At 32.4% G+C, this 63044-nt stretch overlaps 8 protein-coding genes and 1 pseudogene across 13 annotated transcripts in view; 6 read left to right on the forward strand and 3 right to left on the reverse strand.

Annotated features, from left to right (window-relative positions):
- The first annotated feature begins 5482 nt into the window (after positions 1-5482).
- Positions 5483-8096, forward strand: LOC114420922 (probable NAD(P)H dehydrogenase (quinone) FQR1-like 2). The gene is made up of 2 exons (XM_028386634.1): positions 5483-6305; positions 7479-8096. The coding sequence occupies exons 1-2, from the start codon at positions 5731-5733 to the stop codon at positions 7705-7707; spliced, it is 804 nt and encodes a 267-aa protein (XP_028242435.1). The 5' UTR covers positions 5483-5730; the 3' UTR covers positions 7708-8096.
- Positions 8097-11787: 3691 nt separating this feature from the next.
- Positions 11788-18994, forward strand: LOC114420929 (aminopeptidase P1-like). Its single transcript, XM_028386645.1, has 16 exons — positions 11788-11946; positions 12070-12133; positions 12462-12601; positions 12951-13235; positions 13393-13515; positions 13873-14184; positions 14290-14376; positions 14559-14626; positions 14982-15048; positions 15897-16031; positions 16140-16220; positions 17192-17246; positions 17361-17465; positions 17589-17660; positions 17850-17974; positions 18535-18994. The coding sequence occupies exons 1-16, from the start codon at positions 11854-11856 to the stop codon at positions 18694-18696; spliced, it is 1974 nt and encodes a 657-aa protein (XP_028242446.1). The 5' UTR covers positions 11788-11853; the 3' UTR covers positions 18697-18994.
- A 6465-nt stretch (positions 18995-25459) lies between these two features.
- LOC114420936 (UDP-glycosyltransferase 72E1-like) lies at positions 25460-27447 on the reverse strand. Its single transcript, XM_028386658.1, has one exon. The coding sequence runs from the start codon at positions 27340-27342 to the stop codon at positions 25864-25866; it is 1479 nt and encodes a 492-aa protein (XP_028242459.1). The 5' UTR covers positions 27343-27447; the 3' UTR covers positions 25460-25863.
- A 5136-nt stretch (positions 27448-32583) lies between these two features.
- On the reverse strand, positions 32584-34051 carry LOC114420946 (BES1/BZR1 homolog protein 2-like). Its single transcript, XM_028386668.1, has 2 exons — positions 33650-34051; positions 32584-33567 (listed from the first exon to the last, which is right to left on the reverse strand). The coding sequence occupies exons 1-2, from the start codon at positions 33872-33874 to the stop codon at positions 32866-32868; spliced, it is 927 nt and encodes a 308-aa protein (XP_028242469.1). The 5' UTR covers positions 33875-34051; the 3' UTR covers positions 32584-32865.
- Positions 34052-42020: 7969 nt separating this feature from the next.
- LOC114420954 (probable L-galactonate transporter) lies at positions 42021-46516 on the forward strand. 4 transcript variants are annotated; one of them, XM_028386695.1, is made up of 5 exons: positions 42021-42099; positions 42300-42470; positions 44256-44879; positions 45075-45250; positions 45462-46516. In XM_028386695.1, the coding sequence occupies exons 2-5, from the start codon at positions 42379-42381 to the stop codon at positions 46058-46060; spliced, it is 1491 nt and encodes a 496-aa protein (XP_028242496.1). In that variant the 5' UTR covers positions 42021-42099; positions 42300-42378; the 3' UTR covers positions 46061-46516. The 4 variants fall into 4 exon arrangements, with proteins under 4 accessions (XP_028242496.1, XP_028242481.1, XP_028242488.1 ...); XM_028386680.1 differs by having other exon boundaries at positions 42027-42185; XM_028386687.1 differs by having other exon boundaries at positions 42027-42174.
- A 353-nt stretch (positions 46517-46869) lies between these two features.
- LOC114420979 (NEDD8-conjugating enzyme Ubc12) lies at positions 46870-49930 on the reverse strand. Its single transcript, XM_028386714.1, has 6 exons — positions 49778-49930; positions 48771-48883; positions 47933-48041; positions 47602-47680; positions 47363-47479; positions 46870-47279 (listed from the first exon to the last, which is right to left on the reverse strand). The coding sequence occupies exons 2-6, from the start codon at positions 48877-48879 to the stop codon at positions 47142-47144; spliced, it is 552 nt and encodes a 183-aa protein (XP_028242515.1). The 5' UTR covers positions 48880-48883; positions 49778-49930; the 3' UTR covers positions 46870-47141.
- A 3581-nt stretch (positions 49931-53511) lies between these two features.
- Positions 53512-54797, forward strand: LOC114420987 (annotated as a pseudogene).
- A 3327-nt stretch (positions 54798-58124) lies between these two features.
- On the forward strand, positions 58125-60340 carry LOC114420995 (UPF0496 protein At2g18630-like). Of its 3 annotated transcripts, XM_028386738.1 has the most exons (3): positions 58125-58548; positions 58653-60014; positions 60248-60340. In XM_028386738.1, exon 2 carries the CDS (start codon positions 58856-58858, stop codon positions 60002-60004), a length of 1149 nt encoding a protein of 382 aa, XP_028242539.1. In that variant the 5' UTR covers positions 58125-58548; positions 58653-58855; the 3' UTR covers positions 60005-60014; positions 60248-60340. The 3 variants fall into 3 exon arrangements, with proteins under 3 accessions (XP_028242539.1, XP_028242546.1, XP_028242553.1); XM_028386745.1 differs by lacking the exon at positions 60248-60340 and having other exon boundaries at positions 58658-60194; XM_028386752.1 differs by lacking the exon at positions 60248-60340 and having other exon boundaries at positions 58842-60194.
- A 2287-nt stretch (positions 60341-62627) lies between these two features.
- Positions 62628-63044, forward strand: part of LOC114421014 (calcium uniporter protein 2, mitochondrial-like) — a 2539-nt gene continuing 2122 nt past the window's right edge. The window contains exon 1 of the mRNA XM_028386763.1: positions 62628-63044. This exon is cut by the window's right edge and continues 333 nt beyond it. Within this exon, the coding sequence (XP_028242564.1) occupies positions 62880-63044 (165 nt within the window). The 5' untranslated portion in view covers positions 62628-62879.

Genomic DNA, 63044 nt, shown 5'->3' on the forward strand with positions numbered 1-63044 from the left:
ATCTGTGGCTTAATGGTACGTACTACGTAGCAGTGGTTTTCTTAGTCTCTATATATAAACAGAATGCTGTGTGGTAGGAAGCTTTGGCACACGAAATGCACAACGCATTCAGCCCTTAAAAATAAAATAGAAAAAAATTTGACAAAAAATAAATGGATGCGGTGTATTCGAATTATCATCATGTTGGTTAAGTGAAATAATGTGTTTGAGGAATTAGACCGTACTAAAAGTGATTAAAATATGTTATTTAATAAAAATTAATCATTAATAAAATTAATAAATATTTTATATCAATGTTATATATATATTATTTTTGTGCGGAATAAATCTTCACATATTTTTTCCTCCCAAAACATATGATATATTTTAAAATTAGCTTCACATGTAAGATTTATAACCTGCCAAGTTTGCGGATTATGTGAGTTGAATTATACGAGATGAAAAGTTGAATCATATAATTTAACCCAGTTTATTTTAATAAGTTACATGGATGAACCCGAAAATTTTAACTCATTTTATCATCCCTTGCCGATCCTTAAGAAAACATATAGTTTAATTTTCTTTATCCACAAAGTAGATAAATTACTTTATGAAAATTATTCACAAGAAAATGAATACAGTTTTCTGTAGCCAGAACTGATTATTATATTTAAGTGCTACTTGGGGGTATAAATATATGCCAACATTTATTTTCGTCTGAGATTTTTTATACTGAATGACTACATTAGCTATGTTGTTATTTCTTATTTGGGCCTTGAGAAATCTAAAATGGGTACCAGGCCCTGTCAGAAAAAATAAGTTTTGTAGGCTGACCTTCCCGCAAAAACCCATTATGGGCCTCAGTTCGATTCTTACAATTATGAAGGCAACTTGGGAACAAATATTCTCACTCTCACAATTATTATTTAAACTACTCAAGTGGATAGTTTATTTTTTATTTTAAAATTGTCCTTTTCACAAAACATACTCCATTGAGTATTATATGCATACATAATCATGATTCTATTCTATTTTTTCAATAACAAAATCATAATTTTATTATGTATTTTTTTTCATCTTTTTAATTAATTTGAATTGTAAGTTATATTTTTTTAAGTAATAAAAGTAATTATGATATAATTTATTATTTTAATATTAATTGATATATTTTTTAATTAAAATTGAAATAATTGAATAGAAATGATCATTTATAAACATGACCAGATTTATTATTGTATAAATTACCTTTTATTAACCATAATCAAATCAATATACTTGGTGTATTTGCTTTAAGTCATACATGATACAAGACAGATTTAGTTTTTGTTCAAATACACCAAGTGTGGCTTAAAGCAAATAATTAATAATGATGAATATCTTATTCATAAATGAAAAGTAAGCGATGTCACAAATACCTTATTCTTTAATGAAAAGTAAATAAATCTTAATAAATAATATATGTTTAAGAGTACGATTTTGAAGAGGAAGGGGGGACGAGATTTTTATTTTAAAATTAATAGGGTGATTTAAAGTTTGAGTGTTGCTAAGGAATTTTTTTTATTGAAATTATATAAGAGCACATTAAAAAATTATAGGATAATATATTTTTATGCATGCCAATAAAATAAAATAAAAATTCTTTACTTTCTTAATCATTGTCTTAAGTGCTCTGATTAACATTTGTCATAAAATATATAGATATTAATTAAATATTTTTTGTGTGTGTGTGAAAGAGGGACTAAAGCCGCAAACCAAATATATTAAAATTCTCTAGGGAAACCTGTATCATTATTTTGTGTAAAACTAATACGGTGGAAAAGCAAAAATTCTACCATTGCCATTTATGGACAAACCAAACTCGGGCTGCAAATTCGCTATTTGGTTTGCCTCTCTAAAAACGTGATGGCAATAAAAAGTACTCCTTTGAGAAATAAAAGGACTTAATCCTACAAATAATGGGGTAACAAACATGATTGGGGGAGTAACCATTCTTCAACGTTTGAATAGACAGAATTGAGGCACGTGAGTTTGGTTGCAACAATTTTGAAGAGAAATAACATACAATTGCTCTGGGATCCAGAAAGTAAATTTCTCTCTCCACAAAAATCATCTTGAATGGTAGAAATTGATTGTTTGTACTTAAAACCAATTTTTTGACCAAAATAATCGATTTATGTTTGGTTTATAATCGATTTTTTTTATTAGAAGTACTCACATAAGAACATAATGTTATTCTTGTGTCTCAATTTAATTCCCTCCTCTCTATTTTAGTTATACCAAACAATTTTATAATATCATTTCTATTTTATTTTTAACCTATTTTACTTAAAGCAAACAACATATTATATCATTTTATTTGTACTCTTTCTCTTTTTTTAAATTATTTATTTTCTATTTTTATCTACTCTATTTCTTTTCTCTAAACCAAACACAAACTAAAAAACTTAAAAGTTAAAACCTCTTGCCCAAATAGATTGTATGTTGAGGAAAATGACCCATAATTCGAACAACAACCAAGATTTAGGCCATAAGTCATGATCATATGGCCAATATGGTCTGTAAGGACACCAAATTAAAAGATTAGTTAAATATTATAATATTAAATTTATACTGTATTTATTTTAAAAAAATTATTAAATTAGAGTATATTTATTGCAAATAAAAAATTCTCTTCTTTTCCTTTATTTTTAAAACTCTTCCAAACAACACCTTTATAAAATATCAAACATTCATCTCAAGGTAGTTGAAATTGGATTCAGATTCTTAAAGCACCATCTCATATTCAAATTTCATTGATAAAAAAATATTTAGTTGGAAGATCACACCCCGTTAAAGGGGCAAACCAAATTTTTTGTTAGAAACTAAACTTGCCATGAACAAAACCAATAAATGCTTTAAAAATATAACATGATAAAAAATGCATCTCAATAATTACATAGTCAACCAAATAAAAAAAAGTACTTAAACTTATAAGACTTATACAATCAATCAATAACAAATAACTTAATGTCTAATATTATCACTTTGACATTTGACTTACTACAAAACTAAAACTATTATAAATAAAGTTTGCTAAGAGGTGACAAAGTTGCTTTTTTGAACAGGGTTCCCTCTACCCTTTATGTTCAAATGAGTCTGAGTCAAATGCTCATTTATTCTTTTCTTGCAAGAAATCTTTCCAAGTTTGAGCTCACATTCGTGATTTGGCTCCTTTGCACAGGCGTTTCACTTCTTTACAGCGCATTACTGACTCTTTAATTAGGGGCAGATCCACATCAGGTGTTCAAGAAAAATTACGTTGTCTGGCTATAACAATTACAGTCTACTGCATTTGACTGTCTAGGAACAAATTGATTTTTGAAGATTATCAATTTTCTGTAATAGAGGTTATTAGCAAGATTAAGTTTTTTATGTTTAGACAAGCGCACCTGTTGTATTTGTTTTAGCATCTTTATATAGGTCTTCTTATATTAGAGAGACTTTTGATTTTCTTTAACGGCGAGGTATGTCCCATTTATTATTGGATCATTTTGGGTTTAATATAATTTACATTTTTTTTCCCAAAAAAAAAGGGAAGACAACCATTTACTCCGATAATAAGTTTAAAGAGTTACTCCTAATTTAAGTCGTTAGATTAAATTAAAATAAAGAGTTTAAATTGAAAATAACATTTTAAACTTATTCTTGTAGGAAGTGAATCTCCTCTTATAAATAAAATGTTGAACAATTTATTAACCCAAAACACAAAAGAATGGGATTGAGGGATGGTTTGATTGGGATCAAATTAATGAGAAGAGGAAGGAAAGGCATAAAAGGGCAGAGAAATGTGCAAGCAGTGGTGATTTGATTGTGAAGAGATGTGCATAAGTTTTATAAAAAAAAAATTATGGGTCTCACTTAAAAAAATTTCGCATAAAATTGAGGAGAAGTAGGCGGAAATGCTTCTATCTCCGTTTAGAGGTTACTATGCTCCTGTAGTGCATCCTCTTTCCAAATAATGTCACATCTACAAAAATAATAATTTTTTTATTTATTTTACTTAACTAAATAATTTAATTCAATTATTTATTATTTATTTATTTTCATTTTATTTCATACCCATTTTCTTCTCTTCCCTCCTTATAATCAAACGATGGCTAAGTCTTCAACTTTAAAAAAAAATGGTCGATGAAATAATAGCACAAAGCCAACAAGAAAAACAATTACATCCCTCGAATGAAAATATATAATGGCAAAATCAACCTAATAAAGAAAAGGCTTATGAAATCGGACGCAAAATTAAAAATCGTATCACTTTTGTCTAAAGTCAATATAAGTGTTTTCAAGTGCATCACTGCATTAATTTGTCTCCTTCCAAATGTGATGTTTAGAAACTTGCTGACATGATGTAGCCAACAGTCCAATTTGATCCACCAAGTGAAAAGTGGGTGCCTAAACAAGCAAATAGAAAAGATGAGTTGAATAACCGCTTAAAAATTTGCTTTGAGTTGAATTAGTGTGAAGTCAAGAGAATGTACTAGAAGTATACCTTGAAGAACATTCCATAATTCAGCTATTGTGATTTAGAAGGAACTTAATCTATTTAAATAAAAAATAAATAAAGTTTTTTCATACTATTGATATCCTTTAACACAGTCTTCCTTTTCAACTCTTATGGAAACACACTCCTTCAAATGGTAAGAACTTATTTAATTTTCATCACTCGATATATTTTTAAATTTTCTATTTTAATACATTCATTAAAAAGAAATTGGCAACCGTTTTTAAAATAGGTATTCCAACTTCGAGAATGACTGGTTTTTTACTATATGGAAAAGATAAAGAAACTAAGGAATTACAATCTGGATTAAACACTACCTAACTCGACTACTACAAGGGAGAGAGACAGATTTTATATAACTAGGTTGATTAGATTAAACGCTAATAATAAAAAAGATTACAAGTGTATTATACTACTCCCTCGGTTTCAGAATAGTATACTATTGTGCAAACAGCACATCATTGAAAAAGTTGGTGCATAGAAAATGAAGCATACGTATAAGCACAAAAATCTCAACATATCTAACGCAAATTTCTCAAAAATCAAAACTGTCTTCAGTGGAGGATTTGTAGGCATTCAAATTCGTCAATTGCTTCTAGAAGTTGCAATTGCCATTCCCCTGTCGTCCATAATGACTAATTATTAATTAAAACAACTCAACGCATCGCCCCACGCAAGAGAACTCGTTTATCATCCTTTTCTCTTTAACCAACCAAACCCAACCCAACCCACCCTTTCAAAATCAAGCCTACATCTTTATTTGAAAATATTTTGATTTTTAAAAATGTAAGACAATGATGAATTCATTTTTGAAAATTAAATTAAATTTTTAAATATTAATTTGTCACCTTTTCATATTTTGAGAGTTTAGAATGAGCATTTATTTATTTATAAATAAAAAAGGAAAGAATTAAAGTGAGGCGATTTGTGGTATGAGAGTGGGATGCAAGAAACGAAGGCAGCGGGTGGAGCGACGTCGTCGTTTCGATTAGGTTGGGGGGAGTGGGGACGTGTCCATCCTTTTTATATTTGAACGGAGAGAGTAGAGAGGGTGACATCAGCAATCATTCGAAGATACTCAAAACAAAGTCTGAACTCTTTCTCTCTCTCAGTCTCAACTCTGAAATTCTGAACTTGGATTTGGATGCTTCCATTCCCTCTCTCTCTTTCTGTTCCCAAAATTCTCATTCCACATTCCAAATTCGCCCTTCATGGGGAAAGGAGCCGGCTGCTTTCATAGCAAGAAGAAGCCCCCGCCGGTCGCCGACGATGCTCCCGCTCCCACCGTTGCCGCCGCAGCCCCCACCCCGCCGCCGATCTCGCCTCCAGACAACGCCCGCGCGCGCGAACCCGACGCGCCAGCGCGTGAGGCAGCGTCGTCGTCGTCGTCTCTCCCGGGCGGCGCGAAATTGAAGGTCTTCATCGTGTTCTATTCGATGTACGGACACGTGGAGGGGCTGGCGAAGAGGTTGAAGAAAGGCGTGGACGGAGTGGAGGGTGTGGAAGGGGTTCTGTATAGGGTTCCGGAGACATTGCCGATTGAGGTGCTGAATCAGATGAGGGCGCCGCCAAAGGACGACGCCATACCAGAGATTACGGCGGCGGAGTTGACGGCCGCCGATGGGGTACTGTTTGGGTTTCCGACGAGGTACGGGTCGATGGCGGCGCAAATGAAGGCTTTCTTTGACTCCACGGGGCACTTGTGGAAGGAGCAGAAGCTTGCAGGGAAACCCGCTGGGTTCTTTGTTAGCACCGGAACTCAAGGAGGAGGCCAAGAAACTACTGCGTAAGATTTTCTTTTTTTCTTGTTAGTGTTCTTGATTTGTGAATCTCAGTTAAATTTTGACCTTAATAGGTGGCATGCATTGTTTGATTTGACAGATTGTGTTCGTAGAATCTCTTTCTCTGCATTGTTGTAATTGATGTCCCAGACATCGATTTGATTGTCAATAACTACTGCGTCTTTGTTTTTATTTTCTAAAGAGGGAGAGAGAGTGTTAATGTATTTTAATTTCAAGATGAATGAAGCATCTTTGCAAAGGCCATAGCAAATTACTTACTAGGCCATGATACAACTAGCTATGAAAGTTTTATGCATTTGATTATTTTTGGTCTTAGTTTATGGGGAGCTTTCTTCGGGTGTTTCAGACTGCTATCTCTGGCTTTCACCTGCTTTAATTGATGAATAATGTGACTTGAGTTCATGTTATTTATGAATATATTGCATCTAGCCTACCAAAAAAAAAAACCATATTGCATCTAGATTATCAACCTTGTGAATTTTAAGTTATAATGTCTCGATTAAATAGAGATGGTTATATAAAATTCAGGGTATAACATGCTGAGCTTGTTAAGGGATAACCACATTTTTTTGTACTCTTTCCACATATTAAGAGGACAGTGTCTTCACACCTTTAGAGGGATGTTCTTTTATGTTGATATAGTCCCTATTTTTTATATTTTAATTCTTTTTTAGTTTTATAGTTCTATAAAAATATTAACAAGTAATTCGTAATTAATTTATCACAAGATAATTTATAATAAAAAATAATTGATCATTTATAACTAATTTGTAACTAATTATTTTTATATATTTTTTTGTAATAAAAAAATAAAAGACAATTAAAATATAAATGATAAGGACTAAAAAGATCATTTTCAAACTATAGGAACTAGGGACTAAAAAAAAATTAAAATATAAACTATAAAGACTAAAAAGATCACTTCTAAACTTTTAAATTATAGAAACTAAAAGAGAATTAAAATGTAAACTATAAAAACTAAAAATATCATTTTCAAATTATAGGAGTAAAAAAGTATAAATGGTAAAATTATAAGAGTCAATACTGCTTTAACCTTTTAGTTTATTACACTTGATGATGGAAAATGGAACGGTCTCTTAGACAATAATGCTTGAGAAGCAATAGAAACTTACTTAGTTTTGTGGTTTTTATTGCAGTTGGACGGCAATCACTCAGTTGGCACATCATGGAATGCTTTTTGTTCCTATTGGATATACATTTGGACCCGGAATGTTCAAGATGGAGGACATAAGAGGTGGTACTCCATATGGTGCAGGAGTGTTTGCCGGTGATGGCACAAGAGAGCCAAGTGAAACAGAGATGGCTCTTGCAGAGCATCAGGGCAAGTATATGGCTGTTGTAGTCAAGAAACTCGCCCAGTCATGAATGGTGTTTTCTTCATTTCATTCTATTCTTGTTTGATTATCTCTGTATTTTTTGACCGTTCTTTTTGTCAAATTGGTTCTAGCATTTTACCATTGCATTGTGATGACTGGTGAGGAACGGCAGTTCTGTTACACTATCGATTCTGTTGGGTTGGGGATTCCCATGTTGGGTTCTGCTTTGTTTCTGGAAGGTGTAGATGTTGGTAAATTTTCGTCATATAATAATTGTGAATTTGTGTATCTTCGTGTGATCGTTTCTTCTATGTTTGCCTTTACACATGATTATCAATGTGTAATATGACTTGGATAATACAATTGTTTAAACTCGTGATTGTGACATCAATTGTTGGTTAGATCGGAAAATAATGAATTTCTCAGCTTTGAATTTTATTAGGTTTTAATATGTTTTTATACTTAGTTTTTTTTTATTTTGGCCCTTATAATTTTTTTTCACGTTTAGTTTTTAGAAGTTTATGTTTTTTTTTTTAATTTTGGTTTCTATAAGTTTTTTTATTTTTAGTTCTTGAAAATTTATATTTTATTAATTTTAATCGCTTTAAGATTATATTTATTATTATATTTTAGTACTTATAAGTTCATACTCAGAAAGAAAAAAGAAAGGTGCATTAACACTTTTCAATAATCTTTTATTGGTATGATTTATGGGAAGGAAAAGTTAATCTAGGCCACATAATTGTTTTGGGGATTTGTTATTTCAACACACATTCTATTCTTCTCACCTCATCACTTGTTTTCTTTTTATGATTTTTAAACATATATTTCACAAAATCATGAAATACAAAATAAAATTATATTTTCATTAAGTAGAAGGGGTGCAATTTAAGATATATAATAAAAATACAATTTCATTGTATATTATATTAAATTCTAAAATTATATTCACGTGGGAGACCGAAAAAATAATTTTCACTTGAGAGAGACTATCATGTGATGTGAAAAAAAAAATTCAGTAAAAAGTATGAAGTGTGAGTTAAGTCTCACATCAAATAAAAATAAAAAAAATTGATTAACATATAAGAAAAAAAAATCTCATAAATTTAGGCTGTAAGATTTTGAGAGTTAAAATATAATGTGAAGTTCAGTTGGTGTTAACTCACAAATGTTTGACTAATGTCGATCAGGTTATCAAATATCGTTTGAAATATATTGTATAAAGGATGAATAGTGCTCAATGTAACAATATTGAAATAGAAATTGACAAAATAACTCAACAGATGCATCTTGGCCTATACCAATACGGATTAGTGGCATATGAGAAGATACAAATCAAGAGTAAGTGTAGTAGGTACACTACGCAGTCACGTACATCCTAAACAAATGCTCGGATTCACTTGCCTTTGAAATCTTTATTGAGTGACTTAAGCCATGTCCACATTGTAACATACATTTCAATAATTCTCCTCCATGTTCATTTCATTAAATAGTTTAAGTTTATCTGACTGTTCAAGTTCTTTGACGAGAATTGGTGAAAGAAAAGCAAACAAGAAAAAATAACAAATCGTTGAATCATGCGATATGTATTGTTGATTTGTTTGTATGATCAGTGCTGATTCATCATTGGAATATTGGATCTGCAGTTCATCACGTGATGTGAATTGTTGGCTTATCGAACTGTAACAACTATGTTTCAGATTTAATTTGCAAATCTGTGAACGGTGGACTAATTGTAGAAGTGAATTATATCAAGTTACTTAATGTGTATATGGTACCAGAAAAATGATAACAAATACAATTCTTTGCCCTTGTTTATTTATATAATCTAGTCAAGAATGACAGGATTTTAGAAGGCTCAACACTACTCTTTTTAACCAATCAAAACACTTATTTCATGGTCAAGTTAAATCAAATTTAATTTACATTGGAAGATTAAGAAAGATATTTTCAGAGAGAATTACTTTGGCTCATGATTTATTTATCCTGATATTGTGAGGGGAAATTTTGGGGATATAAAACTCATTGAAAATTGTGTTTAATGCCAGGTACAAGCTTATTTACTGGAGAATGGAATTGAAATTGGAGAGTATACAGATGTAAGCTCTGGCGTGACATTGCTTGCAACTGATGAGCTTGATACCGTATCTACTGCCAAGGTTGCTTTAGCTGAAACAGAGGCCAGAAAAATTCCCAGTGAAACTGATAACAGTGTAAATGGTGAACATAAAGCAGAAGAAAATGGTAATGACCTCAAATGGGCTGATCCAGGTTCATGCTGTTTTAGAAATCAGTTATGTATTAGAAATTGCAGAGTGTGGTAGTTATGTGTAGAAAATAACCGCTGGTACGAGTATATATATATATATATATATGATAGTACGTTGTGTAATTAGAATAAGAATGATGTTAGAAAATTTTATTTGAGAGAGGATTTGACGTAAGTAAATAAACCAAATACGTTAACCAAATTCTATCAAACCCAATCATAGCCTAACAACCCTTCATTACTCGAGATCCTTGTTAACAGCTATTGGCACTAAAATAAATTACTATAAAAATGATACATTAATAATGTCAGTTCTTTTAGCGCCAATAGCTGTTAGCAAGGATCTCGAGTAATGAAGGGTGTTAGGCTATGATTGGGTTTGATAGAATTTGGTCAACGTATTTGGTTTATTTACTTACGTGAAATCCTCTCTCAAATGTTAATAATATTTTTATATTAAAGAACTGACATTAATAAAACTGAAAAAATAATTTTTGCTTAAAAAAAACAGAAAAAGGCACTATCATAGGAATGTGTTGTGGGCCTGGATAGGAGGTGTATACGGCATAATCGTTCTATAATATATAAGGCGGATAAGCGTTACTTGCGGAGTTGTGCTGACTCAAAAATGTAAGTTGCTGACAAAACACAACAAAACAAAATCAAGAAAAAGAAAATGGAAGACACGCTTTCTACATTGAGGTCTTTCATTTTTTCATCTATGATACGAAACCTTTATATTTTTTCCAACAAAATTGTTGCTATGCAGCCAGATTTCTTTTTTATAAGTTTATCGGCTGTGGATTGATAACAAAATAAATTTTATTACTATTAACTAATTACAAATCATTATTAGTATAAATAATTATTATAAAAATTAATAAACATATTATTCATAGTGACATGTGATTGAATGATACATAACATCTTTTTTTTTATATTATTACTAGTTAATTCATAAAAAAATTAGAATAAAGGCTAAATTTAGTTTTCAAAAGTGATCATTTCCGTTGATTTGTTCCTTGAAAGTATTCTTTGCATTATATGAGATAAATATTTTTATATAATTAAAACTTATAATAAATACATATTTTTAATAAGTAAATTATATCGTAATTAAAATATCATCTTCTATTAAATAATTTTCTATACACACAAATTTAAATTTAAAAGATATTCTATTATGTAACTATCTTCCGTAATTGTCTCAAAAGTTTTAACTGAAATCTCTGCATATATACTCAATAAACACTAGTATAAACCTTTTATAAACTTTCATCCAATTGTTCGTATTTTGAATTTTATTTAAACCTGCTCTTCAATTTATTATATTATTTACAAGAATTTTATTATTTTACTGTTATTATTAAAACCAGAAACTTAGACGGTTTTGCAATTTAAACATATACTTAAAGTAACGTGTATTTAATTTAAACTATGCAAACAAGTGATGTTAAAGAAAAGACTACCAATACAAATAAGTCTCATGATCAATAAAACAAGAATATAATTAAGTTTTAAATGAATATAATGGAAAAAGTTTTACATTTTAAATCAATAAAGTTAAAAAGATTAAAAATTAAACTAACCCAAATTATATATATATATATATATATATATATATATATATATTTATTTATTTAAGAGCAGAGTGATTTTTCAACAATAAAAATAAAAAGACAAAATGAATCTTAAGATAAAATATAAAAAATATAATTTACTCTGGAGTATATTGAACAAACTTATATTAATAAACTTAAGAAAAAAACTTATATTAATAAAACTGAAAAAATAAAATTAGAAAAGAAAATGGGCATTAATACATGGTAGGAATCTGTTGTGTATGCGGCATAATCGTTCTGTATATAAGGCGATCGTTGTGACTCAAAACTGAGTGAGGAGACTGAGAAAACAGAACAAAACAAAATGGAAGACACACTTTCTGCGTTGAGGTCTTTGATGGTTTCTCACTCTCCGCCGCTGGATGCCTTAGTGGTGCCCTCTGAAGATTATCACCTGGTAATATTATTATTAGATCCAACTTCTTCACTTTTTTTTCCAGTTCTTTTCTCTAATCCTGTCGATCTTTCTTTTCTAAATTGATATCTCTTCTGCGATGCTTTTTATATTTGCTCTTTGCAGAGCGAATATGTGTCTGCACGAGACAAGCGCCGCGAATTCGTTTCCGGCTTCACTGGAAGTGCCGGTTTGCTACTATCTTTAAATTTTTCATTGATGCATTTCCGTTTTTGTTTGTTTCTTTATTATTGTAGCATTCATCAGTTTAGGGTTTAAGTTGCCTCCTGTTTCGGCGTTTTCCTGCAATTGTTTCAACATTTCGCGTGTTAAGTATTAGCTGATTGGTTCCCGCGGAAGTAAGAATTGTTTCTATAATTTTGAAAAAGAATTGCGGTTTCTTGTTGTTTGCTATACATCCATGCCGTGTGTGTGGTCTTTGTGTTTTTCAAACCCGATGAAATCAGCCAGGTGTCTTTTTGTGATGGTATTTTCATTTTTTTAACAACGCAATTCAGGCTTGGCACTTATAACAAAGAAAGAAGCACTGCTGTGGACGGATGGACGGTATTTTTTGCAGGCTGAGAAAGAACTTAGTGCTGGGTGGAAGCTAATGCGAATTGGTGAAGATCCTGCTGTAGATATCTGGATGGCCGATGTGAGTAACCTGCTTGTGAATAGCATTTTTGATATTATCATTGATGAATATTAAAACAACTGCCAAAATTTTAGAAAGCGTAATATTTCACAGGAAGAAGGACGAAGTGGACCCTCTAGAAGATAGAAAAATAAAACATAAGAATTATATTATTAGAAGTTTTTGATATCATGTTTATAAAGCCAAAACCTAAACTTACTCTTATGGATGAGGTTAATATAGTAGATTCATCTTACTACATCCATGAATTGCTTCTGATTGATTCATTTTCTATTCATATCTCATAAAAGACTATATCTGTGATTTTACTGCAGTATATCTGTACTTATGAGTCATTTCCTTTCACCAGAATTTGCCAAAAGAAGCATCCGTTGGGGTTGATCCCTGGTGCATTTCAATTGATACTGCTCAAAGATGGGAGCGTGCTTTTGCCGAAAAACAGCAGAAGCTGGTTCCAACCTCAAAAAATTTGGTGGATGAAGTTTGGATAAATCGCCCACCGGCAGAGATAAATGCTGTTATTGTACATCCTGTGAAATTTGCAGGTCGCTCTGTTGCAGATAAATTGAAAGATTTGAGAAAAAAGCTTGTACATGAGCAATCCCGTGGGATAATTTTCACAGCACTTGATGAAGTAAGTGCATCCTCTAGATAACTCTTCCTTTTAACTTCTTTTCCCTTGACACAAATTTTCTGAGTTTGAGGATATTTTCTGCTGCACTTGTTCATCCTTTTTAAGATAATTTTCTTTATTTTTTCCACTTTTTTTCAATAATGTGGCTACAATACAGGTTGCATGGTTGTATAATATTCGTGGAAGTGATGTGGCCTACTGTCCTGTTGTTCATGCATTTGCTATTGTGACATCCAATTCTGCTTTCATTTATGTGGACAAACAAAAGGTTTCTGTTGAGGTCAGTTTGAGTAATGCCTGTCTCATCAACTATGAATGAATTCCAGACCAGGTTGTCAAAAGACAATTTAAATTGTGTATATGGTGCCAAAAACTTGATAACAATTCTTTTGCCCTTGTTTATTTATATAATCTAGTAAAGAATGATGGGATTTCAGAAGGCTCAATACTACTCATCTTAACCAACCAAAACACTTATTTCATGGTCAAGTTAAATCAAAATTTTATTTATGTTGGAAGATTAAAAAAGCTCTTTTTGGAGAGTATTACTTTGGCTCATGATCTATTTATTTATCCTGATATTGGGAGGGGATAATTTGGAGCTATAAAAGTCATTGAAAATTGTGTTTTGTTCCAGGTACAAACTCATTTAGTGGAGAATGGAATTGAAATTCGAGAGTATACAGCCGTAAGCTCTGATGCGACATTGCTTGCAACTGATGAGCTAGATGCTGTATCTACTGCCAAGGCTGCTTTAGCCGAAACAGAGGCCACAAAAATTCCCAGTGAAATTGATAAGAGTGTAAATGGTGAACATCAAGCAGAAGAAAATAGTAATGACCTCATATGGGCTGATCCAGTTTCATGCTGTTATGCACTGTATGCAAAGTTGAACCCCGATACAGTTCTCTTGCAGCAATCACCTTTAGCCCTTGCAAAAGCTTTAAAGGTTGTATGCAGTTAATTTAATAAAAAATTATATATATCTTTGGATTTTTCCCCATTTTCATCACATGAAACTTAGCTTATTTTTTTATAACTCCAATAATTTTAGAACTCGGTGGAGTTGGATGGGTTAAAAAAGGCACATATTCGGGATGGTGCAGCAGTTGTGCAATATCTTGTCTGGCTGGATAAGAAGGTTTGCATTTGGATTTTATGTCTAAAGAATGTTAGTTTTTTTTGGATGAGGACAGCCATATTTTCATTCTGTTCTCTCTAAATTTTTATCTTTTTATTTTTCATTTTAATCTACATAAAATGCAACATGTTCCGATTTCTGAGGTATAAGATAATGATACAAAAGCTTGGTTCAATGTGCAGATGCAGGATATTTATGGAGCTTCTGGTTACTTTTTGGAGAAGGATTCTGTGAAAAAGGAGAAACATTTGTAAGTTTCTTCTCAATTTTGAGCTGTCCTCATCTTTTGACATGGTTATTAAATATACCTCTGGGAAAGTTGGGACAAGGTTGGCAAGTTGGTTTTAATTGTTAACAGGGGGAAATCATGACAGTGAGATGAAAATTCCCTCTATAAAGCTTTTGTAAATTTTAACATATCCTTTATCAGAATGTTGTCAAGGTGGAGTTATTTTGACCATTGTTAAGTAATGTGACATGATGCTTTTAAAGATTACTGAAAATTTTGAGTCTGGGCATATCTTTCACAGAAATTAGCTCCTTATCTATCAGTAAAAAGCTTAATCATATAGTGTACTTATAATTTTTTTTTCAAACATTGGCAGGCAATCTTTGAAATTGACTGAGGTGACTGTAAGTGACCAGCTTGAAGGTTTTCGAGCATCAAAAGAGGTAGAGCTAACTGAACAATTAAGTATATATTTGGATATGCTTTTCTTAGAAAAAATTTTGCTCAAGAAAAAAAAGTGGTGATTCCAAAGATTTTGGCTTCTGAAATAGGCAGTGGGGAATAACCATTTTCAGCTTTCCTAGAAGGCTGATATTTTAAAGTTGTTAAAGTTTTTCTTTATAGAAAAGAACTTTCATTAAGAAGACAATATTTAGTTATTAGACATTGCAGAGGTGGCATTACCTGTAATTTAGGTATTTTTGTTTTAAAATTGATTATCTTAAGTTGTCAGGAAAAGACTAAATTATGCACAATTTTGTTCCTATAGTGTGCTGTTTGATTGGAATAGATTCATTAAGATTGATCAGAACAGTTACGGGTATTTCCTGGAATTCTAACTTAAAATGTTCATCTCCCTTGCCTTTGATACTTTTTCAAAATTTTGTTTTATAGACTTATTATTCTTTATGATCCTCCCTATAATCTAATCATCCATTGTATGCTTAAGTAGTGAATGACCTTTCCAGATGTTGCTTACAGTGTTTCTGTAGATTCTGCATATAAGGTGGATTTAAAATGTTTTGACCTGTTTGATATGTTATATGTACAAATGCTGCGATGTTAAGGAAGGATCACATTTTTTCTTTGCAACTTCATCAGGCCAATAAAAAAAATAAAAATAATTGACTGCATTTTCTTGAGCACATAATGTTATGAATGAAAATGAGGAAAACTGTTTCTTTCCTATAAACTTAAATGCAACATGAATGCCTTAAAGTATATGTTTGTTGAACAAACTGGAGAGTATGCTGGCCTATGTTCAATCATAAGTTTTTTACCCTGTTTTCAGCATTTCAAAGGATTGAGTTTCCCCACTATTTCTTCAGTTGGCTCAAATGCAGCTATAATTCACTATTTTCCAAAGGCAGAAACATGTGCTGAACTTGATCCAGACAAAATTTATCTTTTTGATTCTGGAGCCCAGGTCTGTCTAGTTTTTAACTGTTTTCAGCATAGACATATAGTGAATTATGTTGTTTTCATGTTTTTGCATTCATGATCTCTATATTGACAACTGGTGGTGTCTCTGAAGTATCTAGATGGAACAACAGATATTACACGAACAGTTCATTTTGGTAAACCTTCGACTCACGAAAAAGCGTGTTATACAGCAGTATGTGCCTTTCTTTGCTCTTTTTTACAAGTTAATTAGTTTCAAAACTATACTATGAATCATATACACATGGTTTGGTTTGCTGGAAATATAAAGAAAGAAACTAGGGTAAAAATACCAAATTTCTACTATTTGTTTGAGATGGAGAAATAGGAAGTAAGGAATTTTTTCTCATGAGACCCACAAGAAAAAACATTCCTCCCAAATTGGCATGAAAAGGGGAGCGGGAGAAGATCTCTCTTTTTCAATTTTTTTGTTTTATTTTTTAAAAAAGTAATTTTTTATAAACAAATTATTAATAAAAATAATGGAGTTAAAAGTTTGATTTTTTGGGTTAAATTATATAAATTTTTCGTATAATTTATCTATTTTAATTCTTTTATTACTCAGAACCTAACAATGTGTTTTTTTCTCTTTTACTTCTATTATTTCTATTTCTTTCCTCGTTATTTCACTTCTAATCCAAACAAAACATTCAGGTTAAATTAAAAATTTGGTTCCTATACCTGTCCTTAAATCAATTCCTCCTGTTTGCAAAGTTATAATGGTGTTATTTGTCTGCTGAGTTGGCTAACACTATTATAGCAGCAACCTAGGACCGATCTTAAACATTTTTTATGTAGGGAACAAAGTATAGTGTTTTTTTCTTCATACAGGGACCAAAACAGGATAGGGTACCAATTTTTAATTTAGCGGTCATTTAATATCCAAGTTTCTTTCCCTTGATAGAAAGTGGATTGATATAGGGAGAAAATTTCAAAATTTTTCTTTTTACTTTGTTAGTTTTTTTTGGGAAGGGAAGTACTTTATTAATGTTTAATACTATCTTATAAATACAAATAAAGCTACTTGCTTATTAGTCAGCGACCAGAACACACAATCATATTCAGTAATCGTCCCACTTCCTTGTTTTTATTTCTTATCTAAAGGGATTTATATTAAGTTTGCTTGATTTGCTAAACTTTGTGCAGGTCCTAAAGGGTCACATTGCTCTTGGAAATGCTAGATTTCCCAATGGGACAAATGGTATAAATAAAATAGACCGGTTTATGTGTCAAATTCTGTGAATATAATTGAGCTAGTATCCGTTTCACATAATAACTTGGCTATCTTTTTCTTATTTCTTTCAATTTCTTTTAGGGCATTCTCTTGATATTCTTGCCCGAATTCCTTTGTGGAAGGATGGTCTTGATTATCGACATGGTACTGGTCATGGAATTGGGTCCTATCTGAATGTTCATGAAGGTTTTGAGGAACTATCACTATTTCTTTATTGCTTATTTTGATTCCATATTCAAGTTTTTTTTTCCTTTTATCCAAAGTCAGTACAAAATGAAAATTAAGATTAATATAATATAAATTGTGCAGGACCTCACTTAATCAGTTTCAGACCTCAGGCTCGAAATGTACCATTGCAATCTTCAATGACTGTTACAGATGGTTGGTATCATTTTTTCTAAGTAGACCATGAAATTGTGATTACCATGTTATTTATCTGTTATTATTAATTTTGTATTTGATTGTTCTGAATCAGTTTCAATTTTTTTACTGGTCTTTTCAAAGGCCACAAATGCTTGATTGTACTTGAATGCATTTGTTATGAGTGTTGCATTGAAATTGGTTTTTCAGAACCTGGTTACTATGAGGATGGAGAGTTTGGGATAAGATTGGAGAATGTGCTTATTGTCAAGGAGGCTGATACAACTTTCAATTTTGGTGATAGAGGTTACTTATCTTTTGAACACATTACCTGGGTAAGTTCTAGTATGTTTATTATTAGTTTGTCTTTAATTTATTTCCATGGGATGCTTATTTTGAAATATGTAAAAAGCTTCTGCACTTCACTCAATTAATTCAACTCATGTTGACGAAGTTGTCTAGAAGCCAACTGAACTAAAGTGGCTTTGGAGCAGGTTTATAGAGTTGTTATTATTTTTATTATTATTGTTTTAAGATGTTTGTAATAGGAATCTCTTTATTAACTACTGTATTATTACACTTAGTTACTGTCAAAAAACTTTATTATACTTAGTTCTATCAAAATTTCTTTTGATGTTTAGAACTCTGCAACATATTTTCATTTTCCTTTTAAATTTATATTAGTGCTTAGTCAACTATCAAGTTTAATGAATCAGCATATATTTCATGAATGTTGATTATGACCTGTTTTAGGCTGGTAGTTTATGACCTTTGCTGTTGTATTTCTATCTATTTAAAATTGGAGAATTTTCCTTGATTACAGTGTGTTTAAATCATTCACAATGGAATACTATTTCTTATGGTATATAATAAGTTTTTGATGTTTCTCGTCCAGGCACCATATCAGACGAAGTTGATTGACCTGAACCTTCTAAGTCCCGAGGAGATAAATTGGCTGAACTCCTATCACGCCACATGTAGGAATATTCTGGCGCCATATTTGGATGAAGTTGAAAATGCATGGCTGAAGAAAGCCACTGAACCTGTAGGTGCATGAGCTGTGTTTGGAGTTGAAAAGTTAAATAACTTAAAGATGGTTCAGCGTAATTTTAGTGTCTTCCGTATCCATAATACTGTAATCTAGATTTTAGATATCATTGGGAATGGTTATTCCTTCAAATTACTATGCACAGCATATATAATATATCAATATTCTGCTGCATCATATTTGAGGGCGTGTACAACGTTAAATTGTCTATCCGCACGGCATCACTGCATGCATCAGCTCTTTTACTTTTCCCTAATATTGTTTATAAATAAGATGGATCTTGTACCTAAAAATGATGACCCACTAATACAGATGAAACTTGAAAGTGTTCGAAATTTAATTCCTAGATACTTTCTTGCATGACGGCTCGTAATTGGATGTAACAATTTTTAGCTGGAATCGTGGTATACTTTAGACGAATAGGTTTTCCCGGCATAGAGAACATTTGCTCAGGCGGTTGTGGACAAAAAGTAATGTATCATAATGCCCAGGTCCAAGTTTTTCATAAATTAACATTAGAGAAACATGATATAAAAATTAATAACATTAAAAACTAAAAGTAACACATTTTTCATAAGTTTTTAACATTTAAGTTACACAAAAAAATCAAATCAAATCAAATATATCATAATACCCATATCTAAGTTTCAACAATGCACAATAATATTCATTAACAATAATAAGTTTAACTCTAGAATAATAAAAATGATAAATACTTTAGATTAAATTTTATTTTTAAGGAAAAATTCAAAATGACATTGCATTAAGCATTTTCATTGAATTTTTTTTACAGGAAAAATCCGTTAGTCCTATTTTCTCTCATATTTTAGGATAAATTATACTGATTTTCTTAATTATCCTTATCACTTTTAACTTGCATATTGATTTAAATTCCTTTATATCTAACCAAATTTAAATTTATTTATCTGATATCTTATTTATAATTGTCTCTGTCATCTCTTATTTTGCAGATAAATTATCACTAATTATCATTATCCTTTCTCTCATCATGAGGATAATAAATTATTGTTTCTCTATTTGAATTTATCGTATTTTTTCATCATCATTATCTGGAATAGCAAGAATTGGAATTATTATCTGAAATTATTTGTTAAATTTTAATTTATTATGTTGAAAATTATTATATTTAGATATATTTAATATTCTTTTGTTAAATTTTATTAAGATAATTTTATATATTACTTTAATTATATGATATGAATAAATTTTCGCTTTTTATAATAAAAACTATAATCATATAATTTACATATTGAATTTTCAATTTATATATATATATATACACACACATTTGCATCCTTTAAATTACCATATACTTTTATAAATACTTGTAAAAAAATTTAATTTGAATATTTCATAACTTTAAATTTGAATTAGAATATATACAAGTCTTATCAAATAATTTAGATTAAATATATATTTAAAATATACTATAAATATGTTATCAGATTTAACGTTCAAATCATGAAAATCTTGTTTTAATTTTCAAAAGGAATCGGTTATAATATTTTGACAAATTATTTTCTTAATAGTTGTTGGGTTGAGTACACGTGCGTACGTAAACATAGGGTTGTGGGATTCAGAATTTTGGGCATGCATTCATGAGAATGTATCGTGCTTGCTACGATGATGATGCAGTTCTGCCTCTCCCTCGTTGAAATTAGTTTTGCGATTCAGATGCGTTTTCAAGTCTTGGAACTCTCTCGTCCTTGATCCTTCTTTTGTGAAACTGCACCTGACCTTCAAAGATCATCACGCAACATCCTATTCACGTTCTTAAATCCCAGCTTGGTTCAGCACCAACAGCGTTCCCTACACTTCTACACCATTGAAGCAGAAGTACCACGCCACTGGGGTCTGCAACGGATTGATCTATTTGAACCCTATTAAGACTCGTGAAGACTCAACGACTTGCTCGGTCCGATTTTACAATCCGGCTACAAGGTTAAGATCCAAAAAATCGGCCGCGCATAAAAATAGGTTCTTAGAATGTAATGGGCTTTGGCTATGATGATTCAAGTGACACTTACAAAGTGGTGGCAATTCGGAACTTGAAATCAAAAAGAGAATTAAGGGTTCGTTGCTTGGGGGACAATTGTTGGAAAAATGTTGCAAGCTGGAGTGGTTTTCCCCGTATACTTGGAAATAAGGGACGTTTTGTGAGTAACACTCTTAACTGGATTGCGGAACTTAGCACTACCAATCAGTATGCAGTTTTTTCCTTTGATTTAAGGAAGGAGACATACAGATATTTGTCGTTGCCGGTTGATGTTGATGTTGATGTTGCGTTTGATGTCCCAAATATTGGAGATTACATGGGATGTTTGTGTCTTTCTCACAATTTCAAGGGAGCCCATCTTGCTGTTTGGCAGATGAAAGAATTTGGATTCAAAAATCTTGGACTCTGTTGAATAAGGTTAGTTATGGGCATCTTAAAATTTCTCCTTGGATGTCCATGTGTGGGAACCCTGATGTAATGTTCATGGGAGAGATGATAAAGTAAAGCATATCATGTTGGTGGGAAACACATCAGAGTGGGAACATGTTCTGTTACTTCTGGGTAATGTAAGAAGTAATGGAGGAGAGGATCTTCGATATATTGTCCTCCAAAATAGTTTTCTTGGAGTCAACTAATTATGTTCAAAGCTTGGTTTTGCATTATCATGTTTGAACTACTCTGCAACTATTGGTTTGTGTTAAATCATGCTTAGTCATTTTGGAACCTTGCCATTTCAAAGAATTTATATTTAGTGTGAAAACATTGTGTGGCTGACTAATTTGTTAGTTCATTCTATTTTATTGGCTATTGTTAACAAAATATTTGGAGTTTGGACTAAAATCTTCATCTTTTTATAATAATTGATTGACATTCTATTGGCTATTTTGAAAAATGTTTGAGAAACATCTCATACGTTATCCTACACCTAGAGAAATAAAGAAAAAATAAAGAAAAATATAGGTGCAATAGAGATTATAAATTTATTATGTGGTAGGAAAAGAGAGATAAAAAAAAATGAGAGGTGCTGATGAAATGTTTAAAATAAAGAGTGATTCATATATAATTACTTCTCATTGACTGTTATAAATGATTTTCCCAAAAGGAAATTTGCTTCTCTCCTGAATGTTTAACTGTGCACCATATATTGAATTATGAGTGGTTCTGATCTTGTAACGATCATACACCTTGTGTTGGTTTGGCACTATGATTCTATGAAGTTCAGTGTCAATAATCATACACCTTATCTTTTCTTATAGAATCAAGAAAAAAAAAATAACACAAAAACAGTGAAGAAAAAGAGAGAATAGAAAAAACGAAATCAGCTTGTGTCCCTCTATCCAAACAATCGGGTTGCACAGCAAATCATACACTCCCTTTCTTTTTACGGTCATACCCCCATTAACTTTCTTTCAAAATTGTACTTTACTTTCTTAATAAAAAATAGAGTGTCAATCATGTGTTGTTGAAGCTTTGGGAGTTTGTCTTGTCTTGATTTTTTTTTCTTTATCATTAGGTTCTTGTTTTTGTTCTGGGTTTGAACTCACTTTGCAATGCGACGGTGCTAGTTAAAAAAAATGTAAATCTGTTGAAGAGCTAATTGAAAATCAAAATTGAAAAACAAATAAAAATATTTATTATATTAAAAAAACATAAATCATTTAATAAAAAAAACCTATATTTATCGTCCTTTTCGAAAGAGTTTACGTAGGGATAGTTGGACAGTCTAAATAAGTTAATAATAATAAATGATAGAATAGATTCAAGTTGTGACCATGACCGTGAGAAATGTCAAGTTTGACTGCTCTAGCAATTAATAAAAGTAAGATGCCTTAAAATTTGGGCTGAATATTCAACACAAACCAATAGTTGCAGAGTAGTGAGCTTAAATTAACCTATCCTCTTGTCTTGTGTGCTGAATATTCATAGAAAAGGCCACTCATCCATGCTGTCTAAACAAAAAAATTGAATAGAGACGATGACAAACTCAATTGCATAGAGCTTAAATTTTAGTGTATGTGTTTGAAATGGTATATGGTTTTTTGAGATTAAAAAGTAGTTTGATATTAATTCATCAATCGAATTATGAACTCAATTGCATATGCAGTCGCATTTATTTATAATTTTCTGTAATATGAAAGACGATGACAAACTGACAGCGTGTTTATAGAAACAAGTTTTAATCCACATTGAGACACCAAAGTCACGTCAAAGTAGAAAAATGATGAAGTATATGTTTGGACCAATTTACATGAAATTAATTTTGAATCAAATTAATTTTAAAGTGATATGATTTATGTTTAAATATTTTTATTATAAAATTAAATTGAGAGTAAAATTTAGTACAAATTTTTTAATTTAATAAAAAAATATTAAAATTATTTTAACTCATAATTAATTCTAATTTTTTATCTAATGTAAAATCAAACACACAGGGTGAAGTTTCCAACACAATGAATCTGCTTGTGGAATATGTGACTATATGTTTAAAAATAGAATAATGATATACAAATATTTATTTATTTTAGATATCCTGTTAATATCTTTCGTTTCTTTTTATTTTTCTTCTTATCACATAATAAATCTTATAATGCCTATATATATATATATTATCTTTCTAGTTGTTTTATACCATAATACGTATTCATGAAACATTTTTCTTGTAAATATTATATTTCCATTGCTGTTATAAGAAAACTTCAGATTGAAGTTCACGGACTATGCCCTACAATATATAGCCCGATTGAAAAAAAGTCCCAAAAGTTATATAAATATAATACTAATCAAAGCAACAGAAGGGAAACAATCCCATGTGAGGCGAGTAATGATATTCATTCATAATAATACTATATTAATAAAAGCAACAGAAGTGTTATTAACTTATTTTTATACAGTATCAATTAAAATTTATTAAAAAATATAAAATTATGAGACATGTTTATTAAACAAAATATGAGATGTAAGGTTATTTTTTAATAAATTTTTATCAATAAAAAAAGGTTTGTTCATAAAAAGTGTTATTAGATTTTTTAGGGGATATATATATACATGTATATTATGGGATGAAAAATAATTATAAATTTAATAATTAGTGTGATAAGAAAGTAAATAAATAAATAATAAATTTTAAATGTACATTTATTGATTATTGTGTGCTCTGCTACAATATTTAACTATCTGAATATTTAACTGCGTCCGCGAGGATTTTGTCAATCTTTCTCTTCTTATACGTATTTTGAAAGAAATCAGAAAACGTGTTTGTTATAATATTTGACTCTAAATTAAATTATTTTGTTCGATTATTCAAAAAGTTACAATTCATATTATGATTTTATTACAATTGGCAATTGCATGCAACGCCACTTCTCTTTTTAATAGAAGTATTATTTGATATACATATATAGTTTTAATATCAAATATTTGCAAAGGTTAAAAGAAAAATATTTTTAATCAATTCAAGTTAAAAAAAAAAGAGAAACAAAATAAAATTTCCTCTTATAACAAGATTAATGCGAGTTTATGTGTTTTTAGTTTATCATTAGAGATTGTGTGAATTACTAAATAGGTTAAGACACATTGTCTACTTGAATGACTCAACGCATAGTTATCACCGCAGGCCTTAAAGGTCGTTTCATGGCAATATTTTTCTCTTCATGCGCCTTAAAGGCCGTTTCTCTCAATATTTTAATTCAGGAAACTAAGGTTTTCTTATGCTTATTCTAATTTTTTTATTTTATTTTGGGATAAATAACTAAATTAGTGAAAGTGTGAAATACGATAAATTAGTCCCATTAAAGATAAAAAATTTAAATTTAATCTCTAAATGTATAAAAAAATATAATAAATTAGTTTTATAGACAATTTAACAATAAATTAATCATAAATTTTATAAATTAATATCAAATTAATTTTTAAAATATACAATTAATTGTCAAATTATTTCTTATTTGATGATAAAATAATCTTACATATTTAATTTATGACTAATTTATTGTATTTTTTATAAGTTTAATGATTAAAGCTGTATTTTTTAATCAGTCGTCTTATCATACTTCTAGGTCAAAATTTATTATTATTTTTTAATCTAGATGATAAGTATCTCATACCACAAATAATCCTATTCTGATCTTCATTTTTAGATAATATTTTATGGTGTTGGTGCATAGCTACTTCATGAAACTAAGCCATTCGAAAGAACTATAAGATTATAAGGATAAGGATTTTTTTTTCTTTCGATGAAAGCAAAACTAACAAGAGACGACATACGCTGCATAAAGGTCCGAAGAGCAGCCTCAAGAGAAAGAGACCAAGTTATCTCTGTATGCAAGCTGCTGCCCAAGTAAGCCAAAAGTAATTGCAACAATGTTCCCTGTACAAGAAACATTTATAATTATTTATTAAATGGTTTTTTTTTTCTTTTTTATAATTATTTAAATATTTAACTTCTAACAAATAATTATATATTTAATAAATAATTACTTACACAAACATATTTATTAGTTTTACATATAAAATTAATACAGAGATCGATTTAGATATCACGAAATGTAGTTATTTATTATAGTAAGTTTTTTGTTGAGTAGTGTAATAATTACTCAATATAAATCTACCTATATCGTTGAGTAACCTACATGAATATTTTATCAACTTGTAAGTTTTTATCATTATTTTCTAATCCATTTACATAGTAAACAAAATAAAAAAGGTGGCAACATTTCCATAACTTCATAAAATAAAAATACAACAAACATTATCATGTATTATATAATAACATATTTTATTTGTCCTGAAATAAAAACTCCACTCTTCAACTTTTGTCTCTTTCTAGGTATAGATGGATTTAAAGTGTCCTGAAAACATTTCTTAAAAAAAAATAAGAAGCATGAAATGTGTGTTTCTGATCTATCTATCTATATTATTACCCGGACCCTGACTATGAAGTATGAACTAAGGACTTTCAAGGGGTATCAAATTCTCTCTTACTTCACTCGTCTAAATCTTGAACAAATGTTTTTTAGAACATAGCTTTAACTACCAAAGCAATTTCATATACTAATAATTTGACATTAAATTAATTTTTATTGACGTAATAATTAAACTGAGATTTGTGTTGTAAAACACTGCAAACTGAAGACGATAATTAAGATGAAGAAGAAAAGGGTTCAAGAGCGAACGACGTCGCTGAGCACAGCAGTGGTAGTAGTGTAAGCAGAAGAAACTTTAGCCTCAGAACCCTGCACATGAGCTTCACAGTCCTTGCTCATTTGACAAAGCCAATGATGAGAGGATCCAACCTTAGACAACGCTTTCTCTCCACTCACTTTCAGCTCCTTAACCTTCTTCCTCATACCAAAACCTTCTTCATCCACCATCACTCTTCTCACCAGCTCCGCTACCTGTTCTCTTCTCACAACTCCTCCCTCCTCCGCCACCCGCACCGCCACCCCAAGCTCCTCCGACAGCATAAACGCGTTCATTTTCTGCTCCGCGTAAAGCGGCCACGCCACCATGGGAACCCCGTTCAGAACGCTCTCCAAAACAGAATTCCAACCACAGTGCGTCACGAAACCACCCGTCGCTGGATGTCCCAGAATCTCCGCCTGCGGGGCCCACATGGGGACCACAACCCCCACCGCTTCCGTTCTTTTCACGAACCCCTCCGGCAAGTAATTCAGCGCCACGTCACCACCATTCGATACTTCAAAAAACGAGCCACTCGCGTCGCCCTCGCACGGTGGCCGCACCACCCAAACAAACCTCTGTTGACTCAGCTCCAAGCCCAACGCCACTTCCCTCATTTGAACCTCTGACATTGTCCCACCGCTCCCGAAGGACACATAGACCACCGACTCAGCCGGTTGACCGTCCAGCCAACTTAAAACCGCAGCCTCCGGTTTTTTCTCCACGGTTCTCACCAGCGGTCCAACCGAATACACCTCCGCCTTCGTAAACCGGCCCAATATCCCGTCCTCTCTCACCGCCTTCGTCGCAGCGGGCTCCAGATCTTGCCACGTGTTCATCAAAATTCCATCAGCGGTCACTATCTCCTTTGCTGCTGTAAGGTAACCCTGGTACATCTCCCCTATAGGCGATAAAAACGGTTCGAGCGTGTCATCGAACCAAACCGCTTCGCAACCGGGAATCACGAGCGGCTCGTGGTTTTCCGCGTGGCTTTCAATCATTTTCTTGTCCATGGCGGGAACGTATACGGTAACCGCAGAGAACCAGGCGCTGGTGGCGAAGTAAACGTAGATAAGCATGCCGAGGTCACGTGCCATGGGAAAAGCTGCAAATCCGAACATGTCAACGATGAGTGCCGAAGGAGGAGGAAGCTTGGTGGACAGAATGGAAGAGTGCACAAAGGGTATGGAGTCGAGCATGGTTAACAGAATTCGTGCTGCTAAGGGCGGGTTGGGTGGTAGTTTGTGGGAGACATCGATGGGAGGGACAAGGACGATGTTGAGGTTTGATGTTTGTTGGAGTATGTGAGAGGTTGTGATTGCGGAGTCGGTGGTGACGACGAAGATGGTGACGTGGAAGGAGTGGTGAGTGAGGAGGCGTTTGCCTAGCTCCACCATGGGAATTAGGTGCCCCATGCCGGGGCTTGCTATAAGTGCTGCATGAGGCTTTGATGTTACCATGAGGGTTTCTTTTTGCTCTTTTCTCAGTTTCCGTATAAAAACACACTCATATACTCATATTTCTCCTGTTCCTCAAACGAAGGAGTGTCTTGTGACACATTCCTAGATTTTTGTTATATAGAGATTGAGATGAACTGATAAGCGTGTAGCCGTCTTTGCTTTAATTTCTCTATTATTATAATATTACTATTATACGTTGACCGTGGCTTGCAAGAAAGTACAAAGTGTGTAGGGTAAATATGTATTGTCTGGACCTTGCAAATATATAATGCCGTATTAATAGTAGTACATATTGACTTATAGATTTAAAGGAATTTTTTCAAAATGTACACCATAACATAAAATATTTTATTAATTAAATTTACATGTAATTAAAATAAATATCACTTAAAAACATTAAACAAATATGTCAATAATATGACATATGGATTGAGATCAAAATAGTGTAGCAGCCGGTGCTTTTTTTTAATATATTATCCACATAATGATTTTATCAAAAATAATTTTTTTTATATCTCTCCATCACATAGAACTAATTATCTTATCTCATATTATATCTATCTCATTGACTTTGGTAGGTAATAGTAATATAATATGTTTGGTGTAAAAAAAAAGTAAAATAATACCTTTAGTTACTTTCACACGTCATTTATAACTATTCATTCATTGAAAGAGGGAAAAAAACAGAAGAAAAAAAGTACGAACATTAAAATAAGTGGTGTAATAGAAAATCATAAAAAGCAATTCAAAAATAAAAATATAAATAGAATTTTACTCTAAAATTTAATTACATACTACTATACACTTAACTCTTAACATAATTATTATAAAAATTAACAAACAAAATACATTTATTAGTTGACAATATAAAATTATCATTCATAATTTTTTTTCATAATGATAATAGACACTTTAATAAATGATTGGTTAAAAAATTCACAACCAATTTTATAAATGATAATAGACACTTTAATAAATGATTTGGCTCATTAATGTAATCAATGCTTTTATGAGCTTAATCTTTGGACCCCACCGCCACGCCAAGCTCCTCAACGTCGCCACTTGTAGGGCCTAATGTGGGATCAACACAACCATTTCTTTTCTTCTGTATCTGTATTAATCGATATTATTACATTCCAAAATTCCTTTTCAATACCTCCTGAGGAACCGAATTGGATCCCAAATTGACGGGTTAGTGTGAGCTTATCCATGTGGTTATACACCCTTCGAATAGGAATCCATTTTCCGAAAAATCCCGACTTTCGTGCGTTGGTAGGTCTTCGAGATCCTTTCCATGACCTATATTGTGTTGAAGGGATATCTATATGAAATGACAGTTGTATTTCTATTCTATTAGTATTTTCGATTAGTGTTTGATAAAGTAACTCAACACCTCATCCTCCCCATTGCTAATATCTTATACAAATTTCTCTCCACTATATATGCTTAGCAGACGCTAATGGTACATATAATATCCCTATCCTGCCCAAAAAAATAGAGAGTAAGAAAGAGTTTTTTCAGTAGAACCTACTCTTAATTTCTCTGCAGTTGTATCATTAATTAGTGTGCACGAGCACGACGACCATTTGCTCCAATTATTTTAATTCATTCCACATCACTCCTGTAAATTTCATAGCAGGTATATCATGAGTGTTTTTCTTTTCTTTTTCAGGACATTTTTTTTATAATTTCATTTCGTCACGCTGTGGATTTTAATTTTTATCTCATAATTCTCCATCCGGTTGGTTTGCATAGGTAATCAGTTGATCATAGTTGATGGAGTGGTGGTGTTAGTCGCTTGTAAAGCTAGCTTTGGTGTATATTTCAAAGAGGAGTAAGGCTGAGTGAATGTATAACTTAAAGCGTTAAATCTGTCCTTTATATTACTCAGATAACATATCATTTGGTAGAAATGTTGTTATAAATAAGCTGGTAACGTTTTCAGTCATTCCCATAATACTTGTTGGGCTGTTAGCCCGCTGTTAATTGATTTAAGCCAGTCACGTTATATACCAGCGTTTTGGGCCGTAGTTTAACAAACTTATTAGGCCTATTAAGCCCAGCTACTGATTGATATGGACAGCTATATACCTTCACAGAAAGAGAGTGCAACCACCCACAATTTGCTTTTTTGAGCAAACATGAAATTGGTGCATTTCGAAACTCCAAGAAAATAACTACATGTGCTTGTTCTAATAAACTTCTACCTACTTTATTTCCCTGCCGATCTGAATCAGCATAAGCTTCAATTTCTGCAACATATTTTCCTTGACTTTTAGGGAACAACGCACCAAAATCTTGTTTTTAGCAACAACCACCATGTGTGAGGCCCTCATATATATCACTCATAAATCAGTTAATCTGTCTTACACCATAACTGATATTAGACCTGCTATTACACAGAAAGAGTACGGATCCCATCAACTGCTTGAAAAGAGTAGCATCAGTAGACTTCTCAGATTCTTCCTTTGTAACTTCACATTTGTTTCAACTGGTGTAGCTTCTTCATTGTATTTCTCCATTTGAAACCTCTTCAACACTTCTTGTACATGCTTTCTCTAATGCAAGACAATACCACAACTACTGTAAACAAATTGCATGCTTGGGAAATATTTTAGGATTGCCAAATGAGTTCATCAAATTCTGATTTCATATTTCCCTTGAATGTATCAATTTCTTAATATAGAAACATAACTGATCAACACCATTTCTCACTTTCACATATACTTTAAACTCTATTGAACACTCTGAGAAACCTTGTTGAAGAAGAATAATAGAATATATCTATCCTCTTAGTCCAGATCAAGTGCCTTATTTTCAGCCATACAAAGCTTTTCTGAATATGTACACTTTATCCAACTAGTCGTTGCGGCTTGTCATGTGATATGAGTAACCTGTGTCAAGATACCAAGATTCTGAATTGTTGGTATCAGAATTGGTAGTCACCATTAATAACATTTGGTTTGAGCTATAGCCATCCTCTTGTGAAATATAAGCTTCATCACTAGACTTCATTCTTCCATGTTTGTTGTTTATGCATTCATCTACTAAATTTCCCTACTGAAAATTATAACACTAAATCTTCTTCTTGTCAAATCTTTTCTTTCCCATTTTATTTCAAGTTGTTCCTCCCCTTCTTATACTTGAGAATTCACCTTTTTCATAGTCTAGCCACTAGCACAACCACCACTGTAATATTTCTCTTTCCTTTCCTCCTTTTGATTTGCCACTTATGTGCCTAATCAACATATTTTTCGAGGCTTCTCTCATTCAACCTATGTTCGTGTGCCTCTAATTATCCCTGAAGCTCTCCAATCTTCATGTTTTCCAAGTTCTTTGACTCCTCAATTGCACCCACTATATGGTTAAATCTTAGGACAGTGTGCGCATCACCTATTCAATGATCATTATATTCGAAATCTTTTCACCACATCCTTTCATTAGGTTGGCGAGATTCAACACCCTTGTAAAGTAATCTGTGATCTTATCAAGATTTTCATTATGTAACAGCTCAAATTGCCGCCTTCTTGAGCTTGTCTCCATCATGATAGTGCTTCTTTTATGATTGCAGCCAAGACAATCTTCTCAAATTTGGTCGAGTCTACACATTGATGTATCAAGAACATGGCTTTGCAATATTTTTGTTGGCTGCCTTGTGTGCTACTTTTTTGGGCATACGTGGAGCTTTTCAATCAACTCTTAGATAACAATTCTTCACTGTCACAATTTACAGTCATATTTTGAAAGCCAAAAAAAGACTATTTTCTACACACCATCTTTCCTAGTTTTTGTCATCAAGAACATGAAGGTTGTCAAGTAAATTGCCATTCGAAGCAACCATGCAATCACCAAGATTCAGGTCTAAAATCGAAGCTCTGAATAGTAATTTGTTGAGAAAGAAAGCTCATAGACTCGCACTTTTTGTATATGAAAAGAGAAGTGAAGAATTATAGAATGAGAATTTCTATTCAACAACAAAAACAAACTCTAATACACATTGACTATTTATAGTGAGTGGCATAAGGCCCACACCGTTGACCTCCAACTAACTACTATTTACGACAACTCAACAAGTAACAAAATAGAAAGTAATCACCTTTAACTACTCTCGTTTATTTGAATCATCACAACATTTTAATGCGTTAATTTTGTTTCTTAGAAGTGAGAAGTTCAGTTAAAAAAGCATCTTAGCTATTGATAAAAAAAACAAATTGTTACAAATTTATAATTGTTATAAAAGTACATAGTATATTATTAATAGTTTTTAACGAATTATTAATATTTTTGGCTTATTCTTCGGAATAGAAGAGTTATATTGCAAGAAATTAGTCCTATAGACAAAGAAAACAGAATTTTCCCTCAAACAGAGCAAGTCTTTATCATAATTTAACACAAACGCAGCGGAATATCAAATTCAAAACTTAAAAACATTGTGAATCATGCCATGAGAAATAATACCCCTTAAACCAATGCAAATTGGGGTGGCGAACCTTATACACTGTAGGAGATGCCACGGCCTCCCTCCCCAAGTTTTGCTCTATTCTCTATTCTCTATTCTGTACCCCATTGCCCAAGTTTTGCTACATCTTTTTTTTTTTTCTTCGCACATGAAATTCTCCGAATGCAGTCCTTACCGAGAAGGGTGGGAATTAAACAAGAACAGAAGAGATTCATCGAAAAAGATCTTCCATCAGAAAAATAGACTTTGTATAAAATAGAGGATAAATATATCTGTTGATCTTAAAAACCCACTTAATTTACCCGTCTGGCAAAATCACAATGTTGACATAGATCATCAATAGCATATCAGAGTTGCTTCCAAAGTATCTCAGCAGTAGGAGATCATAAAACTCACAAGCTAGTCTCATGGATTTCCAACAAGAACGACACATTCTATTGACAACTGCTTACTTAGCATTAAATGGTTACATTGAAACAAAAATGCCGCAGTTTAGATAAGGAATAGAGAAAACCTGGAAGATCAACGACTGCTCAACCAAGCAAATAACTAAAAATGTGTAAGCACACACGCTTGCTTGTAGAGTTGGAGATAGCATGCTCCAATAAAATGCATTAGTCACCATACAACCATAAATGAATTATCACAATTAACTCATGTCAGTATCTCTATCTCACCTCTTAGGTTGTCACCTGATATGTTCGAGAGAGATATATAGTGAGCTTCCCAATCTTAGTATATCAAATTCAAACAGTCTAATTTGAATGCTCGGCAACAAAGAATAATTAAGAATATGACCTCGTTTCCCCTGGTCTTAGTAAGTCAAGATTGAAGAGTCTCAAAACACTTGCACAAAGATTGCTTCAAATGCAACCTTTCCAACAATTAACAAGGCATTACAATGAAGTCAAATTCCAAGTAATGTAACACCTAACAACTGCTATATAAATGAAAAACTGTACACATAAAAGGAAAAATATAGAGAAATTAAGCATAACAAGAACCAATTGCCCTGAGGGTAGTAGCAGATCCAAGCAAGGGATGATTTCAATAGCATCATCAAATCAAGCCTTTCCAACTCCTAGAGTAAGCTCCAAATCATCCATTCCAACCTCGTGTATTCTCTCACCCTCCCAGGGTTTCACTCTGCCATTCTCGAAGTCAAAATCGGAGCCTCCTCTGCCTCTCTCGGCAACAGAACCCCACTGCATGCCTTCCTGGGCAGCGATCTGCTGCATCGCGGGCTTCATGAGGTTAAAGGTAGGCGAAGGAGGAGCAGCCGCCGCCGCAGCCACCATCGTCGTCTGAACCTGGAAACTAACCCAGCGGCCCGAGGCGGAGTCCACGGTGGAGGCGTCGGACTCGTCGCACTCCGGGATGGTGGAGGTGGCAACGTGGTGGCGGCGCGTGGGGCTGGACGGGGCGGAGGTGGCAAAAAGAGGGTGGCGGAGGGAGTCGAAATCCGCCTTGCGCTTTGAGCTTCGGGGAGAAGAAAGAGGTGGGGTGACGGGGGCGCTGTTGGATATCCTGAGAGGAGGGAGGTTGGCGGGGATGGAAGTTATGTTGCGGATGAATGGGATGAGAAAGGAAGAAGGGTGGTTTCCGTCAATGCGCGTGGGGCTTGGGAACGAGGAAGAGGTTGGGCTAGCATGGTAGGATGGTACAGGACTCGGGTATGACGAGGATTGTGGACTTGCCTGAATGGAAGAACACGCGCTTAAGTTCAGTGGTGTTCCTCCAATCTCACTCGTGGGTCTCTTACATCCCTGTATGTAAGCATCAATAATTCAAAGTTAATTATAGATCAGGAAACGAGAAACAAAGTGGATCTGAGAAATAGAGGGGAACCTTTCGATAAGTTGTGCCATCTTCTTCCACGATCCAGCCAGCTTCGGCGCAGAGAGCTTTCAGGACCTCGTTGTTGTCGCAGTGCTTTGGAAGCTTGTAGTTCCCCTGGGCTCGAAGGCCAGTGTAGATCTTAGCTGCAATCGCTCTTCGTCTTCTCTCTCTCCTCTTGTTGTTCTCTCTCTCCTTCCACGTCGGCAACCTCCCCGTGGATCCGCCGCCGGTCATCGTTCCGGCGTGACGAAACTTGCTCCGGCACCTCTTGTTCTACTGCTGGGGGTAGAAGAAGTGGAGGATATTTGTTTTTATGTGTGTGAGGAGAAGGACTTGGTGGATTCAAGTGATGAAGAAGAGGAAATAGAAATGTTGCTTCCTTTTTAGATTCTTCTCTTCTCTCTCCCTCCCTTTTCACACTCTCGTAGTTTTCACTTCATTAATTTTCTTTTTCCTTTTCTTTTTTAAGAAAAAAGATATTGGACTCCAGCCAAATGGATGATATAATAAAGACTTCTGCTATTTTTTTTTTCCTATTCTCTAATAATTGATCCAAAAATATTAGTAAAAATGTAATGTAGTATTATAATCTATATGACATAAAACACATGTACTTTATTTATTTATATATATATATATCACTTCATTAAATTTTATTTCTTATAACATTTTTTTCATGATATCACGTGATTAGTAAAAATTGAATTCTAATCAACATGCTGAAAGAATTCAATCCTCTACTAATTATGTCTTGTTTTTGTTGGATAATATTTACAAAAAATGTTTTAGTGAACATTGTATTTGTATACTTTATCAGTGAGTGTATTCATAGCATGTTTTTAAAAATATTTATATCTATTGAAATATTAATATGAAATTATGTAAACGTACAGATAATTTTTATGACATAAATAATGACAAACTTTGAATTTATTAATATTTAGTTTGTAGTAATTTTGTGTGGATAGTAGTAGTATTAGTCAATCAATAACTAATGAATTTATATAAAATGATGCGGGAACAATTAGTTGGAGAGCCCATACCATTAGCCAATTAACTTATATATATATATATATATATATATATATATATATATATATATATATATAAAGTTGTACTACTTTGTGTATGATAAGCAAGCAAGTAATCAAATCGTAAATGCAAGAAAATTTAGGTGACCATTTGAAAGAGCTAGCTTATGATATTTTTGGTCACACGCACATTGAATTCATCTAATCATCCTGTAATTCATATAATTTCCGTGTGCTCCAAAAAAGTGTGGGCACAAGGGCGTAGAAAAATCAAGCTTGTTGAAATAGGAAATATAGCATCGGTGACCTAACGCACCTTCCCTTCATGGAAGGCACATGACCTGTTGTTGTTGGTTAACAATTAGCATCCTTACAGTGTAGCGCTGTAGCTCAATCACGGATACCACAGCACAGTCCATTTCTGCGGCGAGGACTTAGCCACATGACTCATACCAAATACCAGGGCCCCCCCCTCCCTGCCCCTATGCCCTAGCTAGCTACCTAGCTCTGTCACCAAAAGAAAAAATGAAAATACTTATAAAGAGAATATGTTCCAGACATTAGTGTCAGTTAAAAAATATATACTGATGGAAGAATCGAAATTTACACAGTAAAACTGACACAGATTTCTTATGATTTGCGAGTCTAGGTATCATGTAAAACATTGTTTGTTGTTTTCCCAACGAATCCAAGCAACAAAACTTGCTTGTACCGAGTAATTACACCACGGATCAATCTATCTAATTTAATTGATTAAATAAAATATGTAAATTATTATAAAAAAAGTTATATTTATTTTTAATTCTTAGGTAACAAAAAAATAACACGACCGGTCAAAGTAAGTTGCAGCCCACACATGCAAATTAGATTCGTTGAGTGATGAAATGGAGATAGATAAAGATGCACAGCAGAACCACCCCAAAATGGGTCTCGGAGATATATATAAGTATCTACATCATTGCCAATTAGTTTCAATTAATATTGGCAGACCCAAAAGTGCACGATCGCAAGACATATTTGTAAACAAAAACTATTTAGGCAAAATTATATTTTTTTACTTCAATAATTTAATTTACGAATTGAGTTCTTTTATTTGGTAAAATTGCATAATATTAATCTTTCATACTATAATTGGATATTAATCGTTAACAAATGACATTAATGAACACGGGTCACGTTCTTATTAGATGATGACTGTCACGTGTTTAATTAGATGTCCATCCCATGAAAGATGAAAATATGACACATGACAATCATCATTCAATAAGAATGTGACACATGACAATCAACATTCATCTGTAATGGTAAACGTCTAATTGTGTGGTCTGAGGGACCAACATTACACGATTTTACAAAAAATAAAAGGATCAAATTCATGAGTTAAATTATTGGAGAATCAAATCTAAAACTGAAGATAAATTAGAGGACTAAATTTATAATTTTATCAAATATTTATGATCGATCATACGGAATAAGTATAAATTTGAATTTAGAATAAATTTAAAAATGTTGACACGTGAAATGGGACACGTAAATACCTCCCCATAATTGCACACCAGTTCATACTACAGGGATAGCATTGACATGGTCCTACACCCGTGCTAAAGGTTCATGCATCCTGTTGGATGGATATAATTCTCCCAAACCGTATACTCTGAATATTTAATAACGAAACGCAGTCTTGATGAACAAATAACTCAAAATAATAGTTAAATAGTTGTCATTAAAAGAATATTAATAACAGTTATTTAAACAAAACTCATTAATAGTGCATAACAAAACTCACTTATTTTAAATAAAGAATAAATAATCAAATTAAAGTGTAATAAATTAATTTTTAAAAGATAAAAAAATATAAATTTAGTCACTGAACGTATAAAAATATAACATTAGTTCTTTGAATTGATTTTGTTATTAAGTTTTAATGTTAAATTTTATATTAAATTACAAAATTTAAGAATCAAACTATCATTAAATTGTCTACATAATAAATTAATATGTCGCATTTTTTTACATTGAAAAACAAAATTTAAATTTTTCATTTTGAGATCAATTTGTTAACTATTCAAATTTTGAAGTATTTATCCTTAAATAAATAAGTTTGATTATCAGACTTTATAAACTTGATGATGAAAACTCACAAATAAGTCGTGCAAACATTAAGCTATGAGAGCAAAAGGGGTGAGATGAATTAATGTTGATTAGGCTATAATTATATAAGTGATTAAGATGGATTTTATTTTACGAATATAAAAGAAAACGTTTGCGGAATTGGTGACAGTGAAGAAGGAAGGGTTGGGCATTGAATTATGCAAAGTTAATAATAGTAGGGGGTAAGGTATAGGCACACATGAATTAAGAAGAGTAGAAGTTGATGATTGGGAACATGCCCCGTTCTGCTTCTCCGGTAATTGGAGATTGGTCTGACGTGACGTGATGTTTAGTTGGAAGGGGCACAGATACGGACAAACAACCAAGTGAGAGGTGCGTGGGCCCATCCAGTCGGCTCCACACGTGCGACACAGAAACCCATAATAAAGAAAGGAACAGCGTGGGTGGGGTGGGGGGGACCACCTTTGACGTGTCAAGTGGAGTGCATAGGTGTGGTGTGTCTGTAAGTAACACGAGAATGCGGTCCCACCCTAAGAGGAATCCATTCTTTTCATGGTACAGTACACTCACACCACATTTCTGAACTCCCTTTGACTCAGTGCCGCCCTATGCTTTATTAAGGATGAATAAATACACCATCTTATTTTTATTTATTTTTTCAAATCTTATATTTTATATTTTGAATTTTCTGACTTCTAAATAAATATGTTTGAATTTTATTAAAATAAAATTATACATATTTGAATTTTTTTTCTCATTTTTGTGTATACAAATTATTTTTCAGAATAATTTGTCCTCACTCGAATCTTACATCCGCTACTGCTGCTTTGACTCTTCTGCCATGTTCCCTCAAGTCTAGTTTTTAAAACTTCAAAGCTTCTTTCCGTGTTAATAACGTCTCTCACCTTAGAATTATTAATGCACACCAGCTTGAATTTTAGAATTAGAAAAACCATTTTACATATTTTTTATATTCTAATTAAAACTAGACTTTTCTGTCATTAAAAAAATCGTGTAATAAATAGTTGATATTAATGTTTGATGTTTGTTATTGAAATTGTCGAAAAAATTCCAAGCTCTACATCAACTAGAAATAATGAGTATATAGGGACTCCAGTTTAGAAGAAATATGAATATTCTGTATTACAAAAGATATTCTCCATTTAGTAAATTTTCATTTTATTAAAAGATACTACTATTTTAATATATCGAACTAAAAAATATGAAAGAATACGCGATTAAAGCTACTTATTATAAAATAGTACTACTACTTCCAAGTTCCAAGTATTCTTCAACTTTTGCCATTATAATTATTTATTTTCCGAATCTTGACTAAAAGTAAAACTTGTAATTCAAGAAACACGTAATGTCTCTGAAAGCATTAATGATGGCAACAGTGATAAATATTGGAAAATGTTAATAAGTGTTTTAAGACATTGGATACAGAATTAAAAATGAGTATTTTTTATAGAAATTATGATTGTATTTGTTATTATCAATATAATTTTTCGTGTTTTTAATAAATATATTATTTAATATTTTTAAAACAATAGTTACAAAACTCGTGAAAAATTATTGATAAAGTACCCAAACTAAATAAATAAGAAGGCTACAGATCAGGAACAAAAGTAAGACAGCAATAAAAAAAAGGAAAGGGAGGAAGACTTTGCCCACGTGCATTAGGAAGGGACCGATGGGAACCATGTGGGAACCACGGGCACGTGCCCTCCCATCTCTTGAATTATATGCTAGATCCTTGTCTCATTTTATTTATTATTTAAAGTAATACATATATTTTAAGAAAACAACTAATTACTTATATTAATTCTCATAATAAAATATTTTCATTTAACTGGAATATTCTTATTGATTACATTATACAATTATAATTATATATTTACTAGTATATTTATTTTATGAGGATGTATTAAAAAATATTTTTTGATAATCTAAAATAACACTCTTTGAAAAGATAAATAAAACTACAACTTTTCCAAATTCCTGCCAATACAAGATATTTGCTCATTTCGTACTCTGTTATATATATATATATATATATATATATATATATATATATATAGCTAGAGCTTACTCTATTATTTGTTTTGAATATCTCAAATTTTTAAATATTCTATCATAAAATATAAAATCACATCACCTACACCTTTTTTTTTTTTTTTCTGTTTTGTTTTCAAGGCGACAAGGAGGTCTACAATGGCGGAGGAAAGCACGTGGGGCTGGGGGTCCATACAGATGGATTTTGATTGAGTCGTGAGCTCCATAAATTAGAGATCACAAATTCAATTTTTTTTTTGTACTTCATTGGAAATAATAGTTACTTTGTACCGATAAAAATTGGTTTATTTAGTAAGGAATAAAATTAAATTTCAAAAGAATTTGTGTTGAATTTTCATTGTTAATATAAGAATTTTAATAATAGATAATTTATAAATATATTTGTAAATGCTCTTTGAATCTTAAAATTTATTCTAATTTGATTGAGTTTTTAGAATTTAATTTACCTAAATTTTTTAATGAGAAAAATAATACTTAATTTGTATACTGATATAGTTATTATACTTAATGAATTCATGATTTATCTATAAGATTCTTATGTCCTATGCATATAAAGATGATAAAACGGATCAATTTAATATAACCCAAAAAAAAAGGTTTAGTGGAACTCATTTTAAGAGTAAAGTGAAATTTTTAACTCTTGCATATTGGGCTAGATTGACCCACCATAATTGTTTAAAAACAAATGAAAGTAAAAGAAAAATATATTATAAAACTGATAAAAGAGTAATTATGAGTTGACTTATCAAATAAATAAAAAGAGGGGAAAATCGTCCAAACATAATAATAATAATAATAATAATAATAATAATAATAATAATAATAATAATAATAATAATAATAATAATAATAATAACCATTAATTAGTTTATTAGAAAAATCTAAATACTTAAAACATCACATACATCCACCAATGATATTAGAAAATAAAAAAAATGTAAATTTAAATATTTGAACATCAAATACATCCACCAGTTTTTTAGGAAATTATAATAAATTTTCAAACTTATCTGAATTAGATTATTTAAAAAATCGATTAAACTCGTCTTAATTTTGTAATGGAAACAATATATAACTGTAATCCAAAAATTTCACTTAAAGCATTTTCTTGGATAAAGCCAACTGCTCCGTTAGCTAATGAGGACATTTCTCTCTACGTCATTCCATATTAATGTATTTTGATGGTGATTTATAATGTTACTTTGCTAATTCTAAACTTATTGACTCTTTAATGAATGTGTTTATGCATTAATTTGCCGTGACTCTTGAACAAAATATTTTTTTATGGTATTGAACAAATTCTTGTATTTTTTTTTAATAGTATAAAATTATAATTGCATTAAAAAAGTTACACTGAAAAATGTTTAAGAAACTATACTTGAACTTTTTTTAGAATGCAGTTACTAAAACTAAAAAGTCCCTAAATTGATGAAAAAATTCTTGCTCATATAATACTTTTAGGCTTGTCTCCTTAGGCCTTAACAGCTGTCTAGCCTATTTTTTTGGGCCTGTTATGCCTATGCTGAAAAAACTGAAAGAAGAACATGGAATTTTTGGACCCATTTTGTTTATTGTGTCTTTTTTTTTTAACGGTAAGAGGAAAACTTAAAAAAGGTTAAGCCCATTATGCCGAGAGTTTTTTGTTTTAAGCACCATCTCTATTCAAACCTAGAGACAAATTATAATAATAAATATGACAATAAAATTTTTTATATGAAAGTTAATACAAAAGTTTTATAATTAAATTTGAGTTTAATAGATATGTATGTAATTTTTTTTATTATCTATCAATCATAAATTATTTTCAGTATAACTTATAAAATAATTTATAAAAATTAATAAATTTATCATGCATATCAGTTTTGTAATTAAATGATACTATAATTAGTACATATATTATTCATTTATTAAGTTAGTTGGAGAGGTAAAAAATGAAAATTAAATATGCAACTAGAAAAGTTATCAAAGTTTATAAACTATTTTTGTTTTTTTAATAAATAAATATAAGTGATTAACAACGTAGACAGTGGGGCTTTGGAAGTGCAATGTGGAGGAAAGTTATTTTGAGATTCAGAACCGAACAGGAGCGGGTATGATCATTCGTGATGATCAAGGGAGCTTTATAGTGGCAAGGACAGCATGGAGAGAGCCTTGTATGCACGTTCAAGAAGGAGATCGCTGTCAGCGTTGAATAATGCAGCAGATATGGAGCTAAATGACATTGTTTTTGAAACTAATGGTAAGCTTGTGGTTCATAAAATCAAATCTTCTAATGCTGATCTATCGGAGGGAGGGTGTTTAGTTAATGAGTGTAGGAAGATATTGGCTCAAAATTCATCCTTTTGTTATAGGATTTGTTGAGAGATAAGCTGATGAATTAGTAAAGGTGGCTTCATTATATCCTAGTCTCAATGTCTTTTATCATTGTAATTTCTTGTGTGAAGAATGTGGTGTTTAATGAAATGAGATAACTATTTTACAGTAAAAAAAATAAAAATAGGCAGCATTGTTTGGCTCCCGATATTTACTAGCTTTTTTATAATTGTTTACTTACTATCATATGGTGTCTAATCGTTTCTGTAACTTCACAACTTAAAGTGTCCGTTATCATGATAAAAACAATAAAAAAAGTTAAATATATGATAACAAGTTAAAAATGAAATGTTTTTGTAGAAAAATGATACTATTATATGTAATTATGTAACTTAATTATAATTTTCAATAAAAAAATATTATTAAGTCTTTAATTAATATCCTTAAAAGTTAAAACATTCCTCAATAAGACTACGCTAATAATAAAACTAAAATAGGAATTCAAACTAGAAATTAAAACCTCGGAACAGATGCCAACGTAGGTAAAACGTCCCACGTTTGCTTGGCGTGATGGAATCCATAACATCATTAAATTCACTTTGTCCCGAATAATATGTAATATATATTTACGTTTAATTTATTATTGTTTAAAACCAAAATATTCAGAAGTAATGTTAGTAATACGTTTTTATTAATACATTCTTACTATACACACACATCATATTAATTTAATTTTGAAAAACTAATTTAATTATCTGACAAATTATTTTTTAAAAACATAAACAATATCAAAAACTATATTAAACACCGTATTGAAAAGTATATAATACTTATGAAATACATGTCTACGTTGACCTGCGAGTAGAGAGATTCCGTGGCAGTACTTGCATGACGATGACGAAGATGAAGGAGATGATACTGGTTACAGTTGAGACTTATCATTTAACCTAACCTCTATTACAGTTATAGGGTCAGAGTTAGACACAGATACAACACAACATCGTACATAGACGGTTTGATTTTTGTGTTGGCCTTTCGTTTGTTTGTTTATTTAGGATATTGTAAGAGTTAGTATGATAAATAACAGCACGTGCATCGGAATTTTCATTAAGTTTTTTTTTTTTCAGTTGATAGTTTATTGCCTCAGATCCGCCATGGACGCAGCTCCGAAGGCCTTTGTCTGATTTCCTCTTTCTTTCACTTGTCATGGGACTGAATCGAACTCCAAGACATAACCCTGTTCTTCCAACCAAATCTCCAATTCTCAGTTGCTCACATTCTCGTTCTCAGACCATGAAGTGAGTACTTTAACTTCTCCTCTCTCTCATGCGCTGATGTTTGAAAAATCATTTTCGATGAGCTGTTTATGTCAATTTGTAAACAAGGAAACAAAGAAAAAGGAAAATATGATAAATTAAACGAATATGTATGTGGTTCGCGGATACTTTTTATTTGGCACATTTGTTCTTCCTTCTTTTTCGGATGAGTTCAAATCTACATAATCTTTGGCTTTCCACTTTTATTTGATTCGGATAAGTATTGAATTGAATTGTGTCCACAAGACTGGTTTCCCACTTGGCAAAACAAATGTATTTGCTTAATTCAAATTCGTATCTATTAAGACTTAATTAAACCTATGAGTGACAGTGGAACTTTGGGGATCATTTGTGGCCTACTGCCCCTGCTGTATTAATAACGTAACATTGTTTTTATCCCTAGCGTAGGTTTGATAAGTTTATGGCGATAGTTGATGATAATTACTCGCAACCAAGGACCAAAAATGTTGCATTGCTGTAATTTCTAACTCATGTATAGGGATTTTCTAAGCTGGGTTCTTCTTCAGGACAATGACATGCTGATGGCTATGTATCTATTTATGTGCTTCAAAACTCTGATAATACCTCCGACTGTGTATGACTATATGCTCTTTTTGCAATTATGGATCTTCCTTGATTTGCATTGACTACTTCGCCTCCTCTATAAACTTGACCATCTAACTTTTTGATTTCTGAAATTTAGTTCTATATAAACAGTACTTTTTGTTTTCAACTCAGATTGATGCTGCTGTATTATATTATTAGAACTGAAAACTCTTCATGGATTATAGTGCAAATCCTATTTTTAGTAGACTAGGGAATTTTCCTTTGGGAGTTTAAATCTATTTATTTCACTCCATTTATGCATCATATAAAATCATTATAGTAACGCTACACGCCCACAGCATCATGAAGCAAACATGACAGAAACTACAATGCATGAAATTGAAGTAAAAACACACAAACTTAATAAGGAAGAACCAGGTTTTAAATCTTTTCTGTTTTGGGGGATCAAATATAGTCAAGCCTAGCGTTGAGGTTCTTACACTTTGAGAAGTCATATTATAGCTGGAAATTTGTTCTTATCCTGCTACTACACTTAACATAGCTCGCCAAACAGAATTTGATGCAAATTTAGCTTTGTTTGAAGTGGAATTTCTTATAAACATGTGACATTCAATTTTTGGATAAATATTCCTTGACAGATTTGTTTTGACCTAAAACACAATGCTTTGATTAAATTAGACTGTAAGGTAGACACACCAATTTAATTGTTTTCTTCTCTTACAGTTTCTTTTTACAGTATTTAAAATAGCCACAGTTTTCCTTCATTTAAGGTTTTGAAACCTGTTGCAATCTCAACAGTAACTAACACGTAGTTCTTAAATGGCACAAACAGATATCTTATAAGATGCTCAAGGAAGCATTGGTAATGACATGCATCATCATTCTTAACACAGTGCTCTAATATGACAGAGTGTGCCATATAATGATTTAGAATTGAATACATAATTCTTAAAGGGCTTATTATATGTATGCATTTGGATTTCAAATTTTCATTAAGAAAGTTTTAATTGTGAGTGTGACATTAAGGAAATGAGAACCTAGATGCCTACAGTACATCAGTCTTCACGCAATTCTGCGTGTTTCTTCTACCTTTTTCTACTTTCCTTTCCTTTTTTTTTCCTGTGCCTGAGCTGAAACAATGATTTCAGCTATGGCTTACTTATGCCTTATTCTTCTTAATTTATAAATTTTTTTGCACAGAACAACACAGATCTTTGGTGTGTCTCTCTCACTCATTCTTATCAACCTGGCTGCTATAATGGAGCGTGCAGATGAAAACCTTCTTCCATCTGTCTACAAAGAAGTTAGTGAAACATTTAATGCTGGACCATCAGATTTGGGTTACCTAACATTCGTAAGGAACTTTGTTCAGGGATTATCATCTCCTCTAGCTGGTATACTTGTTATCAACTATGATCGCCCGACAATTCTTGCCATGGGCACTTTCTGCTGGGCTTTATCTACTGCTGCTGTGGGCGTTTGCCACGATTTTCTGCAGGTTGCATTCTGGAGAGCAATAAATGGCTTTGGCTTGGCAATTGTGATTCCAGCACTCCAGTCTTTCATCGCTGATAGCTACAAGGATGGAGTGAGAGGAACCGGGTTTGGATTGCTGAGTCTCGTTGGTAACTTAGGAGGCATAGGAGGTGGTGTTTTGGCTACTGTCATGGCCGGCCAACAGTTTTGGGGCATACAAGGATGGCGGTGCGCCTTCATTTTGATGGCAACTTTGAGTGCATTAATTGGATTCCTTGTTTTACTATACGTTGTTGACCCAAGAAAAAGATTTCCTACCACACGTGATGCTAGTGAGAGTTCAGACAGGTAATGGCATTTTACATCTTATATCACTCGTGTGGCATTTAGCACAACTTTTAGTACTTCTTGAACTCTTAAGTGCCTCCTAGAAATCTGCTATATTGTTTTCATCCTCATGAATAATAGTAACTGACAAATAACTGAATGCTTTATATCTCTTCAATTTGTAATTATTGGTAAATCATCTTCGTGTGTTAGCAGGGATGACACTGTCTATAAAGGCAATGCTAGTGCAGCATCAATATGGATAGACTCTTGGGCAGCCACGAAAGCTGTGATCAAAGTGAAAACATTTCAAATAATTGTCTTACAAGGCATTATTGGGTCACTGCCGTGGACTGCCATGGTGTTCTTCACAATGTGGTTCGAACTAATTGGTGAGCCTGAAGCCAACTTCTTTACATAAAACATGCTAATGCAACATAGCAGTTTGCAAAATTGTATTTTTGCAACAGTTGTACTACAAATCAAGATCACTAATAGCCTCCTCGGATATCTTTTATGAGGCGTGATGCTTATAATCTGTGTCCTACATACGAAGGAAAACTTTTATCAAGTTGCTTGACACGATGAATGGATATTGTGCAGGTTTTGATAACAATACGTCAGCAACCCTCCTGAGTCTTTTTGCTATTGGATGTGCTATGGGGTCATTCATTGGTGGATCAATAGCTGATCAACTATCACAAGTCTACCCTCATTCTGCTCGTACCATGTGCGCACAATTTAGTGCCTTTATGGGCATTCCATTCTCATGGTTTCTTCTTAAGGTGATCCCTCAGTCAGTAAGTAGTTTTCCTATCTTTTCTGTCACCCTCTTTATAATGGGTCTAACTATCAGCTGGAACGGTGCGGCTGCAAATGCTCCTATGTTTGCTGAGGTTGTCCCTGTAAAACACCGTACCATGATTTATGCATTTGATCGAGCTTTTGAAGGCTCGTTTTCTTCTATTGCGGCTCCTCTGGTTGGGATTCTTTCTGAGAAGATGTTTGGCTATAATTCAAAGTCTGTTGATCCCATCAAAGGATCTTCACCAGAGGCTCTTGCCTTGTCCAAGGGCCTTCTTTCCATGATGGCTGTTCCATTTGGTTTGTGTTGTTTATGCTACACCCCTCTATATTACATATTTAGGCGGGACCGTGAAAATGCTAGAATGCTTGCTGTGAAAGAGGAGGAGATGATGTGAGACACAACACACGTTTTTAAGTATGGTAGATCATTTTAAAGGAGCCCTCTAGCTCTCCTCTGCTTGTGAATTGGGTCCCCATTTAATTGGAGTTTAAAGCTCCGAAAAACACGTGGTTCCGACTTTTGAATCCAACTTCGAACAATGACCTCATTTGATTTTTTTATTTGAAGAATCCAGGTTAATCATACATTCATGGTTCCGTCATGGCTAGGTTGCTTATTACCGAGGATTGAACTCACTCTGGCTTCTGAGCCATTTCTTGAGATGGCATCTGTAGCTGAATGGATCAGAAATATCAGGATATTTAACCCAGGCTCATACTGTTTTGTGGCGAGATCATCTTGTTTTCATACGATTGTACACTATAAAATACACAAGTAAATTTGCATGCTTGGTTCAACACTTCGACTACACAAAACAACAATGCTAATGAAGTATTTTGAATAACTTCAATTTTTTCCGCCGCTGAATAACGTCAATTAATCCCTACGAAAAAGCGCACAACCCCGAGAAAAAATTTCTTTTTATTCAACCTTCCGCTAACTGCATTCGGGTAAAAAGATTTGAAATCCAAAATTTAAAGAATATAGAACACTGTCAACTTTATTGGGTATGTAAGCATCTAAAAAGAAGCTTAATATACCTGTGTCTCTCTAGAAATAAATTCCCAATAACGGACCTAGCCAATTTGTTTTTGTTTATAGGCTTCTCAGAGAGAAAGGGGAGGGAAGTTAGAGTGAGAGGGAGAGGAGCCGCAATTGATCATAAAATGCATAGGCCCGCCCAAAAATAATGCAAGGGAAACAAAACGCTAACATTGACAGCTGAATTCATTTTCTGCTTGGTCCACTTTAGAATAATACGTTAACATTCAATTAAAGCACATGTTACAATAACATTCCACTTGTTTGGCTTTTTGAAGCTTGGTGGTCTTAAGAACTTGGCCTGTTTCTCCACCAAGAAAAATAACATAACTGACGAAAGTAAAATCCAATTTTTTGATAAATTTTACAAACCACGGGCCTTCATGCATTGATAACATATTTGAACAGGATCTTGAAGGTATCGTGCAAAAGGTCTAAATACAGCGTGGGAAAAAGGTTTGCCCGACATACCCTCCAGCCATTGCCCTCCTCACGTTAGATTCAAACATCTTTGGGTTCTCTCTCAACACAGCAGCGGCATCATGATTCAGTGGATCCTCGTAATTTGGTTCCTGCACACCAAGTAGAAGAATATATTATTATTATCAAAATTTGAAGGAGGGAAAATTCAGAATAAAAAAGACCAAAGGCATACCGTGAAAAGATGATACAAGCCATAGATGACAGTGTTTATATTAAGGACAGGTTTCCAATCTTCTCGTAAGATGTTGAGACAAACATTTCCTTCCAAGTCAATATTTGGATGATAGACCTGCATATAGGAGATAATGCTACAAATAAAATTTATGATGCTGAAACAGAACAAGAAAACAACACACTTACCAAAACTAAAGCACGAATTAGAGAAAAAAAAGATAATCAAGACCATCCTACCTTTGTCTTACACTTAACCTTTGGTGCTTCGTGTGGATAGATGGGAGACACTTGAAAGGAAAACAAAAATGTGCCACCTCTGTAACAAAAAAAAATACATAGAGGAGACAGGTGAGCTTTTTCATAAAAAAAAAAAAAAAAAAAGCATCTTGCAGGCATGGGTACAGATCTTACCAGATTGAAAATTTTATTTAAAATTTGAAAAATAAAAACAAAACATAAGATGAAAAGAACATAGCAGCTTGAGTGCCTTCAAAGAGTTAATTAAAGTTTGATAACAAAGTTAAAAATTGTATGCAGATAATAACATGGAAACTTCCTTGCAGCTTACAAGTAATATCCATCATCAGGTCGAATTGAAACTTCAAAGTTCATCAGATCATCTTTGCCATTGGGGAATTGCATGGTACATGATTTTGGTAGATTCAGCTCACTTATATCTGAAAGATGTAATACAACAGAGAATGGGCATGTATTATACTCCTATCTTATCTACCTCATTTCTTTACAAGTTCAATCTACATGTATTATAACATTTCCTTATTTGATATTATAACTTTAGTCAAAGAAAAGAACGTAAATTATAGTTGACTAAAAGTAATAGGCAAGATTGTAGATTCTAACTCACTCCGTAAGAAAGAATCAAGAAGATGGTAGCACAAAAATCATTTTGCAAAACAAATCCGGACTTTACAACATGCAATGAGATGTGTGATATAAAGTATGAAGCAATTTGCACTTCAAAATTTCACTTCAGTTTTAGTTCAGAAACTAAATAACTAACTCTGGACAAACAATTCTGCAGATTATGCTTTTGATTTTCAACCTATACAACTCAGAATCCCTAGTAACTGAAAAATAAAGCAGAAGAAAATCTTATATTTGTTATCAAATAAGTCCATTAATATAATCTGTTTGTGACTTCAATGTTGTCCCCACCTCTCCCTCCTACCCCAAGACCAGGCCCCAGCAAAATTACTGCTCATTCAACTTCAAGTTCCACAAGCAGTTTTTAAATCAAATATGGCTTAAGATATAACATATTAGAATTAGACCTTTTATTTTCCTCTTGCCCTATCCGTTTCCATTGTTTGAAACTTTAGAATGCTACACAAATTGGGCATAGTAAAACATAGAAAAGACACTCCATATAATAAAAATAAGAAAACCTTTGTGAAGACGCAACTCTCCAGCACTTTGCTTCTTAACAGGTGGTCCGCCACTTGCATTTTCTGCAAGTTCTCTCTGCTTTTCCTTTACTTTAAAAAGCTTAATCATAGTTCTACAAGAAGGATACCAGCTCCAGCATTAGATGACATATGACAGACTAAGAAATTATCATCCAAAAAAGAAAAGCAAGCATTTACATTAAATTAACAGAAATACTTTCGAAGTATATTTAACCAAACAGCAGCTTTCCCTAACAACCACATTTAGAAGCTTAATAGTTGAATCAGCTACATTACACACTTGACGTCACCCTTCTCTATCAATAATCAAATCCAAACATTTCGGATTTTAAAGTAGGATACACGATCATATTTTGAGGATAATAAATCCAAGGCAAAGAAGCAATAAAATAGTTCATCATTCCAAGTAGGAAACACTATCATGTTTTGTACATTTAACATAAGCTCAGCATATTGTGCTACTCATTTAGAATTCCTTACAAATTCGAAGGATAGATGATCAAAGAGCACTGCGATCTAATAAATCCACGCGGAGAAAGCGAAACAATCGTGCTAGAGAGTTGTTTTGAAAAAATAAAGAAATCAATCCAATATATCAATCAAAGGTATAGCTAAATCAGTAATTTCGGTGAGGCAATTGATAAGAGAGAGAGAGCGAAAAACCTAACGCAAATTCGAATGATAGATGATCAAAAGATCGCATTGAAAAGTGTAAACGGAAACATTCTGGTCCATCAAAAAGCACTGCGATCTAGTAAATCCACGCGGAGAAAGCGAAACAATCGTGCTAGAGAAATACAGAATCCAATCCCAATATCAATCAAAGGTAAAGCTAAATCACTAATTGAAAAAGAAGCGAGCGAAAAACCCTAACGCAAAGGGATCGGGAAATCAGAGATAAAGGGAATAAAAAAAATAGAGAACATAGAAGAAGTGAAAAATAATAGGGAAAAGGAATCAGATTTGTGAGAGAGAAGAGAAGGAACCTGGTTGAAAAGAAAGCGCGGTAGACGATGAACAGAGGTTGGAGTTGGGGGTTTTCGCAGCTCAGCTCTACGCTCTGCTAAATCTGAGTAGTAACCTTTTTAACTCTATTTTCTCTTTCGTCCCAAAAAGGCGTTTTGATTCTCTGCAGCCAAAATCCTCTACAGCAAAGTTTTGGGCCATTGGATTTGGATGCATCTCGCTGTAGAGGAGTTGTATTTCGTTTGATGAATTATAATATGTTATCTCACGCATGTTTTCACCTTACAGGTAAAAAAAAATAGTGACTCTAGAATATATTTTTTTAATCAAAATTTAATTAATTCATTTATATTTTTATATATGTTTAATAAATATGTAACATTCCATTGGTCTATCTGCAATAAAAGTATATTATTAAATAAAATCTATTTATTATACGATTTAATAGCTATATATATTAATAAACTTAAAAATTTAATTTACAAAACATATTTAAAAACAGAAAATTTAAATATATATTAACTCAATGCGTTTCTCTTAGTTTATATTTTCAATAAGTATTTCGACAAATTATTATAAATTAATTTAAGTTTAATAAAAATAATTAAAAATTTATTTTTAATTATTCTTATTCATAAAATGTCTTACTTTTAATTATTATAATTAATAAAACATATTTTTTTATCCGTAGAAATCAAATATAAATATCATAAAATTTATAATAATTCAAGCATTTATCCTACTCAACTAAATAGTTAAACTCGCTTGATATAAAACATATTTTAAAATGATCAAAATAAAAAAATAAGTAGACTTAAGCATGAATATTTATATAGTGTATGTAACTAAACATATTTTCCCCCTATTTATTAAATTTCATAAATAAAATATATATTGATTAAATATATGACTTTTATATGAAAATATTTATCGAAAACATAAATAAAGAAAAATATATTATAGTTTTTTTTTCTAAATAATAGATATTCTCCATGAAAATCAATCCTGATTTAATTAGGTAAAATTATTATAAACTATAAAATTTCTTCTCCAAATATTTAATACAATTATATATATAAGGTTTGAATTCAAAATATTTGATTAAACTATAATAATCTTAAGTATCTATATGTTTGATAATATATTATGTTGATATATATTTAAACTTTAACATGTTTGGTAATTTAAATTTTAAACTCTATGTCTATTCTAATATATATATATTAAACTGTGTAATAATTAAATTAATTATCTATTTTTTATTTTCGATAGACTAATGAAATGTGATATATTTATTTAAACATAATATAAAAAAATGAATTAGCTAAATATAATAAAAAATATTATATTTTACAATCACTTTTTTATTCATCGTTGATAACATGAAAGGCATGATCAAATCCCATTCAGCAGATGAAATGTAGCTCCTCAGCCGTGTGATGAATCCGAAGGTCCAGAAAACTGCTGCAGAGGTATTTTGCTGAAGAGAATCCAGAGTTCCAGATGCCCCCAAAAGCCTCCATAATAATTATATGGGGATATTTTTGCTGATGCATATCACTTGTTTATTTTATTTTTATTTTTTTGGAAGAATATGTTGCTTTTTCTACACGCTATATTTTATCTTTATTTTATTCATTATTACCATGATCTTTTTTTAGATATTGAGTTTAAATTGTATAATATATATGATATATTGTCATTAATAAAATATTGAGTTACAGGGTAAAAGATACTGTAATCTAATTATAACTTCTCATATATAATTAGTTTATGGATGTTTATAATAATTATTTTAAATAAATCTTTGTATAAAAAACTTAAAATATATACTTATCATATTTTCCATTAATTGTGCAAAAAAATTTATACACAACGCATAGAAACTAAGATTTTACTTAAAATATTTAAGCATAATTTATATTACCAATTACTATTTTTTGTCAAAAAAATCTTATTATCACCTTTAACAAAATATACAAAACTCAAAATTAAGATTTTACTCAAAAAAATTTAAGCTCAATTCTACTGAAATGTTAGTAAAATAACTGTAATTAAATTGAGTTATTAGAATTGTTTTTATTTTTAGCTACCAAGCTATTAACATTTGGTCAATGTAAAAGTATAGAGATTTGATTGTTTAATAGGTAACATAAGATAGGAGTTATCCGATCGATATATATATATATATATATATATATATATATTTTATTATTAAATAGGAGTTTTTTTTCCCTTTCATACACTAATACTAAGACCTATCTTAATTATATAAAAAAGACATTTTAATTATCAAACAGTTTAACTCAATTAATTAAGGTACCTGAGTTTTTATAAATTTATGAGTATTTATCTTTGATTTTTATTGACAAAGAAAGGAACGAATCTCAAATTATTTAAGCCATCATACATTATGAATGCCAAAAATAAATCTTATCTCATATTATACTTGTCTCTAATGTATCTTATCTCATTGTTGGACCCTGACTTTTGCAATTTTATTACACATGCACCCCTACACCATTAAGAACTTGTTTCCGTTAACCCCAAGCAGTCATGTGCATGCCTTGCATATGAGGGTTTAATAAAAATACTCGGGCCAAATTACAGCCATCTTCTTCAGCACATGTTTATACACAAATTAAAAGCGGAAAGATCTCCACTCTAATGCACCAAAACATAACAACACCAGAAAAAACTCAGATGCAATCTTTAGCTCAAAAACACTTTCAACGCAATTATACATGCATATTAACGTAGTAGTCTTAAAAATGTGGTCCCTTAAAAAAAGTCTTAAAAATTTGATCATCTAATTGTCTCTTTAATATTTAAAATATTATTATCAAATTAATCATTCAAAAAATTTAAATATAAGCATATACAATTTGCTAACTTATATTATTTTTTTAGAAGAAATAAATTAGTAAGTTATAATTACAATTTTTTTTAAAAAAAATACTTAATGTGTAAAGAGAAACTAAGAAAATCTAGTTCAATTAATTAAATAAAAATATATAAATTATTATAAAAAATTATACTAATCTTTAATTTTTACCAATAAAAAAATAATGTAAAGAGATATAGGAGAGGGACGAAAATACATGCCCTGGAAGGAAGTACGAATGTTGTGTGTTGCGAAGGGTCCTTTTTAATAGATTACAGGAACCACACAAAGGATAACGACAAACTCTCAAGAAGAGAACCCAAAAATGGCAACAGATTCCCTCTCCTAGTAAACTCATCGAATTCCGCATTCTATCTTTCTCATACTTCTTGGTGTTTGTTGGGCCTTGTCTGTACAATAATTATTATAAAAAATAACAATTTAATCATACATCTTAATTAAAAAAAACAAAATAAAATATTTCAAACGACCTAAAAATATCTACAATATAACGAAATTAATCCTTTTAGCAGATTATTTGTTTCATAGATGAAATTCTAATCAACGTCTTATCTTTTACTCACACCAAAGTAAACATATACTATCCGGCGACTACTAGCCGAATTATATGAAATTTGTTTGTGTTTTTAAATGGACATCGAACAATAATAAAAAAAATAAAATTTATAAAAAAAAACACACACACAAATTTCTCATGAAAAAGATCCGTGAGATGTATAGTAGGAATTGCATTTGGTCCAAAGAATGTATTTTATTGTAACCCGTGTGGCAAAAGTGGCCGCACATTTTGACAACTACCACTTCCAACTCTATATAACTAAAACATTAGCACCCAAACGCCATATCTCACACCAAACACGAGTTCTGTGAATCTTGGAACATGGCCACGTCCCACATCTATGCTAAGGAAACCAAAACTAAGGAATACACAGTGACAACCGAGGAAATTGAACTTGAAGATGCGCTCAACTTCGACTTCAAGGCTAGAATGCTCGCCAAGGCCCACACAGTGGACGCAGCCATTACGCTGAAGGACCCACACAAGATCCACCAAGCCATGCGCTACTCCCTCCTCGCCGGCGGCAAGAGGGTCCACCCGCTACTCTGCATCGCCGCCTGCGAGCTCCTCGACGGCACCGAGGCCACCGCCCTCCCCGCCGCGTGCGCCGTTGAGATGATCCACACCATGTCGCTCATCCACGACGACTTGCACTGTATGGACAACGATGACCTCCGCCGCGGAAAGCCGACCAACCACAAGGTCTTCGGCGAGGACGTGGCGGCGTCCACGAAGGGCGTGTCGCCGTCACGGGTGGTTCGCGCGATTGGGGGAAGTTAGCGAAATCGATTGGCGCGGAAGGGTGTGTGGCGGGACAAGTGATGGATATAGAGTCGGAAGGGGTGTCGAAAGTAAGTTTGGAGAGATTGGAATTCATTCATTCACGTGCACAAAACGGCAGCGTTGTTGGAAGTTGCGGCTGTGTTGGGGGTATTAGTGGGAAGTGGAACCGACGAGGAGGCTGAGAGATTAAGGAGGTTCGCTAGGTGCATTGGGTTGTTGTACTACCAGGTTGTCGATGATATTATAGATGTTACGAAATCGTCCGAGGAATTGGGAAAGACGGCGGGAAAGGATTTGGTGGCTCATAAGGTTACTTATCCCAAGCTTTTGGGGATACATAAGTCTAAGGAGTTTGCTGGAAAATTGATGCAGGATGCCAAGGAACAATTGTGTGGGTTCGATCCCCAAAGGCGGGCTCCGTTATTTGCTTTAACCAATTACATTGCTCAGAGCCCAGAGGCAACATTGTATTCTCTGGTTTCTTCTTGCACAACTTCAGCTTTTTACACAATTTTAAGAATACCAGAATTTATTGCTAACTACTTTAATTAGCTTCCATTGAAGCATAATAAGAAGACTTTTTGTTTAGTTGTTAGTGAGAAACATTAAGGGGCGCTATCTCAAGCTCTTTAACATCCCCCTCCACTGAGGGGGGCTGATATAGGCGAGTCGCCTATATGGTAGATAGAGCCGCCGACATGGCGTAAAGAATTAAAACGGGTTATAAGTTCTGATACCATGTTAGATTTCATCTTAAAATCAATTGGCACCAAGTGAAATTGTTCAACAGATATATACGTTATACCTCAAGGACTAAGGCAGACTATGTGAGACTTCCTAACCATAATATCTGCTTGTTGGAGTTAGTTTCCGCAAATAACATCAAATCATATGCAAAAAGGATATAGGAAATGGGGGTCCATCTTAATTGGTTTCTAGGTGGCAAATTTACGTAACAGGGTTCCATTTATAAACTTTTTACGTAAATGGGTCTGTTTTCAAACAATTTGCACAGGGGGTCTCTTATTTACATGGAAGTCGCTGTTGGCTTTGGCGATAAAGCATGACCCGCTAGTGGCAATGACGATACAGGCTGATCCCGCTATTGGCACTTGCGATACGAGCTTACGTGGACACTAAACCGCTGGTCCCATTGGCGATACTAGCCACGTGGAGTGCTTGCCGCAAGTCCAATTGGCGATACGAGCTGGAGAGAGGTTGCTTGGCGATACAAGGACCGAATTAGAGATGCGTATCCAAAACCATATTTTTCTCATGTTTTAGTTCACCACATGGTGCCACCTATTTTTTGTTAATGATCAACCAAGCAAAAGAATTCATGTAGTTTAAGGTTGTTTTTGTTTTCAGCATTTTTTATGTAGTCTAAAGGTGATGCTGGTCTCGTCCTCATATTTAATTTGGAGACTTTTGCATTTTCAACACGCGTAATGAAATTTTTTGTTTGAGATATTCCGTATAAGCTTCGCACGTAAGATCATTGCGTCAGAGAAAATAACCATTAATAAAAAATGTTGAAAAATATATTTGTAAATTTACCGAATCAATAAATGTTATGGAGGGTACTATTTTTTTATGATTTTGTAGTTCATGATTTTGCTCAGGATTATATTTTAAATGCTTTAAGAATGAATTCTGATTTTATTCTTTTCCCAGAGGTAATTAGTTCTCTGGTTGGTTTATCACAAAAAAAAAATAAGAAATCAAATTTATAATTTTCAAAATAGCATAATAGATTCCTTATAGATTATAAAAATATATAATTGGAAATAATATTGGTCATATCTTTTTTTTGTCATGTCTCTTTTATTTTGGCAATTACATTATTAGAAATAATTAATTATTAATTCAATACAAGATCATATTTCATGTGTCTCTATTATATAAAGATTGACTTAAATAATCCTTAATTTAACAAAAAAGGTATTTTTTTCTCTGATTTTTCAAAAATTATCCTTACAATGCATTTTGATTTTATAATATTTATGAAGAAAAAATATTTTTCTTTTTTCAAATCAAATAATACTAATGAATTTCTTTTCTTTTCTTGTTTTGTTCATTTTTTCTATCTTGTTTTTTCTTCTTCGCCGAATATGCCAATCACAAATAAAAGAAATCTACTCCTAACTAAAAATGGAAACAAAAAAAAATATGTGCATGACGGTGACAATATGATAGAAATTGTTGGAAAAATATAATCATCAAATGAAATAGGACATGTGTGAAACGTAAATCATGAAGCGTGAACACAAGACAATATATAATCATTTTATCATTATATCATTTCATAGTAGTTAACGCTCAAGCAAGAAAACGTGTACACGAGCAAGCAAAGTGGCAAACATTGGCAAGTATACGGTTTTTATTTCATTGGCGAGAGCACCCTTGTATCGCCAATGGAATTTGCGGCAACCTCTTCCAGCTCGTATCGCCAATTGGACTTGCGGCAAACACTCCACGTGGCTCGTATCGCCAATGGGACCAGCGATTTAGTGTCCACGTAAGCTCATATCGCCAGTGCCAATGACGGGATCAGCCTGTATCGCCATTGCCACTGGCGGGTCATGCTTTACCGCCAAAGCCAACAACAACTTTCATGCAAATAAGAGACCTCCTGTGTAAATTGTTTGAAAACAGACCCATTTACATAAAAAGTTTCTAAATGAAACCCTGTTACGTAAATTTGCCGTTTCTAGGTTCCGCTCTCCACTTCAATTCTAACAAGATGATAATGATGTTCTACACCCCTCACTAAAGACCTTTTGACGAAAAGAAATCCTCCTTCGCTTCCATGTTAAGAGAATTCTCAGACATGCAATGCCAAATTAGTTCGGTGAAGCTAAAAGCAAAGCAACACTCCTCTGTAGTCTTCTTAATGAATATGCATTTCATTTTTGTCATAACCTTCTCTGAATCAATTTCTTTCCTCTCTTTAGTCTCATGTAATGAATAATTTATTGTGTAATAATAATGCTGTTACTATAATATTTCCCAAGGACGCAGCTGCTTTGAAATGGACTTACCAACTCCTCCATAATTGACAGGAGTGTTTGTGCTAATTTCTTTGTGATCAATTTGTATGATACATTTCATATACTTATAGGCTGAAAGTTCTAGCTTCATGTTCATGAGAGCATCAAGAGTTTGATTAATGGCTTCTCCTTCTGAGGATTTGTGAAGATTTCTTTGTCCATACTGCACAATAGTGTTTTCACTACTTCCCATTGGGTTTGATAAAAATTGTTTGCAAGTTGTCACTTCACAGAGCTTTAGAACTAATATAAATTTTAAAAGAAAAAAAATATTTAGGGCAAATAAGCTCTTGGGCGAACACCTGTTCGGCACATAGGGTCGGGCTCAATTGGCTGATTTTTTTCGGGCCACAATTTGGAGATCCCAGATCAGTCTGATCCACTGGGCTTGGCCAATTTTGGCAGATTAATGTAATATTTTTTATTTCACTAACAAAATAATTATACTCCTATAGTCAATTTTCTGCAATATTTTTTTTAATTTAATACTATAAAGGTTATGTTTGGGATTGAAATAGGACATTATCATTTATGAAAATTTTTAATAAAATACCAAAAAAAATTTAAAAAGTTATTATTAATTTTCAAGATAGTGTAGTTCAAACTTGATTTTAGATACAAGAAATTTTAATTATAAAATTAATTATAAAGATATCATTAAAAGGTTATTTTTGTTTGAATTTTTCTTGAAATACAAAAAGAAATATTACATCAATAGTAATATAAGAAAAGAAAAAAAAATCAAAACAACACATTTTCATATAAGAAAAAATTTAAAATTGAACGATTAATTATAATAAAAATAAAATATTAAAAAAATAAGTTATTATTTATTTGATTTGATTATATTATATTATTTGTTTGTATAACATCGGTAAAAATATATACACTTTTAGTTATTTACACTTTAATATTATTTATAATATATTTCTTACACATATATCTAATAAATAAAGTAGTTTGGTAACTGATGTTTACACCTAATTTACACAATTAAAAATAAGAAGGCTAAAATTACACAATTTATTATAGAATAACGAACGAATATGGGATTATGGTCGAAGCAACGGGTCTAAAGTCCAAAACCCGTGTGGCTGTGGGGAAAAAAAAACCACAACGCATTTCTGACTCAACCCTCGGTTACACAGTAAAGATGAAGAAGCTGCTTTGAACATTCAATAAGAAAAGGACGCAGCAACCCCCTTTTGGTTTTGCCGAACCACTTCTTCCTTGACTTCTTGCATGGTTCGGGAAATCGCAAAACCCTCACAGAATCAAGTTCATAGCCTTTGTACAATCTTAACACCCACACACCTTTTCTCCCTCAATGCTTCAATTCAAGCTGCAAGCCACTTCCGTGTTTCGTTCTTTTCCCATAATTGGACATCTCAGATTCTTCTCACTTATTTCCTTCACTTTGTAACTGTTTTCTCTTAGGGCATCTGTTCAAGTGAGAGACGCCAACGTAATTCTGAAATTTCGACTGAAACTCAGGTACTAAGAACTTCTAAGCTGGTCCTTTACATATATTTAGTTAAAAATTGCAACTTTTTTTTTTAATAACTTAGATTGATATGTACCTATTCTGTTTTCTCTAGTGTAGGATTGTCTTTTGGGTGCTGGATCTTGTCACATTCAGAGCACTTTTCTTTCTCACATCTCAAAGCCAGGATCTAATTGAGCACTTGAAACTCTGCAATTGTTGGAGTTTGAGACAGTTGGTGATTGATTGTGATCCTATTGTATTTACCCTTCTAATTTTGGAAGTTGGGTTTACTCTTTGATAGGGCTAAAATTGGCTATGATGGGAGGGCAATCCAGCAAGATACCTAGCAATAGTGGTGTTCCAACACCAATCAAAATGGGTACCCATTCTCTGTATGCGGCTGATTTGAACTCTTATGAGGCTGCGTGTGTTGAAGATCCAAACTTGCAATCCTTAGATGCTACCATTCAGGAGCGCACCAACAGGGTGATCACCTCTCTTGCTAATGGGATTGAGGTTCGTTCCATATCCATCGAGTCACTAGGGGAAATGACTGGTAGTTTGCTTGAAATGAATCAGGATGTTGCCAAAGTCATTCTAGAGTGCCAGCAAGATATATGGAACAAGAAGGACAGAGAGCTGTTCTCCCTGGTGGAGGACTTCTTTGAAAATAGCCTCCAGACATTGAACTTCTGCAATGCTCTTGATAAATGCTTGAATCGAGCTCGCGGAAGGCATGTTATAGTTAAGTCTGCGATTACCTGTTTTGAGGAAGAGGTGCAAAATGGGGTTGAAGGGTCCACTTATTTGAAGACTTTGCAAGAGCTTAAGGGTTTCAAGGAAGCCGGGGACCCCTTTACTGAGGAGTTTTATTCCTTGTTTCAGTCAGTTTATCAACAGCAGGCATCAATGCTGAAGAAATTGAAAATTAGGAAGCAAAAGCTTGATAAGAAACTGAAGTCCTTCAAGACATTGAAGAGGGTGTCAAATGCCATTTTTGTGGCTGCTTTCGTGTCTGTTTTGATATTCTCAGTGGTCGCAGCTGCCATTGCTGCACCGCCTGTTGTAACTGCTTTGGCTGGTGCATTGGCTGTTCCAATAGGCTCAGTGGGGAAATGGTGTAACTCTCTGTTTAAGCGATATGAGACAGCTTTAAAGGGCCAAAGAGAACTAATCAGTTCTATGCAAGTTGGTAGTTACATTACATTGGTGGACTTGAAAAACATTCGTTTGCGCATCGACCAATTGGAAATAAAGATAGAGTCCATGTTGCAGAGTTCTGATTTTGCTCTTAGAAATGAGGATGCTGTAAAGTTTGCCATAGATGAGATTAAGAAGAATATAGACATTTTTGCAGAGACCATTGAGGCGTTGAGTAAGCAAGCTGATGAATGTAGTCGGCAGATAAGGATGGCAAGGACAGTGGTTGTGAAAAAGATTATTAATTACACAAACACTAGCTGAAAGTCCTTCGGTAGGTTTTGTAGATTACTTTCTCTACCTGGCATCTTCTTTTGCGCCTACCGATTAAACACCCAGCACATGTAGTGGTATTGATGTGCTTATGATTATGAAAAAGCATACAGATATTAACTCGTGTATAACATTTCTATTTATACACTGCCTAATTGCCTATACTTAGGTCTTTGCATTATTCATATTTACGAACAATTTTCCTGCTTATTTTTTCTTTTACTCTTTTGCTAGATGCAATTGAACATCCTCTGTGAGACTTTGACTGACTCTGAGATTGGGCAACAATAATGGAATCATGAGAAAATATATATATATATATATATATATATATATATATATATATATATATATATATGCAGTTAAAGCACCCTAACTCCTTCAAGTTGGGACTCCGCTTTGTGATGATAAATTCTTTCTTTATTGGCTTCTTACATGTGAGATGCTTTGATAGGATCCTGATGTTTGAGGCATCCACTGACGATAATAGTCGATGCACCTTGTAGGAATCTGATGACCTTTTCTAAGCATTGTTGGATTTGAAGTTGTAATTTTTTATCAGAAGATTCGGCAATAGTTATAATTATAATTATACTTCTAAAATAAACACCTCATATAATACTATTACTAAAAACATGGACATGGGGGCTATCGACCAAGTATGGGTATAAGAGCCTCCCTCGATAAAGAAAAGCGTAGTTATATATGCCATATGGATACACACCTCTTTCACATTCATAATTGCTATCTGTCTCTCTTACTGTCATCCTGTTATTTATATCTTCTATCTTTTTATAAGTGTTTATTAGTATGTGTCCTTGAATCGTTGAGTATAGGTATAATAGGTAATATATGTAAGAAAGGAGAAGTAAAATGAAATTATGTGCAGGAGGTGTTATACAAGTAGGTGTTCATACGTAAATAAGTCAGAAAAGGGGAAAAAATGTAAAAGAAATGACGGTCTCTTAAAATAACTATCTTGTTAGAATGAAATTGGACCCTTTCCATGTCAAATATTAAGTATTAGATAAAAATTAATGATCACAAAATTTATTATGTAAATTTACATGTGCATTAAATATATATTAAAATTTTTAGTGTTATATATATGACAACATTAATTATTTTATAACATAGTTAGTCTATTAACTTAGTTGGTTAGAGCGTTGCTAATAACTTAAAAGTTACAGGTTTGATTCTTATTTAGATCATTAATTTTAAATTAATTCATAAATTATATTTTTGAAAAAAAAATCAAAAAAATCCTATGGGTCACTTACAGATAGATTACCAATTATTGGGCTTATGAAAGGGCAAAACTAGACTTTCACATGTTATCCTGGGTGTATCAGAAAAATGCTAGGTGTTCCTAGCAGTTCCCAGACTAAGATTATCGCTTTCCATTTTATTTTTGTTAACAGAAGGGCCCTAAGGCCCAAACTCCATTGGATGATAGTTATAATGCAATTATTTTGCTCTTACTTAATTAGTATTTAACTTTTGACTATTTATTAATTATTTAATCCTTTAATAATTTAGATCTTCTTCACTCGATAAGTTTTTTTTTAGAATATTTTATTCGATATATTAATCCTTTATTTGTTTGAAAATAAAAAAGGAAATGTAAAAAAAATATAAAGAGAAATAAAAACAAATTCTAAAGATGCGTTTTTTTTCTTTTTATATAAAAATATTATTATTATTATATATATATATATATATATATATATATTAATTTTCTTTCTGTTTATTCTCAAATGAAATTAATTTATTTTTTATTCAAAACTAATGGACAACTATGGTCGAAGGTTATAGTGCACTTCCTTTTCTCTTTTGCTATCATCACTTGAAAAGACAAAAAAGAATGCTTAGTAAAAGTAGTTGATTATTTTTTTTTAAAATCTAGATAAAAAAAATTAATTAGTAGCTGCAATTATTAGCCCAAAGCTATTAAGTTAGCTCGTATTAAATTAAAGAAAATCTCTTCAAAATACTTTTGTTGAATAATAATTTATAAAAATACTTGCATTAAATAATGCATTAAAAATAGTCTTATTTAAGATAACATTTTAAATGTATTAAATAATAAATTTATATATATATAAATAAATAAAGGAAGTGGAATATATACATAGGAAAAAGAAAAATAATATTAAAATGATTTAATTGAAAAAAAAGGGGTGAAGAATATATAACATGTGATTGCGTGAAAGAAACACGTGAGAATCAGAGATACGTGGCGACATGTTCGCGTGGACGCAGCTACTTGTGGCCGCCAATCCTACTTTCTCGCTTTGTTCTTTCCCTCTCCTCTCGTCTCCATCCACACGTTTCTTTAAGCTTCAAAATTACATTAATTAATTTACAAAATCCAATTTTGAATATTTAGCGATCAGATGAGCATGTCAATGTTCCCCCTGAGCTGTAACCTGTTCCAGTCACAACCTAGTCAGCACCACCACAATCCCACGGGTAGGAATCCACCTGTTCCTTTTCTTCAATCATCACCGTCCACGTTTCCGGCCATCTTCGTCTCTTTCTGGATTCTTCTCCTCGTGAAATTGCGTTTTTTTTGTTTCACTTTCAATTTATCGCGCTTCAATCTCTCTCTCTCTCTCTCTCTATATATATATCTCTCCTAAACAATTCAACAACACAGAAGTAACAACAGACCATTAAAAACACAAAACAAGGAAAGCCAGCCAAGTTCCGCGTTTCTTCTTAAAATTCTCGCGTGTCAACCTTATCTGTGGTGTGCTCCATTTGTATTGGAGCTCCTATATAACCAACTTTCCTGACCCATCGTTTTCTTCAATTCAATCCTTAACTTCAATTTATTTCTCTGTCTTTAATTATTATCCTATCGATGGCGTTCAGGAAAACCCTTGCTCAACGGCTCCTTAACATCACCAAAGTGTCATCACAAGCGCTCACCAATTGTCGGATTTCCTCTTCCTCCGTCATCGGAAGGCTTTCACCGCGGGCCGACGAGCCCGTTGATCCCGGAGAAAATGGCCTCTTCCGTGCGCCG

Source organism: Glycine soja, chromosome 1 (genome assembly GCF_004193775.1).
Source record: "Glycine soja cultivar W05 chromosome 1, ASM419377v2, whole genome shotgun sequence".
NCBI classification, from domain to species: domain Eukaryota; kingdom Viridiplantae; phylum Streptophyta; class Magnoliopsida; order Fabales; family Fabaceae; genus Glycine; species Glycine soja.

Excerpts from the sequence above, each read along its gene's own strand:
- LOC114420922 (XM_028386634.1), top strand. The coding sequence starts at position 5,731 with ATGGGGAAAGGAGCCGGCTGCTTTCATAGCAAGAAGAAGCCCCCGCCG. Across the intron at positions 6,306-7,478 it reads GGAGGCCAAGAAACTACTGC|TTGGACGGCAATCACTCAGT; the intron begins GTAAGATTTTCT and ends TTTTTATTGCAG.
- LOC114420929 (XM_028386645.1), top strand. The coding sequence starts at position 11,854 with ATGGAAGACACACTTTCTGCGTTGAGGTCTTTGATGGTTTCTCACTCT. Across the intron at positions 16,221-17,191 it reads AAAAAGCGTGTTATACAGCA|GTCCTAAAGGGTCACATTGC; the intron begins GTATGTGCCTTT and ends AACTTTGTGCAG. Across the intron at positions 17,975-18,534 it reads CTTTTGAACACATTACCTGG|GCACCATATCAGACGAAGTT; the intron begins GTAAGTTCTAGT and ends TTTCTCGTCCAG.
- LOC114420936 (XM_028386658.1), bottom strand. The coding sequence starts at position 27,342 with ATGGTAACATCAAAGCCTCATGCAGCACTTATAGCAAGCCCCGGCATG.
- LOC114420946 (XM_028386668.1), bottom strand. The coding sequence starts at position 33,874 with ATGACCGGCGGCGGATCCACGGGGAGGTTGCCGACGTGGAAGGAGAGA. Across the intron at positions 33,568-33,649 it reads ATGGCACAACTTATCGAAAG|GGATGTAAGAGACCCACGAG; the intron begins GTTCCCCTCTAT and ends GCTTACATACAG.
- LOC114420954 (XM_028386695.1), top strand. The coding sequence starts at position 42,379 with ATGGGACTGAATCGAACTCCAAGACATAACCCTGTTCTTCCAACCAAA. Across the intron at positions 44,880-45,074 it reads GCTAGTGAGAGTTCAGACAG|GGATGACACTGTCTATAAAG; the intron begins GTAATGGCATTT and ends GTGTGTTAGCAG. Across the intron at positions 45,251-45,461 it reads AATGTGGTTCGAACTAATTG|GTTTTGATAACAATACGTCA; the intron begins GTGAGCCTGAAG and ends GATATTGTGCAG.
- LOC114420979 (XM_028386714.1), bottom strand. The coding sequence starts at position 48,879 with ATGATTAAGCTTTTTAAAGTAAAGGAAAAGCAGAGAGAACTTGCAGAA. Across the intron at positions 47,480-47,601 it reads AGGTTAAGTGTAAGACAAAG|GTCTATCATCCAAATATTGA; the intron begins GTAGGATGGTCT and ends TCCTATATGCAG. Across the intron at positions 47,280-47,362 it reads GCTTGTATCATCTTTTCACG|GAACCAAATTACGAGGATCC; the intron begins GTATGCCTTTGG and ends CTTGGTGTGCAG.
- LOC114420995 (XM_028386738.1), top strand. The coding sequence starts at position 58,856 with ATGATGGGAGGGCAATCCAGCAAGATACCTAGCAATAGTGGTGTTCCA.